This window comes from Benincasa hispida, chromosome 10, assembly GCF_027475165.1.
Source record: "Benincasa hispida cultivar pf3 chromosome 10, pf3_genome.v1.1, whole genome shotgun sequence".
Taxonomy (NCBI): Eukaryota; Viridiplantae; Streptophyta; class Magnoliopsida; order Cucurbitales; family Cucurbitaceae; genus Benincasa; species Benincasa hispida.
In genome coordinates, this window is record NC_143487.1 from 28,091,221 (window position 1) to 28,163,309 (window position 72,089).

The 72,089-nt window shown below is 36.2% G+C and overlaps 3 protein-coding genes and 2 pseudogenes across 4 annotated transcripts; 3 read left to right on the forward strand and 2 right to left on the reverse strand.

The window, feature by feature from the left end:
- The window catches only part of LOC150033240 (uncharacterized), a 796-nt pseudogene extending 515 nt beyond the window's left edge, over nt 1–281 (reverse strand).
- Nucleotides 282–18,442: 18,161 nt separating this feature from the next.
- LOC150033241 (uncharacterized) lies at nt 18,443–19,509 on the forward strand (annotated as a pseudogene).
- A 2,542-nt stretch (nt 19,510–22,051) lies between these two features.
- On the forward strand, nt 22,052–29,431 carry LOC120089272 (isocitrate dehydrogenase [NAD] regulatory subunit 1, mitochondrial-like). Its single transcript, XM_039046690.2, has 4 exons — nt 22,052–22,658; nt 23,178–23,417; nt 28,748–28,826; nt 28,937–29,431. Exons 1-4 carry the CDS (start codon nt 22,140–22,142, stop codon nt 29,209–29,211), a joined length of 1,113 nt encoding a protein of 370 aa, XP_038902618.1. The 5' UTR covers nt 22,052–22,139; the 3' UTR covers nt 29,212–29,431.
- Nucleotides 29,432–30,341: 910 nt separating this feature from the next.
- On the reverse strand, nt 30,342–34,396 carry LOC120087642 (uncharacterized). 2 transcript variants are annotated; one of them, XM_039044483.2, is made up of 10 exons: nt 34,151–34,396; nt 33,983–34,041; nt 33,858–33,898; nt 33,696–33,727; nt 33,524–33,552; nt 33,179–33,215; nt 33,014–33,070; nt 32,042–32,118; nt 31,377–31,450; nt 30,342–30,632 (listed from the first exon to the last, which is right to left on the reverse strand). In XM_039044483.2, exons 1-10 carry the CDS (start codon nt 34,238–34,240, stop codon nt 30,613–30,615), a joined length of 516 nt encoding a protein of 171 aa, XP_038900411.1. In that variant the 5' UTR covers nt 34,241–34,396; the 3' UTR covers nt 30,342–30,612. The 2 variants fall into 2 exon arrangements, with proteins under 2 accessions (XP_038900411.1, XP_038900413.1); XM_039044485.2 differs by lacking the exon at nt 31,377–31,450 and having other exon boundaries at nt 34,151–34,353.
- A 27,796-nt stretch (nt 34,397–62,192) lies between these two features.
- LOC150033242 (zinc finger BED domain-containing protein RICESLEEPER 1-like) lies at nt 62,193–62,792 on the forward strand. The gene has a single exon (XM_090306334.1). It carries the CDS (start codon nt 62,193–62,195, stop codon nt 62,790–62,792), a length of 600 nt encoding a protein of 199 aa, XP_090162460.1.
- Nucleotides 62,793–72,089: the final 9,297 nt, after the last annotated feature.

Here is a 72,089-nt window from a genome sequence, read left to right on the forward strand (position 1 = left end):
TCAAGCATATTTAACCAAACCTCAGCGTCAGCTAGATCTGTGGAACCCTCAAACATTGTGGCTCCTAATTTCTTCAGTCGTTCTATTCCATACATCTTTTCCGGATCACTAGGCCCTGCTCTCTTTGGCCTACCTACCTCATATGCAGATCTAAAAAACTGCTCGTTTCCTGCTCCAGTCTGAACTCTCAGGGTACTGGTTCCTTTTTCAGATTGACTTTGGGTAGGATCCTGTGTCCCGTCCTGATTCTGCCTTCGTCATTTACTGGTACGTGGTGGCATGACTCTTATAACATATCAACACATCAGACATGCTATAGATACTTAACTCAGATGCATGATACTAAACTTCTACCCACATTCTAGTCCTGACTGGACTCACTCTTATCCATACTTGGACCATGCTACGCTAGTTCTATCTGAACTGACTCAACGTCTAACTATTTACTTCCTATATTTTTCTAAGCACTAATTACTCTGTCTCATTTCCCATGGCAACATGCTCTGATACTAAGTTTCACACCCCTTCCTAAACTACCTATTAGCTTAGTCAGGGAGATGGCATGAAGCCAACAGACATCGTCCTCCTCTAACCATACCTATTGACCCTGCTGAGTCATTGAACCTGATAAACATACTAACCTTAGATATAAAATATTTTACATGTAACACAATACAGCGAAACCCCTGAAAACCTTTAGACACACATGAAGTGCAGTCCTGACATAACTCGGTTTGGAAAATAACTTGATAGAGATATCACAACCAAAAACATATCCAACTCGGGTTTACACAACCACGACATCTAGTGCTTACACAACCATAAACTATCCAGTTCTTACAAAGACATTTACAATACAAACAGATACAATGTACAACTCCACCCACATATGGAGCTTGATCTGGAAGCTTTTAGCAGAAAATAGACTTTGCCAGTTATCAGGCACCGGGAGCTCGATCTCTACCTGAAAAGTGGGAAAGCATTTTGAAAGAGTGAGCTATGAAGCCTAGTGAGTGACTAAGTTTAAAACTGTAAATCCGCAAATCAGAACACGTGATAAACCTTTAAACGTATGAATCTGTTCAATCAAAGCGTTAAACATAAACGTGTAACGCTAAAAGCTTTCTCAAATATTCCGTAAGTACGTCATTAAAATCTAGGAAGGCATATCAAGTATATAAAACATTTTAACTAACATGACAAATCAATGTTGCATAGGGCATGCCCAGTACAACCAACGTTTACTAGCTCTACGATGTAGTGGGGCCTGCCCAGCACTCCCATCGTCTTTGTCGAAGTGGGGTCCACCCAGCACTCACGACAGCATCATTGTCACGAAGTAAACTCAACGTCAACAACGGAATATAACCTGTGTGCACACGATACCATATAGCCTCGGGCTCAATATCTTAGTCATGTAATCAATAAAAGTCTCAGAAAACCACATGAAAATACTAAAACATGCCTGCTTATCTTTATCTTTCGTAAAACTCAAGCTTACTCAGTTTGCTCGTGAAAAACTGAAAATCTTTTAACAGTATAAGGATAAAAGTGGGATACCTTATCCTAGTGACACTATGAATACGACCCACTTTGTAGATGTTTACAAGTGTTGTAAACTGCTACAGATAGTCTGATCCTGACCATTCATGTAGAAACATGCGAGCGGGGGGTGTCCTACACAAAGAGTTTGTATAAAACCAGACTACGAGATGATAAGTCTCTTTATATAACGCCGTTGATAATTGAGGCTTACATTTCACTAAAACGACCATAGGTGACATGACCTTAATCCTGAGTGTTTTGGGAACTCCTGCATATGAGGGTGATCCTTTGATTAGTATGGGTGAGAATGGCCAGATTGCCAACTCAACAAGCCTACCTTTTTGGAGATTTGTTTGATTGGGGAGCTGGGAACTCAATTACACAAGACAAAATTCACTCCTTTCCTAAAGCAGGGGTAAGTAGATAAATTGCTCCCTTAAGGGCTGATTCCGGGTCTTGAACATAATGACCACACCCTCTCTTTGGAAGAGAGGACCCAGTCATAGTAGAACTTTGACTTATTGTTCATTAGAGAAATCAATGGTACTTAAGGAGTTAGATGTAACTATAGGGGCAAAATATTAAATTAGCCTAGTTGTACTTATGAGCAATTTATGAAGGGTTATCGCATTGTTGATTGGTTAATATGAACATAGAAATATATCTGTAGTAAGAAGAGTGTAGCTGTCGGTCTTTAGTGGAGTGCTCGACAGTTAACGGATGGTGGATCTCATGACTAAAGATTTAGTCAGTTATTCACGTATCGTTGGAGCTTCAAGCTACAGGTTCATAAGGTCCCCTTAGTAGCTCAAAGGGTTCAAGTTGAGAATCATATTTTGTGGTTAGTTTGAAGTGTTCAAATTAACAAGAGGAAATTCAATTATATGTGATATAATTGGGATGATATATGAGATACATTTTTTGGAGGAATTAATGTAAATATGATTTACATTAAGTACCGTAAAATAGAAAAAAAAAACTATGGTTTATATATTTTCTATGATGAAATATTAAAACTATAGGTTATAAATATAATATTATAAGTTGGTTATCTTTATTTATAATAAATTAATTATATGTTAATTAATTCTTTTTCTCTAATAACTGATTGAGTGAGAGGTTATTGGAAGTTTTATGGTAATTGTGAGATAAAAGAAATCTTTTTTCCAAAAATAGAAGTTGCTTCATTCTAAAAGTATTCACGGAAAAGGCTATCAAGTAAAATTATTTTACTAAGTGATAGCCATTGAGAGACTACATGATAAGCTAAGCGATCGCTTAGAGTTGACTATATGATAGTCATTCAACTGATCATTGCTACACGATCAAGTGGCAAAGTCTATGTAATAGGCTGTGTTTACTAAACGATCGAGTACATCGTCTATGCGATGGACAGTGTCCCACTTACTCAATCGTCTACTCAATCGTAGACCTCCTCTCTTCCTCAAGCCAAGATCATCCTAGACGATTGTCTACTTGAGGAGGTCTACGATCTAGTAGATGATCGTAGACGATTGATGATTATTCTAGATATGGGTATGTTTATTTAATGCAACATAAGTCTGAATCCCTTGAAAAGTTCAAGGAGTACAAGGCTAAAGTCGAAAACGCATTAAATATAACTATTAAAACATTTTGATCTTATCGGGGTGGAGAGTATTTGGATCTAAAACTCAAAGACTATTTGATAGAACATGGAATTGTCCAACTCTCGGCATCTGGTACACCTCAACAGAATGGTGTAACAGAAAGGAGAGATCAAGGATATGATTCGGTCTATGATGAGTCATGCTTCCCTACCGAACTCGTTTTGGGGTTATGCAATACAGACTGCAACTTACTGATGCGTTATTTTATTAAGTAGAAATATGGATGATATACGTTGATGGAAATGCGTTGTGAACTCAAGTTTCCCCAACGGAATTCAAGTATAAATTCCTCTGAGTTTCCTGGTAAGTCCAAGGTCGAACAAAGGGACTTGTGAAAATCGTTGCGTTGGTGATTTTTATGAAGACTTGCAGTAACCAATTAAATAAATAAATCGTTGGGTTTGTTGTTTGCGTTGATGAAAATAAATAACGAATGCGGTGGAGTTTGAAAAGAGTTGGTAAACAGGCAATACGATGAATATGCGGTGAACGGGTTGAGAAAAGTTTCGGCTAACACTCCCTAGAATGCGTTCATGCTTTGCGATCATGCAACATGCATACAATAGTAAACCACCTCTTGGCGTGAATGCTACGGCTTCTAAGGCTAGAACACATGCGATAAATATACGATAAGTCTACAGGATTTACACATAAACCTCTATCTTTATTTATGCAATGACAACATGACATTCACACAAATATGCGACCACATAATATCATTCCCATTCCTAGGATGCATGTGATGCAAGTTGACAAACAGAGCTTATCTCTAAGTCCCTATCTCTTGTTTATGCAAGCCTAATCTTGCTCTTTCAAGTTTAGATTCTAACCTAGCTCTCTCGATACATTAGGTTCTCTCTTTAGATTCTCTCTCGAGTAACTCTAAAGGGTATTTTGCACAGCATAAAACAAGACAATCGCAAGCAATAAACTTCCTAGGTCATGTTAGCTTAGTTCTTCTCAACCCATTCAACTAGTTTAGCTACTCATGCGTATTAAGAGAGAGAGCAGATGTAGAAATAGAACTTCCATTGAATAGATATGAAGATGAAGTACAAAATAACAATGCAAGTATAGTAAAAAGCCTGGTAGCAATTTCGTGTTGCCAGGCATTTACACTATTTCTACTCGTGCTCTAAAGATATTCTCACTCTCGCGAGAGTCAACCCGCTCACTGTTTTTACGGCCCCAGGTTCTCTCTCGAGTTGCCCTGGGTGATCTCCGGCACCACCACTCTTCTCTTGCTCTGTCATAAAATGGAAAAGGAAACTATGAACAGAAGCAACTGGTTAACTCGTCAACCGATCAACCCCTTTTCTGAAGAATGCACTTGGTATTTATAGGGCATCAATAGTGAAAGGCGGCTTCTCTCTCCCGGTTGTACAGATGGGACAACTTTAATTCCTGATTGACGCACTGAATGATTATTACCGATAAAGTTGGATGTACTTTGTGACCGTTATCGGCTGTCAGCTTAATTTGGTTTTGACTGTCATCAGCTTTCTGTCCCATTGCTCTTAATTGGCCTTTCACCCAGATGCGCCCACCAAGTTGCGCTGACCAAGTTGCGGCGATCCTTCTCGAGCGAATGTTTGCGAACACGATCAACGCAAAGTCTTGCGGTGAAGTTGCCTCGAATGATAATTTCCTATGATCGCAATCTTGCATTACATTAACGCATATTATGCACAAAAATACAAAAATCAATAGTTCTAATACGTTGAACGCATGCGATCGCAATATTATAGAATTTATGATTAATGGACGCAATTTAACATATTTTATCGATGCAATCCAACATTGTTTAATAACTTAGCACTATGATAACATGCATTTCTGTCCGTTATCATACCCCTAAATTTAAACAATGCTTGTCCTCAAGCATAAGCTAAAGATTCCTTTAGCAAGTCCATCGCAAAGTTCTTTTCCTAGATTTCTCAAGGATACTTTATTTAAGTCCTATATACCAGAATTTTCTTAAGTCTTATTCAGGTCTCTTCTTAAAATATTTCTAAGACCTAGGGACTGCAAGTTTAACTTTCAAAAGAACTTTACTAAATTCTGGAACATCGCATGATTTATTTCAAAAAAGAATTTTTTTTTCTTATCGGGGTGTCAAATGATTTTATCCTTGCACAAAAATTTTCTCCCTATATATATTTTTTTCTGACCTTGCACTGATCTAAGTGCCTTACCTTCGTTTTGGCTTGCCCCCACGTGTGTCATGCGGACATCCAACTACGAGCAATGACTCTTTCTCAGACTAAACTCATACCAATTTGGCAGTGGAGTTGCAGTCATTTATTTATGCGTTGATCCTGGTGACTTACTTTCGTTTTGACTTTCCCCCACATGTGTCATGCGGACATCCAACTACGGGTAAGTGCCTTTCACAACTTAACTCTTATCAACATGGGTTTCCCATTGCGTTGACAGTGGAGTTGTTATTCTCAAAAATGTTTTTCTGTTTTTTTTTTGTAAATAGCAAGGTCGAAAATAAATACCTCATCCTTAAATTTAAAATACGGCAATATCCTCATTGCCAAAAGATTAAAATAAGTCATGCGATGGTCGTAGAATGTGTTGTAAAGAAAGTTTGAAAGAAAGCTAGTAAACCCCTATCTTCGAGAAATATTTCATGAGGTGACTATTTTAAGACTAAGTTGACTCTAGTATATACGAAAGAAATAGAAGCATATTTTTCATCATTGAAATCATACTTGGATAAGAAACTGAATGCGGTGACTCACTAAATTTATCTATGTCAAATGATTGTGGTGATTAAAGAGGATGCGGTGATAAAACTTTGAAGACTAAAATGCAATGTGATAGCACAAAATTGGAAATAAAGATAAGAAAGAGTACAACCCCAAATTTTGCGTTGTCGCCCGCATTGTATTGATGCATCCATCTTTGTGGTGATCTCTCTTCTTTGGGATGCGGTGATGGAATAAGATAAGTGCTTCTTCGCATAACATCTCCGCAATCCAGCGCCTCAATCGTTGTAAGAAAAACAAAGAGAGGGTCAAATTATTTTAAACAAAATAAAAATCAATATTGCAATTTTTTTTATATATATATAATAATGATAGTGATAGTAAAATAAGGATAAATCAAAATTGAAAAGATAGTGAAAATTCCGAGTAGTAGAGAAAAGAGTTGAAGACTTGAGGTTTACCAAAACCTGTGTCCCTGATAAGTTGCGATCATTTGATAACGCATGGACCACTTACTTCCTTCTTCATTCAAAGTCTCTTAGTTCCATGGAGTCGACTTGGCGATGCCAGTCTTCTCCATGCTATGCCTTTACTCACTGTCCATTGACTTTGAATATGTTGGTTCTGTCATCATTTGATAATTCCACCACGCCATGCGGAAGTACTTGTCAAATTATGAATGGTCCGGACCAACGTGACTTTAGCTTTCTCGGGAAGAGTCGCAGATGTGAATTGAAAAGCAAGATTTTTTGCCCGACTTGGAGGTTCTTACTGCATATGTGTTGATCATGCCAGCGCTTGGTGTGCTCTTTATAAATCTTCGCATTTTCATATGCGTTGTTCCTCCATTCTTCTAACTCAACCAGTTGCATTTTTCGCACTTCCCCTACCTTCTTCAAATCAAAATTCAACTTCTTTACCGCCCACAGTGTCTTATATTCCAGCTCCAAAGGCAAGTGACACACCTTACCAAATACCAACACATAGGGGGACATACCTATGGGTGTTTTAAATGTGATCTGGTATGCCCACAATGTATCGTCAAGCTTTGTTGCCCAATCTTTCTATGAAGGCTTTACTACCTTCTCAAGTATCAATTTAATTTCTCGATTAGACACTTTAGCTTGACCATTCGTTTGCGAATGGTATGTGGTGGCCACTTTGTGGAGGATATTGTACTTGCACAACAGCTCCTTGATATTGTGATTGACAAAGTGTGATCCTTCATTACTTATGATGGCACGGGGAGTGCCAAAACGAGTGAAAATATTTTTCTTCAGGAATTGAGAGACTACCGCCGCATCACTTGTGGCACATGCTTTGCCTTTACCCACTTGGAGACATAGTCGACGGCTAATAAAATATAGTGCTTACCGTTGGAAGGAGGGACTGGTCCCATGAAATCAATCCCCCATACATCAAATAGTTTCAGCTCCAAGATAGTGTTCATTGGCATTGCGTTCTTCCATGAAATGTTGCCTATGCGTTGACACCGATCACATTCATTGCGTAGTCAGCCGCATCCTTGAATAATGAAGGCCAAAAGAATCCACTTTGCAAAACTTTGGCTGCAGTGCGTTGTCCTCCAAAGTGCCCACCATATGGTGAATCATGGCATTGTGTCAATATGCGTTGTTGAGCAGCATCTGGTATGCATCCATTCGCAATCTAGAATTACAGATGGGTCAGATTGCGAGTGAGCTGAAGAGTTGACCACATGGGGCTTTGTTGAGTTCAACAGAACTCCCACACAACCCGGGGGGATCAGGTAAAGAGCAATGTCAGGTTATGACATAGCGAAGTGAGAAGACTGTGGAGGGAGAAAAGAAGAAGCTTAGTCGGACAGCTTTCATTGCGGCTGAACCTGAAATTGCAGTGACGCAAGAAGAAGAAAGAGAAAAAGAAGAAGTAGAACCAGAGGTTGCTTCGACCTCAAAGCCAACTTAGACGGGGACCGTTTAAGTGCAGTTACCCCCTTTCCCACAGAGACTAAGGAAGAAAAAGAACGAAGAGGTACAGTACCAATGCTTTCTGTCTATGTTAAAGCAATTACATATTAATATTCCTTTCAGTGAAGCGATTAAGGAGATTCCTGTCTACGCAAAGTTTCTGAAGGATATGGTAACTAAGAAGAGGAGAGCTGGTAAGTTTGCCATGATGGCGTTAACGCAAAGTTTGAAATCAATCATTCCACCGAAGATGAGCGATCTTGGAAGCTTTACTATTCCTTGCTCCATAGGATGATTGTACATCGGGCAAGCCTTGTGTGACCTGGGAGCCATCATAAATTTGATGCCTCTGTCAATTTTTAGGCAGTTGAATGTGGGGTAACTGGTGCCCACAACGGTGACCCTCCAACTGGCCGATAGATCTCTAGTGCATCCAGAGGAAAAGGTGAAGGACGTGCTGATAACCATTGACAAATTTATCCTACCAGCCAACTTCATCATTTTGGACTACGAGGCCGACAAAGATGTGCCCATCATTCTGAGGCGACCTTTTTTATCAACAGGTCGTGCTTAGATTATGTGCATAAAAGGGAAATCATTTTGAGCATCAACGGACAGAAGCTCAAGTTCAACATAATTTGTGCCATGAAGTTTCCGGATGAAGAAGACCTGCATGACTCAGATGGTGACCAGAATGTGATTGAAGAAGAAAAGTTTGATGAAAAGAATGAAGAAGAGAATGCCAGTGCATCTGTTGCTGCCTGTAATGCGATCACAACAAAAACAAGCAAGGAAGAACAAATGATCGAAAATCAAGTAGAAGAGCCAACAGAAAAAGAAGAAAGAAAAACAACGCAACCATCCCTAGTAGAACCACCAACATTGGAATTAAAGACCCTGCCGAATCATTTAAAGTACGCATTTTTGGGGTAGAATGAGAAGCTGCCAGTTATTATTTCCTCTGAGCTCAACGAAGACCAGTAGAATGCATTGATGAGCATTCTAAGAAAACATGTGCAAGCAATTGGTTGGACGCTCGCTGACATTAGTGGAATTAGCCCAGCGTACTGTATACACCGCATTCGTCTTGAAGAGGACCACAAAGCAACGATCGAACATCAATGAGACTCAACCCTGCGATGAAAGAGGTCGTTAAAAAGGAGATCATTAAATGGTTAAATGCGGGCATTATCTATCCTATAGCAGATAGCACGTGGGTCAGCCCCATGCAGTGTGTGCCGAAAAAGGGCGGCATGACGATAGTCCTGAATGAAAACAATGAATTAATACTGCAAAGGACCGTCACTGGGTGGCGCATTTACATGGATTACCGAAAGCTGAACGTGGCACAAAGAAAGATCATTTTCCTCTACCGTTCATTGATCAAATGCTAGATCGTCTAGCTGGAAATGACTTTTATTGCTTTCTGGATGGTTATGTCGAGTACAACCAGATTATGATAGCTCCAGAAGACCAAGACAATACCACATTCACCTGCCCATATGGGACCTTTGCTTTTCGCCGCATGCCATTTGGCCTCTGCAATGCGCCAAGCACGTTCCAAAGGTGTATGATGGCCATCTTTTCAGATTATCTCGAGGACTCTGTTGAAATATTTATGGACGACTTCTCTGTTTATGGGAACACCTATGAAGTCTATCTAGCCAACTTGGAGAAGATACTGAAGAGATGCGAAGAGACGAATCTGCTGCTTAACTGGGAAAAATGCCATTTTATGGTGAATGAGGGCATAGTGTTGGGGCACAAGGTTTCCCAGGATGGGTTAGAGGTGGACAAAGCAAAAATCGATGCAATTGAAAAACTTCCACCTCTAACAAGCGTGAAGGTTGTACGAAGCTTTTTGGGACACGCTGGATTCTACAAACACTTTTTCAAAGACTTTTCCAAAATAGCACGACCATTGGGTGCGTTGTTAGAGGCTGACAGAAAATTTGATTTTGACAACAACTGCCTCAATGCATTTCAAGTTTTGAAGAATGCGCTGATTACCGCACCCGTACTAATTGCACCTGACTGGACACTTCCTTTTGAAATTATGTGCGATGCAAGCGGGTATGCGATCGGAGTAGCTTTGGCACAAAAGAGAAAAACAATCGTGAATCCTATCGCATATTCGAGTAAAACATTAAATCCTGCTCAGAAAAATTACACCACCAGAGAGAAAGAGCTTTTGGCGATAATTTTTGCATTGGACAAATTTTGAGCATATCTATTAGGAACAAGGGTACTCATCCATATTGATCACTCGATAATAAAATACTTAATGACAAAGAAGGACGTAAAGCCGAGGTTGATCAGATGGGTTCTCCTCCTTCAAGAATTTGATATAGAAATAATTGACCGGAAGGGGATGGAGAACCAAGTTGCGGATCACTTGTCTAGACTAGAAAATCCTGAGGTTGACCGCAATGAGTATGAGGTGAGTGCAGTGTTACTGGATGAGCAGCTATTCCATGTTGAAGAATTGCCCTGGTATGCAGACATAGTCAATTTGGTTTACGAGCAATTTCCTGAAGATCACTTTCTCACCTGTTGCGATGTTAAAGTCTATCTGGATCTACCTGTCTATTGCGTCATATTATGACTAGGAGATTTGGAAAATGGACGTCAAGATTACTTTTCTGAATGGCAATCTTGAGGAGACCATTTATTTAGAGTAGCTTGAGGGATTTATAACCCAAGGTCAAGAGCAAAAGGTTTGCAAGCTTAATCGGTCGATTTATGGATTGAAGCAAGTTTCTCGTACTTGGAATATAAAATTTGATATTGCGATCAAATTTTATGCCTTTGATAAAAAAATTTTGATGAGCCTTGTGTATACAAGAGAATCATCAACAATTTAGTAGCTTTTCTAGTACTATATGTATACAATATCCTACTTATTGGGAAGATGTAGGTCTATTGACTGAAATTAAGAATTGGTTAGCAACCCAATTTCATATGAAAGATTTAGGAGAGGTGCAATTTGTTATGGGCATTTAGATCTTTAGAGATTGAAAGAATGAAACACTAGCCCTGTCTCAGGCATCATACATTGACAAGATGCTTGTCAAGTTTTAGACGCAGAACTCCAATAGAGGTTTACTCCCTTTCAGGCATGAAGTTATATTGTCTAAAAAACAGTACCCTGTGACACTTCAAGAAGTTGAGAAAATGAGACAGATCACCTATACATTAGCCCTATGACACCTCAAAAAGTTGAGAAAATGAGACAGATCACTTATACATCAGCTGTTGGTAGCCTGATGTATGCGATGTTATGCACTAGACCTAACATCTGCTATATAGTGGGGATAGTCAGTAGATATCAGTCTAATTTAGGATTTGATCACTAGATTGTCGTTAAGAACATCCACAAATATCTACGGAGAACGAAGGACTACATGCACATGTATGGTTCTAAGGATCCAATCCTTACATGATACACAGACTCTGATTTCCAGACTGACAAAGGTTCTAGGAAATCCACATCAGGAACAGTGTTCACTCTTAACTGAGGGGCAGTAGTCTGGAAGAGCACCAAACAGCGGTGTCTTGATGACTTCATTATGGAGGCTGAGTATGTGGCAGCTTGTGAAGTTACTAATGAAGTTGTGTGGCTCAGGAAATTTTTGACTGATCTGGAAATGGTTCCAGATATGTAGGCCTATCATTCTTTATTGTGATAAAAGTGGTGTGGCTAACTCCCGAGAGCCCCAGTCACAAGCGTAGGAAGGACATAGAGCGAAAGTATCATCTCATTCGAGAGATTGTGCATTGAGGGGACGTGATCATCACGCAGATAGCTTCGGAGCACAATATTTCTGAACCATTTACAAAGGCCCTCACGGCTAAAGTGTGTTGAGGGTCACTTGTAGAGTATGGGTCTAAGGGACAAGCCACATTTAGTCTATGGCAAGTGGGAGATTTTATACTAGGCGTGTATTATGCCCTAGTTTATTGTTTTATGTGTACTTTTATATTAGTATGACTTTTATATTGTACACCCACTAGCTTTATGACAAGTGGGAGATTATTGGAGTTGATGTCTTAAATCTCGTGGGTCTTGTAGTTTGTAATTGCAAGGTACAAACATTTTATTTATTTAATAAAATATGAGATGTTTTATTCGACATTTAGTAGCATTAACCCACAAACTAATAAACTAACATTCAAGGTCATCTTCTGTAGCTTAAACATGTATGTAGAGACATACATATGGATCATGTTTAAGTGATAACCTAAATGGTCTGTAGTAGATGGATAAGGCTAGGTACCTTATCCTGGTGACATTACCAAACGACCCATTTTATAGGTGTTACAATTGTTGTAAAGTACTACAAATGATCTAATCTTGATCATTCATGTGGAGACATGTGAGCGGGGGTATTCTATATAAAGGGGTTTGTATAAGACTGGACCATGAAATGATTAGTCTCATTATATAACACCGTTCATAATAGAGACTTACATTTCACTAGGATAACCATAGGTGACATGACCTAAATCCAGAGTGAGTTGTGAACTCTTGCTTATGAAGGCGGTCCTTTGATTTGTATATGTGAGAGTAACCAGATCGTCGACTCAATAAGCCTACCATTTCGGGGATTCGTCTGATTGGAAAGCTGGGAACAGCTACACAAGACGAAATTCACTTCTTCCCTGACGTTTGGGTAAGTAGATAAATTGCTCTGATTCTGGGGCTTGAACAATGTGGCGCTACACCTTCTCTTAGCTTGAGAGAGGTATGGTCATAGTTTGATTATGACTTATTATTCATTAGAGGGATTAGTGGTACTCAAGGAGCTAGATGTAACTATAAGGGCAAAACAGTAAATTTGGCCAAGTTGTACTTACAAGTAATTTGTGAAGGGTCATCGCACTATTAATTTTGGCCCAGCTGTATTTACGAGCAATTTGTGAAGCCAAAAAATTTATGCTTGAAAATCTCAGAAAAAAATAGATTGTGTGGGCTTCAAACTTCTAAAAGATGAAGTATTTAACAAGTTTAAACATGCAAGCACTCATACATTTAGTCAATTAACACCTCAATTAGCACTAAGTGAGTGGACAAGGTGTTAGAATGTGGAAAACTCCACTACCAACATGAAATGTTGGATATTTCCATTATAACCAATTTCAAATAAAAATAGTTTAATTAAGATTTTTAATTTGATTAAATTAAGCTAAAATTAAATTTCCAAAATTATAATTAAATAATTAATAAAATAAATTTAATTAATTAAATAATAATAATAAAATATCACTTATTAAATTAATAAAACACCTAATTTAAACATTAATCCTATTCATGTAACCAATATTTAAATCAACATTTAAATATTTTTGAACTCTCTAAATACGTTTAATTGTGATAAAATTAAACATTTAATTATATCGAATATAATTATTCAAACCCTAAAATTGAATTTGAACACTTCAAATTCAAACCCTAATTTCAAATTTAAACACTTCAAATTTGCTCAATTTTCTAATCCAAGGTGTAATGTTTTACAAGCTAGTAGAGGGATCTTATGGACCTACAGATCATGAGCTCCAACGATTTGAGATTAATTGGCTAAACTCTTTAAACAGAATTAATCAACATTCGTTAACCACCGAGACATACTACTATAGCTCAATGGTTGCACTCTCTTTACTGTAGATATATTTCTCTCCACTTGATTTAACCATAATCAGTAAGTTGATCCTTCACATGTCGTTCGTATTTACAGCTAGGTTAAAATTACTGTTTTACCCCTATAAATACATCTTGCTCTTTTAGCTCCCACTGATCCTCTGTTGAATAATTGATTTATAGTATAACTTATAACTCATGTCCCTCTCAACCATGAAAGGGCGGTGCCCATTTGTTCATGACCAGGAATCAGTACTTAAGGGAACAACGTATCTTCTAACCTTAAAACGGGTAGGAGTGAATTTCATCTTGCAAGACTATGTCCTCTGCTATCTATCCAGTCTTACCCCCAAAAGGGAGACTTGTTGAGCAGTGTTGTTGAACTACTCTCACCTATGTAGATCAAAGGATAATTCCGAATAAACAGGAGTTCATAGTTAGCTCAGGATTAAGATCGAATTACCTTAGGTCATTGAATTGAAATAGTCAGTTTTAATAGTAAACGGTTATTATAAAAAAAAGTGACTATTTCGTGGTCCGGTCTTATGCAAAACGCTTTTGCAAAGGATGCCCCTACTTGCATGTCTCCACATGAATGATTTCGGGATCATGTCGTTTGTATCATTATACAAAGTAGACCGCATCCATAGTGTCCCCAGGACGAGGTACCCAATCTCATCTATATACTTATAGACCTTTTCGGCTATATACTATAACTTGATATTCTTTTATGTCTCTACATAAAGTTACAATATTAATACTATAGTCATGGATTCGTTTATTGGATTTTTATGACATAATGCAATTTCAATATCACTTTTATTGAATAAATGCTTCAACAATATTTTTATTGATAAATAGAATATGTTTTCACAATTACAAAGTGTGAGTTTTAGGACATTCCCAACATTAAGCACCCTTTCACTCACTTCAGTTTATCTTTTTTAGTTAGTAATTAGTGATCTCTATTGTAATATCTTTGCTCGGGGTCTCCCCTTATACTTATCAATGAATTGTTTCTTTTACCAAAAATACTTTATAATATGGAGAATTAATTTATTTGAATGGGAATCAAATAAATAAATTATTTTATTTTAATAAGATTCAAATTCAATAGATAATGACAGAATAAATTTATTTGAATATGAGTCAAATAATTAATTATTTAATTTGGATGAGATTCAAATTAAAGAGATAATGCAGAGAATAAATATTTAAAATCTTTTAATATGAGATATTAATTGGGTAAATATTTATTAAAATTGGATAATATTAGGAGTATCCTTGTAAAATTCTATAAATAGGGACCTAGGGAGCCCTTGTGGAACATACTCTACAACATAATCTCTATAGTTATTCTTTAGAGATTTCTCTCCAAGAAAATTCCCAAATTTTTAGAAAATAGTTATTTGGAAATTCTCCTTTCTCATTCCCTCTTATCTTTCAAAAGTCGTTCCCACAAACCAGATCTTTGCTAGCCATTCTCATAAACCAGATCCTTGCTAGAGTTATAGTAAGGAAGATCTCGTGGAAAAGGAAGACTTTAAGGAGAAAACTATCAGTTTGAGGAGAAGATTTTGCTGCAATTGTGGATCGACAAAGGTATATGATGCTTAACCTTTTCTTCTAGTTTTTGTATTTTTAATTCTATCAAGAAATTAAAGAACATGATCACACGCTTCCGTTGTGATTTGATCCATTCACAAATACACCAAGAATAAAGAGAGGAGAGAAGAAGAGAGGAGAAGATCAAATGGGGGCTGAAAACCCCGGTTGAATGATATAAAATTGGGCAAAAATTGTATACATAAAAAGCACTGATGTCGAAGTGCTTAGGGGTAGAATCGTAATTTCTTCTCTTCTTTTCAAAGTTGATGCTTCAAAGTTTTGTTTTGGTTCATTTTCGTCCTGTTTTAGCTTCAATGGGCAATACCCCTGAGTTGCTCAATGTCTACAAAAATCATAGAATAAACATGTAAAATCCTAGAATGAACCTGAATTAAGCTAGGGAAAGTAGCACATTTTCGATGCTAACAGTAAGCTTCTTTTATATTAGGGAAATTGATAGAAAATGCATTTTTTGAAGGGCACTTTTTCCTAATTGAAATATAATAGAGATTTGAGAAACATCCAACATTATTGTAGAAATTAATCAAAACGAGGCTTCTAAAAAAAAAAATCAAACATATAGAAAAGTAGATAGAAGAAGAAAAAAGAGAGAGAAACACGTGGCTAGGCTGTAAAGTTGTGATAGACCTAAGTTTTGCTTTAAATATTTTTTTACTGCAAATATCAATTTATACTTCTACACTTTGGAGGTTGCATATTAATTTAAATCCTAAACTAATAACTATATTCAATTTAAAATCAAACCCTGATTTTTGTGGGACCTTTAATATTAATATTGTTGTTTTCAAAACTTATTAGAGAAATATTGTTCTTTTGAAACTTATTAGAGAAATATTGTTGTTTTGGGAGTTCGAGGCTAGAGGTCGAACGTTGATAACTCGATTAATATGGAGGTCGAACGTTGAGAACTCGACGAACAAAGAAAAACTTGGAAACAATATATAGGCCGAAACTTTAACCCTCGACAAGGGAAATCTCGTGAATCTCGCTTAGGTTGTCGAAGGTTGAAGTTTCGACACACATCCACCCTCGAGATTGCAGGTTTATTACTTTTCTTTTTCCCTCATAAAGGAAATAAAGTAATGAGATGGTATACTATATGTATTTGTGTACTCGAGCTGCTTCTAACAAACTATGCATTTTTTATCATTTCGAATTAGATGGAGGCTTATGGGATTGACGTGAGGGGGTGGGGATGGCTATATTTCTGGGAGCGAACTCCAGGCGAATATGAAGCGCATGGATACAAGTTATGCCTTGGAATGAAAGACAATTCCGAATTAGCTTTGTCTACGAACAAAATTTTGTATATTAGGTTGTCTAAGATTACACACATATCGAAACTTCAAAGCGATTAAGGAGATAAGTGGGCTGAAGCAGATTAAAGAGAGTGCGAGATTCAAAGCGAGATAGTAGGAGAGAGCGAGATTCAAAGCGAGATAGTAGGAGAGAGCGAGATTCAAAGCGAGATTTTATGAGAGAGCGAGATTCAAAGCGAGAATGTTGGAGAGAGCGAGATTCAGTTTATATTGACTAATCTGACTAACATTGAACTTGGTAAAATGAAATGGTTGAATAATTGAAAAATGAGATTATTCAAGAATACACATTGAATGCTAAGATTACACATTGAGTTTTTGGTAGTAGATCCATAATCAAAAAAGTGTTTGTGATTGTTCTAGAAGAAATGAAAGTTAGTAATCATTAATGGAAAAATAACAACAATAACAGAGAGAGCAAGATATTGAGAGAGAGCGAGATCTTAAGAGAGAGCAAGAGCGAGATCTTAGGAGAGAGCGAGAGTGAAAGTGAGAGAGCAAGATCTTAGGAGAGAGCGAGAGTCTTCACTTTATTTGAACTTTCCATAGAAATATATATAAAAAAAAGAGAAAAAAGAGCTAATAATCATACTATAATTGAATAATCATTAGACTATAATTGAATAATCATTAGACTATAATTGAATATATTAGATTATTATACTATAATTGAATAATCATTAGACAAAAAATTGAATATATTAGATTATTATACTATAATTGAATAATCATTAGACAACAAATTGAATATATTAGATTATTATACTATAACTGAATAATCATTAGACAACAAATTGAATATATTAGATTATTATACTATAATTGAATAATCATTAGACAATAAATTGAATATATTGAATATATTAGATTATTATACTAAAAAAAAAGAAATATAATAGAAATATATATAAAAAAAGGGAAAAAGAGCATGGAATGCCGAATGCTTGCCACTTGTTACATGAACAGTACCACTCGGTATGATGGCTTGTTCGAGATCACTAAGTATAAAACACCTTAGAGAAATTGTAACACACGAAGAGGTGTGTTTAATTTCATATCGACATGCTGGTATAATTGCAGCAGTGAACAACCTAGCAAATGGTTGGACGGGACCAAAATGTCACCATCGTTTCTGCTTACGACATATCGTCGGCAACTTCAATAAAAAGTATAAATTTAATTCATTGAAAAATTATGTTTATCGTGTCGGGTGTCAGTTTCAAATTCAAAAGTTCAACAAAGCAATTGAAGATATCAAAGGAATAAATCAGAGCTGTCTAAGTTTTTTTGACAACATTAGTTTAGAGCAATGGACTCAAGCACATGATGGAGGATTCAGATATGGGTGGATGACGACAAATCTATCAGAGTGTATAAATGGAGTCCTCAAAGGAGCTCGAATGTTGCCTATAAATGCTCTTGCTCATATAACCTCGGTGCGACCTCACCTGCCGACAAGATTAAAGAATCGATGTTAAGTTTAATATTGTTAGGAACACAATTTCGTGAGCTCACAGATGATGCAGATAAGAAAACTGTCATAAGATATACGCGAGCATATATATTACAAATGATGGGTGGAAGTCTGTTTTCAGATAAATCAAGTCATTTTGTTCACTTGATGTTCCTGCCACTGTTAGCTAACCTCCATGATACGGGGCGATATTCATGGGGTGGAGCATGCTTGGCATGGTTGTATAGACAACTATGCAAAGCAACAAGACCTGAGGTTCGAGAGATAGCTGGGCCTCTCATACTTTTGCAACTATGGGCTTGGGAGCGATTTCCAACAATGGCTCCACAGCTACATCATGTTAATGACGCTCAGTTAGTTGGATGAGCCTACAGTTCTCGGTATGTTGTTTTAATTCAATTTAATTTTTATATCAATGATCCAGTTAATTTAAATTCTAAATTATCAATTTAAAAATTTAGGTGGAGAGATAAAATTTGTGTGACTAGGACAGCCACACATGTAGTCAACCAGTATAGATACATGTTTGATCTGCTTCAATTTGAACAAGTACATTACACTAAACCTAATTGATTGTTTTATTCACATTTTTATTGTATTGTCTTTAATATTCTCTAATATAATATTTTGTGTTTCAGGTTATTTGGGAGCCGTACAAAATTATTGTGCATACTTTGCCTAATTTTTGTACGAATGGTCAAAATATATGAAGGATGATGAGTCCTCTCATATGTTTTCACATTGGTGAGTGGCATCTTCCTGACAGGGTGATGAGACAATTCGGTTTTCTGTAAGATGTCCCATCGCCTTGTAATATCAAACCCGTACTGCATGATATTGACCTAAGGACTGGAGAGTTGTCCGAAAAAGTTGCACATTTGGTAGTGCGATGGCACTATCGTGCAAGGTTTATTGTAATGGGGGTTTCTCTTGAACAGTTTGACACAGATGTCACTTCAGAATATATTCATTGGTATAATAATATTACAAGGCGCTACGTCACTCGTTCGGAAGTAGCTGTGGGTCATCTGGTAAGTGAATGAATATTATCTATTTTTTTTAAATTTAAATTTATTTTAAATATTGTCTAATTTTTTTATAATTCATAGAGATCGAACAACAATAGATTCCGTGAGGTTGCAAATGATCCGAACCAGGTTCTTGCTATATGTAGTGACAACCAAAGCTATATGAAGGAAATTCATTATATGTACGATATACCTATTATTCCTCCACCAGCTCCTAGACGTAAAGGACCTGTTCGGGAAGAGGATGAGTTTGATGAGGTTGTACATAATGTGGAAGAGTTGCCCCATATGACGCAGACACAGAGTCAAACTAATTATGTTAGTCCAATGATGATGATGCCAACATTTGGTTCAGGACATTATGACTCAAAGGCTAGTCCTTCGTCTTCATACGTGCATGGACATGGTCGGAGTCGTGGAGAGCATAATGAATATTTATATTATGAAGCGCCTGCAGAGATACCAGAGCAACATCAAGAAGAACCCGAGCAACCTCAAGTTCGAAGTCGACGACGACAACCAGCTCGAAATCGACGACGTCCACCTTGTGGGACACATTGATTTTTGTAATTATTTTTATATAAATGAGATATTTAATTTACATTTTTTTATTTTTATGAGTTATTATTTTTTTAATTTATTCTTTTTAGAGTTTAAATAAAACAATAAAATATTTTTAGAAAATGAAAAATTAAAAAAAAAAAATTAGAAAGAAGAAGGTGGAATGTGTAATAATTAAAAAGAAAAAAAAGGAAAATTTGTACAGTATTCTCGTTCTCTATCAAAATCTCGCTATTTCGCTCTTGCTCTCGCTCTCGCTCAAAATCTCGCTCTCTCAAACTCTCGCTCTCTCTCATAATTTCACTCTCGAATTTGATTGGGAAGTTCAGTGACAAAAATAAGGAGATTCATTAGCTCGTTATTTAGTCAGACTTGCTGAGATGACAGAATCCGTAAAAATTATTCAACAAGCTTTGGAAGGAATTCCAGGAGGACCTTATGAAAATTTAGAAATACAATCTTTTGATAGATGAATGTCTCCGGAATAATAATTAAACAGACTCAATAATAATGTTAGGAAGGGCAAGGTCGGGGTTCAAAGTTTGACGTACAAGTGAAAGGAAGGTCGAGGGTTCAAAATTCGACCTATCTAGGTCGAATTTTCAACTCTCGACTTATTTAAAAAAAAAACAACAATATTTTTACAAATAGTTTGAAAACAACAATATTTTCCTAAATAGTTTCTAAAAGGACAATATCCTTTTAATTTTCCCGATTTTTGTGGGTTGTATCCATTTAAATTCTAAATTAATCATTATATCAATTTAAACTTTGAACTTTCATATGTTTATCAATTTAAATCATGAACTTTCATAAGTGTATCAATTTGAACCCTCCATTATGTTTTATTTCGATAAATATGGTGTGAGACTTGTAATTTAATCAATTAGATTTTTAAACTTACGTAACCAAATCAATTTAGAATCTAAATTAAGATTTATTTGAAAATTGTCCATCAAATTATAATCTTAATCTTACTAAATCGACATTTGTAAAAATCTATTTACGTATAAGAATTTACACATTGATAATTCTCAAATATAATCCTAACAAAAGTTTTAAACCAATTCACTTATAATCATTTATAAGTTTAATTGAAAAGATTAAGGTATCGTTTGGTAAAAAATTTGTGTTTTAATTTTTGAAAATTAAGCATCTAAACACTATTTTTACCTCCAAATTTCTTTCTTTGCTATTTACTTTTCACGAATGGTTTAAAATACAAAGCCAAATTTTGAGAATTAAAAAAAGTAGCTTTCAAAAAGTTTTTCTCTTTTTTTTTTTTTTTTTTTTTTTTTTTTTAATTTAGCTAAGAATTCAACCATTGTACTTAAAGATGCAAATAATTGTAAGGAATGTGGATGAAATAAGCTTCATTTTAAAAAACAAAAACAAAAAAAACTTATGGTTAACAAATGGGCCTAAATGTTTTGTATGATATTTTTCAAATTAAATATAAAAGAAAGTGTAAATTGATACAAGTTTAGAGTTTAAATTGATACCTAGGAATAAGATTGATGAGAATCAAGGATGACTTTGTTTGGTTGTGCATGAAAATGTTATCAAGATTTTACAGGAATAAATTATTTTTGTATTTAATTTACAAAATTAATCATGAAAACTTTGTAAATTTTTAATAGATTAATTGATAAACAATAAATTCAATTCAAAGTTTTGAGAAAATTTAATTATTTAACGATCAAATAATAATATTAATTAAATTATTAATTACAAATATTTGTAAAATAAAAAATTTATAATTAATTTTACATGATTACATAATTTGATGGGATCAATATGATGAATTTATATAATTATGATTAATTAATAAAACAACTAAAGAATTCTAATTAATCAATGATAAATTAATTACAATTATACATAAAAATAAATTCATTTTATATTAATCATAATGATCATTAACAAACTATAAATATAATTAATTAATTAATTGATAATTTTATTGCACTAATTCTTTACAATTTATTGAAAAATAAATATGGATAGGGTATATAAACTAATTTATTAAACTAAAAAAATTAGTAAATTGTTTTAATATATATATATATATATATTTATTTATTTATTTATTAAATAAGAGTAGTTAAATTCATACACTATAATTTAAGTTTTAATATAATTTTATAAAATATAAATTTAATTTTCATATAATAATTTTAATAATATATAAAATAAGAAAATAAAGAAATGTATTAAAAGATTAGAGAGTGGAAATGAATAAAACTCACGCCAAAGCTATAAAACTTATTAACAAATGAGGAGGTTTATTTCTTATTCATTTTCACCTTTAATCCATAAAATTATTAGTATAAATTGATATTTATCATTTTTAGAGAGAAGGCTGACACATGGCACTTCCTGATTGAGTCAGGTTGGGCTGCAAATGTAGCCAAAAACAGAATCCCCGAAAATCATTACCTATATATATTGATCACTCTACAATTCCTCCTTTTCTTCTTCTTCTTCTTCTTCTTCAAATTTCTCCTCCTTCCATGGCTTCTCTTCTGCAACTTCCATTTCTCTCCACCTTCTTCCCCAACGCGTAACCCTCTCTTTCTCTCTCTCTCCTGCACAAATCTCCCTCTCCTCTTCTCCATTTTCACCTCCCAATGGCCGGCCATCGCGCATTTCCGATAATACGCCGCCTCATCTCCCCCTGCCGGATCCATTCTCGCTTCTCCAACGCCCGATCCCTCACCTACATGCCCAGGCCCGGCGACGGAGATCCGCGCCCGGTCACTCTTATTCCCGGAGACGGAATCGGTCCTCTAGTGACTAACGCGGTGGAGCAAGTGATGGAGGCGATGCACGCTCCCGTCTACTTCGAGCGCTACGATGTCCATGGCTATATGAAGGAGGTTCCTAGAGAGGTAATGGAGTCTATTTTCAAGAATAAAGTGTGTTTGAAAGGCGGATTAATGACTCCGGTGGGCGGCGGTGTTAGTTCACTCAATGTGCAACTCAGGAAGGAGCTCGATTTGTATGCCTCGCTTGTTAATTGTTTCAATTTCCCTGGATTGCCTACGCGTCATGAGAATGTTGATATCGTCGTCATTAGGGAAAATACTGAAGGTGAGTACTCTGGCCTCGAGCATGAGGTCGTTCCTGGCGTCGTTGAGAGCCTCAAGGTAATATATAATTCTAAATTTCTGGTTATCGTCTGATTTTTTTTATCGATGCCCTGTTTGAAGTGGTATAGCTGATTTAATTTGTGACAGTCCCTAATCTTTTGTTTTTATGGCTCTGTATCTGATTCTCTGATTGATTGAAGTTATCTCTGTTCAATTTTTGAACACTATGGACTTATACACCTCGTTCTTGGGTTGATCTAAACGAACAAAGCTAAACAAATCCTGCATTGCATTTACATTAATTTTTTTCTTTGAATAGTTTCAATCTTTCTTAGGATAGAATCAATTGGTCATATCAATAACATTTTTGTCAGAATTTGTGAATGGAGACTTGCTGATGCCATCACTCAACCTATATGAAATCTAAATTCCTCTATACTGCAGTAATCCAAGCAGCGAACATGCTGTTATATAATCTCTTATGTTCAAATGGATTATACTCTCCATTTGTCAATTCTATTTCCTCTTTTCCTCATTTCAATGCAGTAACCTGAAATATAGCCTGAATTACTGTAGGTGATCTCAAAGTTCTCCTCAGAACGCATTGCTAAATATGCTTTTGAGTATGCTTATCTGAACAATAGAAAGAAAGTGACGGCAGTGCACAAAGCCAACATTATGAAACTTGCAGATGGTTTGTTTTTGGAGTCTTGCAGGGAGGTGGCGTCCCAATACCCAAGTATCCAATACAATGAGGTTATTGTTGACAACTGTTGCATGCAGCTTGTTTCAAAACCTGCGCAATTTGATGTAATGGTATGTAGCTTTCTAAGCTCATATTTGTTTCGTTCAATGGTTCTTTTTTCTGTCTTTAATTATTATGGAACGCTAGAGTCGTATACAACAGCTTTCTGGTCCCTGGTAAATGCTTCTTCCTCCTTTGGAAACTTGAATCAAGAGGCAAAATGGTTCCAGCTTTTTCCTGAGCACGAATTTAAATAGAATTTCGAGTTCATTACTTGATATACTAGGCAAGTCAATCCACCGAGATTGGTGATTAAAAAGAAACTTTGGTCAAAATCTCAACTAATTTAGGTCATGAGTTGAAGCACATACACGGACATGTCTCATACACGGACATGAGACATGACACGATAATATGTTAAACTAGGATACGGACACATTGAAGAAACGGTCTATTATTATTATTATTATTATTAGAATATATAAAAAATTAACATAAAATATTAAATTCACCCCTAGAAAAGCATAAAATATCAAGTTAATTAACAATTTAGGAGATGAAACATTTAGGTTTCTATCTTAAATTTTTTATGTTTATGCTTTTTCTTTTTATCTTTGATTAAAAAATGGCTTTCCTTTTTTTATTTCTTATCATAGTTTGACATATAATTGATCTGGGTTTTAAATTTTGGTCCAACTTAAAAGGTTAGACCACTTTCTCCTAAAAAAGTTTCTTACATGTGTCTAGAAAGTGTTCCAAATGTGTGCCACGTGTCTAGAATTAAAAATAAATATTAAAATAGAACATGGAAATTTGTGTGTCCGACAATCTACCCTAAAATGGAATGTCCGTGTTTCATAGGCTACTTACCTCAGGAAGATTACTTCTCTTGCACTTTTGTTGATCGATTATAAATGGTGTGCATTTTGATCTTAATTTCCAAGGAAACTTGAATCAAAATTTCGTAGGAAAATTATTGGGGATACTAGTTCTCGTGCAAATTTCTCAATTAATTAAGGTTATAGAGAAAAGTTGAGAATTATGGAAAATCATAACTCTGAAAATAATTAGCAGTGGCATTTGAACAGGAACCCAAAATCTTGGTTGGGTTACTTGTGCAAATTAGTTTGGGTCAGTTTTAATTTGCTGCCGTGTAGTATAAATTCTAATCGAAATGGAAAGTCATACCTGTTAAAATAAAACAGTAACCTTACTTCTTCTGAAGCTTTTTTACTAGTCTATACAAATATATTGAATGTATATGTATTGGTTCTTCAAAATATTACATAGAGATTGTAAATATTTCAAAATGGAGTCAAAATATTTGAGCTTTTAAACATTTATTGGGCTCCAAATTCGTAGCTTTTTAAATGTAAGGCTTTATTGTCACATGTAATGCAAGTGAATGAAGTGAGCGAGGAAGCAAGTGGGTGAGGATCCGGAGAGTGAGGGACTGTCTTCTCTATAAGTAGTGTCCATCATCATGTTTCCTTCATTAAAAGCTTTAAACTGTTTGTCTCATCTTTTTCTACATACTTTTTCAATAATATAATGGGGCATGCCTATGAATAACTATCATAGATGGACATTATATTGTTATATTGTTAATGGTACAAAGCTGAGGGGAATGAATTCAAGTTATATTGTTACAGTGACCAACTAACTTAAACTTATCTCGAGAATTTCCTTGACAAGTAAATGAAGTATATTAAGATAATTGTCCCATGAGATTAGTAAGAGTGCTCGCTCGTCTCTCAAAGTAGTCACACAGAGGTAAAAGAAAATAGGGAATAATACCTTTTTGGTTGTCACATCCCCTCCCGATCCTACCTCTAGAACCTGAAAGGAGGCGTGAGGACGGCAAATACCACCCTTTTGTGATACCTACTGCCTATCTGAAACTTTTGTCTCTTACTAAAACTCAAATCAAGTAAATAAGCAACAACTCTTTGGCCAAACTTATTTTATTACAAACAGTATAACACTTATACAATTCCTAGACTTAACTACAAATGCTTACAACAACTACTTAAATCTGAAAGTGTGGTTGTGGCATGACAGACCTCGACCTTAGTAGCACCCTAGTTTCGCTACCTGAGAAGAAGATATGAAAGAAAAAAATGAGTTTCAAGAATCTCAGTGAGTGGTAACAGCTTAACGAGTCTCTTTCAACCCAACAAATAAAAGCACATCACATTACGAGGTCAACATTCAAACCTCAGTTTTGAAAGAGTCTGGTCTCAAACCTACCTACACACACGATAGATAGTTAAAACTAATATTTATCATAATCGCTTAAAACTCCTATGTTCCCTATGTGCACATAGATCCCCGCTTATGGGCTTAGAAGCTAGGCCCGTCAGCCTTCTGACCATCCCAAATGAGGTTCCTCTCACAGGCTCAAGAACTAGGCTTCATGGCCCCCTGACCATCTCGTGAGATTCCACTCCGGGCTTAGGAACTAGGTCTGTTAACCCCCTGACCATCCCGGTCACATATTTTTTTTTTGTTCTGGCTACTCATTCATAACATAAACATATAATTAAAAGATATGCTTAAGACCTTAAAAGAATACCATTCCTTGTTTTGCTGGAACTTTTCTCTCTTTCCAAGTTCCTTGGTTCCTCCGGCTTCCTTTTTGAACCCTAAATTCCAGATTCACTTTGAAGCTCAGATTAATCATCATTCTAGACCTTATTTCGAGACACATCCTTCAACAAACTTTTTTAGAAATGTCTTAACTTAACTTAAAATTTGAGCTTCAAACTCCACCGCAAGGGCTCAGAATCTCAAGATTACTTCACCTTGCTCGGCTGTCACCAATTCTGTGAACACTTCTCGGTTTCCTTCAACTTTGACAGCCCTTCTCTTATATTTTCTTTGCAGCAGCACTCATCCATAAACTACACTCAATTTCTGAGGTTTTGGCTTAAGAATCACCTGACTTGCACGAGTATTTTGGGAGAACTCCTCGTTTGAACTTGGGTTACAGTCTGCCCCCAACACTCGAACAACACTTGCACCTTCTGTCTTTTGATCAACGCATGGTTCTTGCTATCAACGCAAGGTTCCCTCCAAACTTGCTTTCAAACACTCTTTCCAATGTCCTTTGAAGGGAATTTGTATTGTGGGCTGAAGTGAAAACCTTGGGTGTTATATAGGCGTAAAAAACTCTTCCTAGTTTGATACCTCTAGCTTGTTTGCATGTCTAAGTGTCTTCTACTTATGCTGCCAACGCCAACCCTTGCCACATCTAAACTGAAGTGTCCTCACCACCTTTAACCAATGTGACTCCTTCAATTTGCATGTCTTCTTATGCGCCCACCTCAATTTACATGAACTCCAAGACAATCCCTTAGTTAACCACATGTCTAGATGAGTTAGCAGCTTCATCCTGTCCTTCAAGTTTTCCTTGTCATCGCATAAACTCCCTCATGGCCGCATATCCTTACCTTTGGCGCATGCATCCATTAAAGCGAACGCATATCCTTCATCGCATGTCACTCATACCAACCTTGTCATATGCGCCCGTGAAGCCCTTTCTAACCTCGAATGACCTTGGCGCATAATCAACATTAACGCATAGCAAAGTTTATTAACACATGACTAGGGCCCTTCAACACATAGCTAGTCTCGGCCACCACTCTTGGCCAATAGCTTCATGCGTTCAACATGTCTCTTATTCCCTACCTAGTCACATGCGTCCAACTAGCTTCTCAAGTCCAACGCTTAGTCTAAATGACCACATTCTCCTTCCCATGCCTAGCCTTATGATTGGCACATACTTCATAGGCCAACGCATAGCACCTTCATCACATGGTCCTTCAAACCTTGGCATCGCATGAGCATCGTACGGCCTTGTCATGCTCATCGCATACCTCAATGCACAGCTTTCTAGCTTCATTGCATAGCTCTAGTGCACATCTTATGCCCATCAGTCGCACACTCCAACGCACATCACATGTCCAGCGTCTTGCACTCATCGTCTTGCGCTCATTGTGCAGCCCCGCGTGTAACTATGCGATCACCTCGCACAACGCCCCAACGCCCAGCGCCCATGCTCACGCGCAACCGAGTGCTTCTTTGCTGGCGCCTGGCCCATACTCATTGCATGATGACCCTTCCTTGATGCACGATCACGCAAGCCTCTTGTTAACGCATGGCCATTTGACATGTCCCTTGCCCACGCTTGGACAACTCCTCCATGGCATCGCTCGACCAACCCACACCATGCGTCTATCATGGCTTGGCCTTACACCAACGTATCATGGAAATCCACCAACTCATGTGCCTATGCCCTAGCTCCAATGCATAGTTTGTCCTTGGCTTCAACACTTAGCCTCACACAACCTCTATAAACCTTGGTCGCTACACACACACAATGCCTCATGCGTCAATGCTTCCTAACACTAACGCATATCTAATCTTGGCTTCTATACTTAACCAATTTTTCACTTGCTAAGGCTAACACAAAGCCACCCAAGAGTCCTATTTCAACATTTAGAAATTCTTCTTCCTTTTCTCTGACCTTTTTCCTACAACATAAAATTACTTATACTTTGTGTCTATTACCCTAATTACTCGCTTAAGTAGGGAAAATGGAACTCAGGTTTCACATTGGTCTCTAGGTTTTGGCTCTAGTTTCTATTTAGTTCCTAGGTTTTAAAATGTTGCACATTTAGTCCTTAAGTTTTGAGTTTTGTTTCAATTTAGTTCCTAAGTTTTAAAATGTTACAATTTTATTTTTGAAATTTGAATTTTGTTCCAATTTGGTCCATGGATTTCAAGATTTTACATTTTTAACATCAATTTTTCATTAAATACTTACTTTCAGTCATTGACATCAATTTCTATTAATTAATTAAAATAATTAGAAGTGAAATTTTAAATTTAATTTTAAAAGTGATAAAAATAGTGAAACTTAATTAATTATAATTTTTTTAACGATTTTTAATTTATTAATATAAATTAACTCCAAAAGATAGAAAATGAGTATTTAGTGAAAAATTGAGGTTAAAAGTGTAAACCTCGAGATATAGGGAACAAATTGAAACAAAATTCAAATGTCAAGAGTAAAACTGTAGCATTTTGAAATTTATGGACTAAATTAAAACTAAACTGAAAACTTAAGAACTAAATGTGTAATATTTAGAAATCTAAGGAGACTAAATAGAAACCAGACCTAAAACCTAGAGACTAAAAAGGTATTTTTTCCAAGAAAATATGTATGAGTTTCAATTCATCTTTGCTTTTCTCTGCTTAATGCTTCTCTCTCTACTCCTCCCTCAGATTGAGTTAGTTCCTCTCTCCTGATTGTTGTTCTATTTTCTTGATGCTTATATTTTTTGTTATTCTTTATGTTGAAATTTTGCTAAGAATGGCTTTGAATTATTTGGATCAGGTGACTCCCAACCTTTATGGCAATCTAGTGGCAAACACTGCAGCTGGTATTGCTGGAGGCACTGGTCTCATGCCAGGAGGTATAATTACTATTCAAATTTGGTCATGGGAATAAGAAGGATACAGTTGAGTTTGTTTTGGTTGAACTTGAACTGATTATTGTTTTGATTATATATATATTATAATACAGGGAATGTGGGGTGTGATCATGCGATATTTGAACAAGGAGCTTCAGCAGGGAATGTGGGGAATGAGAAAATAGTGGAAGGGAAGAAGGCAAACCCAGTTGCTTTGCTGCTTTCATCGGCAATGATGCTGAGGCACCTTCAATTTCCTTCATTCGCTGATAGACTTGAGAATGCTGTTAAACGTGTGATACTTGAGCAGAAGTGTAGGACTAAGGATCTTGGTGGAGACTCCACTACTCAAGACGTTGTTGATGCTGTTATTGCCTTTTTGGATTGATTCTCTCCTTAACCTCACTCACACACCTTTCAACCAGGTTCTATTCTATTTATTTCATTCATTTTATTTAACTATATCATTTCTTTTTTTATTTTTAAAAAACCTTGTCAAATAATGGAGGTTTTAATTGAAGTTTTAGGGTGAGATTAGTTCTTTTAATAAACTTTCCCCTCCAATTTTGGTTATAAATGTCACGGAAATTGTAATGTTATTTTGCAAAGTTGTGATATGGGTTGGTTGAATTGAATGGTATCATTTTTTGAAATATATAGATAAAAATCAATCTTAAAGTGTGAAATGTGAATGTTGCTTGGTTTCTATTTTCTTTTTTTTTTTCGGTTTCAAACAAATAGAGGTTGGATTTTGTGGACGAAGTTTATGATACTTTTAATATCTTAACCTAGTTATTTCTAAAAGTTGAATTCGATCGTGAAACATATTTTACAAAGGAATGCATACAACTCATCGTTACCAAAGCTATTATTTATTTGAACTAAGCAACCCCTACAACTCATCGTCACCAAAGTTTCACCAACAAAAACCTTGAAGGCCAACCTTTTCTAAAGTTGAAAGCTCAATCTCTTGCTCACTTTTCTTGGTTTGAATGAATTTACATACATTAATGGCATTTTCTTGTTCTTGAATGGTTTTCTTTAATTATTTTAAGTGGTATATGTTCTACTTCAAGTAAATATCATATTTTCTCTTTTCAATTTACACAATGCTTTCAACCAACATAGTCATCATATGACTCACACTTTAAGCACAATGATCCAATCAAACCTTCAAAAAGGAAAATCCAAAAGTTTCATAGTAAAATACCTCCGATCATCACTTATTTCATGCTTATTCAATGACATGACATAATGAAAAAGGTTAAATTACAAAGTTGGTCCTTATGATGTGAAAAAAAGTTAGAATTTAGTCTTTGTTAGAATTTGGTTCATCTGGTTTGATAAAAACCTAAAAAATAGTCCTTATGTTTTGATAAATTCTTATACCTTGTCAAAGTATCGTGTTTCATTAATACTTGGTAGCAAGAGTAGAGGAGTGCTTTCAGTAATAGTAGGAAATGAAATGAAAATGATAGGCTAGCTTATGAAATTTTCTATATAACGGAAATGATAATATGAAGCTAACAAAATAAACCAATATATTGACTGATCATGTGAATAACTGATACACAAAAGCCGCAATATAGAAGAGGTATAGAAATGAATTACTAATACTGTAATCAGATGAACCTTTTCCAGCATCAAATCTAGCCAACAGATAAACAAACAAGATACATCATGCTACTGAAAAATAAGTTCATGGTTCATATACCACCATTCTAGATCCACAGGTCGCACAAATAGTTTCTGCAGAATGTTGTCCCCTCCTTGTCAAATATTTACACTTTCATATTCTACAATTAGCAGCTGAAAGGAAATGAGAAGAATCGAATCAGTAGCTACCACACAGGTGCTTAAAATTAGGCAGCAAGAATATGGAAATGGAAGCAAAAATTTTACAGTGAATATTTGGAGTTCCAAGTTTTGGAAGTGCTCTAGGTAGGGCTAACAATGATATGGCTATGTGGGTGAGCGTTAGTGTTGAAAGAAATGAAACTAAGCGCATTATATTAGCATAATGACAAAAGAGGATGGCAATTTATTTTAATACGCCTCTTGTCCTCTTACTTCTAACTTAGTACTCAAACAAACAGGCACGTGATCATTTTGGAAGAATAACATGATGGTACCTAAATATATTGAGATATAATAAGTAACCAAACTACAAGATGAACCAAGTTTTTGAGGTACTTGGACCTTCCCAATCTTGATATCACTCTCAAGCTATTCACTTGCCAAAATATTATCTATCTTCCTTATTCTTCTTATCTCTATTTATAACCAAATTCCATAACTGACTCCTCTAACTAATTACTAATATACTCTTAATATTCCTCTTAACACCCTAATACCGTTCCTCCTATCATAACAGCACCAATCTCTTATGCACGGTTCATTTGTTGAGTCGAGGGCAGGGAATAAGACAGAAACGAAAAACTACGAACGAGCGAAAGTGAGCATAGCAGGAGTAATTAGCATGAGGAAAATGAATTCACAAACATGCCAGCAAAAGATGATTTTGCTTGGTGTCATACTAATTCAGACACTCACTGCAATAGACAAACTGGTTGAGATCTAGAGTCACCCTGCCTTGTTTTGCTGTATCAAAGGAATTAAACAAATTCCTGCAACCAATCCGAGAAAATTTTAAAAACGAAAATAAACTTCGAATAATCAAAAGACAATGTTAGATTTCTACCAACTAGGGAAGTAGTAGAAAAATTCAAAACACAAGTATAACTTGCATATTAATCTCACGAGACAATCTGTCTGACTTTACAACATTTAGGCACCAAGGAAACTCTTAGGATATTAAATCCTAGCTATGTGGCCATCATGGAAATATTCCCTCTAAAAAACTCGTATACTAGAAATTAAGAATTAAGGTTAAGTTACAAATTTAGTTTCTAAACTTTCATATTTGTATCTAATAGATCTTGATCTATAAAAAAAATACATTTAAAAGGCCTTTGAACTTTTAATTTTGTGTCTAATTGTAAGAGGTCTCTACCTTTAAAAATGTTAAATAGGTTTCTAAACTTATCAAATGAAAGAAAATTATATATATAGCTTCTCTAGGACTAGGAGTAGATGAATTGGAATAATGGGAGCCCCTTCCAACCAGCCAAAAAATACATGGAGAGAAATATTTCGTCAGAAGATCAAAGATGAATTTCCCATCATAAATGCACAAATTTGCTTCCAAAAGAACCTACCCAGCTGATTGAACAAATATACAGAGAGATATGAAGTCGTCTAGCCGAAATTTCCCATTCTTCTTTTGATCAAAGCTCTGCAAGTACATTTAGAAATATAATAGAAGTTCAGATCCCCAAACAGTTACAGGGAATAGATATCCATTCATCGTACTCACAATCAACATGTCTTGCATAAATAAGGACCCATTTGGTAACCATTTCATTTTTCATTTTAGAAAATTAAGACTACAAACACCCTTCCAACTCTAAATTTCTTGCTTTATTATGTACTTTTTAGCAATGTTTAAAAAAATCCAGCCAAGTTTTGAAAAGTAAAAAAAAAAAAAAAGTTTTCAAAAATTGTTTCTAGAATTTGGTTAAGAATTGAACTCTTATACTTGAGAAAAATGCATTTCATCGTAAGAAATTGAGGAAAAATTCCAAAACCAAGCAGCAAACCAAACCAATCACACATAGAAAGCATTATGGAGATGGAAGAAAAAGGCGAGGCAGATTTTCTTTTACCAAAAGATAATTAGAAGGATGAGAGGTACCAGAACCAAAAGGACAAAATGGAGAGAGATGGAAAAAAGGCTCTCTTATGGAAGATTACAAAAGAAGAATGGTTTATACTGAATAGTGGACGGAGGAGGTGAGCATTGCTTGTTAACACTTCACCTATGAATTTATTTATCTTCATGCGTCAAGTTTCTGTCAAGATTCTTATAATTCAACGCCCAATACATGCAATTTCTCCCAATTGTTGACATTGGAAATCATCTAGTGTTAATGACTCTATAGTAAGTAGTGAAGGACTGCTGCTGAAGATCTAAAGATAAGTTCTAACCATGAAGTTCATTAGCTTGAGCCTTCCCACTAAATTTTTAAACAAGCTTTTAACACATACGAATGGACCATGATATTTACCAAATAAGACTACTGAAATTGCTTTATTTCAATTTTCAATGGTGAAATGAAAATACGGTTTACCTCACAGACAGTATAAAAAGCCGGAGAGTCCAGCATGAAGCCAATTTTAACCAATGCCTGAAAGGATGGTAACAATTCTAGATGTAAATGCAATGTGAATATTATTCTTTCCAAATTGATCCTAATAGATATATAGAAGTTAATACTTAAAACCCAAGTACACACCTCGTATACATCATCGGGTACTAGATAACCACGTCCTCTGTCAAATGAAGAAGAGAAGACATCAAGATATAAACTAAACGTTCCAAGTTAAATTCAGCTGCAACTAGGAATTCTGGCTAATTAGTAACAATTGTTTATGGTACATAGAGGCCAACAGCAGATATGGAGACAGAAATCAATGTGGCCACATATAAAGCAGAAGCTGCCTCTGCCCCGAATATCGGCTTCAAATTATTTGTAAGTCTCCAGGCAATTTACAACAAAAATTTCAAATAAAACGTATAATGTCAAGCAAGATAGGGTTCAAGTATTCATCAAAATTATCGAAAGAGAATTCTAACTCACCTTTCCAAGTCAGAGAAGGCTTGCTGAAGCTGAAAAAGAAATTAAAAAGTTATCAGAAGATAGAACCGAAAGCAGATTCTTCGATTAAATCGATTTATTTAATTCACGAAAGAATAAAATGAATATAATTTCAAGACTACCATTAGATAGATAGATAATCCAGAATACAAACCTTAAGGAGGAACTTGTTGAGAGCTACAAACTCTGAGAAAAATGCATTACAACATCAGAGAGAACATCAAATTTTTGGAGAATAGATTACAAAACTCATGAAAATCAATACCGCTTCTCAAACGTAAACAAAAGCCGTAGGTTTAAATATTATGTTACTTACCTTCGAAGCTCATAGTTCCATTTCTATCAAAATCATACATTCTAACAAGAAATCAAAAAATTAAAAAAATATATATCAGCGGAAAATTCTTTACATAGATCAGAAGAAGAGGAGATTACGAAGACCTGATCATTTGCTGCACAATTGAGTGGGGAAAGTTGAGGTTTCCAACCGCCAGAGCATTCTGATCATGGAGGAAACCAGAAAATTATGTAAACGATTGAGACTTTGAGACGAAAACAATAAAAGCTCTGAGGAAGAAGAAGAAGAAGAAGAAGAAGAAGAAGATTAACCTGAAGCTGAGGAGCTGTGATGCTTCCAGAATTCTCCGAATCGACTCGATTAAACCACTCCTTCAAAATCCCCGTGTTCTCCATTTTCATTAAAACTGTTTGATTGTCAGGGGATTTTGTTTTTCATAGAAGGGAATCGGGATTGAATTTTACACCCAAGAAATGGGAAACGATAGAACATCCCTTTTTTCTTATTTATTTATTTATTTATGTTATGTATTTATGTATTTATTTTTATTTTTTTACAAATTAGATAATTAACCACCAAATGATATTGACGAAAAGGAATAGATACATTGTTCCTAAGTTCTGGTTTGATTTTTAGTTTTGAAAATTAAGTTTCCAAATTCCTAGCTTTTATGTCTACTTTTTACCCATATTTTTAAAAATCTTACTTTTATTTTTTAAATTTGGTTAAAAATACAACTCTCCTACTTAATAATAATATACACTATGGTAAGAAAATTAAATTAAATAGGCTTAGTTTTTAAAAACCAAAAACTAAAAACAAAATAATTACCAAACGTGGTCTAAAATTTTAATTTGGAAAATTTAGTTTCAATTTTTAAATAAAGATTTGGGTTGTTTTCAAATACATAAAAATGAACTAATTTATTTACAAATATGACAAAATATCACTGTCTATCGGTAGACATTGATTGATGTTTATCCGTAGACATTGATAGATGTTACCTATTATTGTTTATCATTAATAAACAGTGACATTTTGCTATATTTGAAAATATTTCGAGCAGTTTTTCTATATAAACAATTACACTACAGATTTCAAAAGGTTTTTATACATTAATTAAGTATTTTATTACAATAGTTTCAAATTAAAAAAAAGGTAAAAATGTACTTGTAATCCCTAAACTTTAATCTTTGTGTCTATTTGATCCTTGAAGTTTCAAAAATTACATTTTAATCTCGAGGTTTGAAAAATATTTAAAAAGGTTCCTAAGTTAATTTGACCGTTAATTGACTAATAGAACAATAATGTCAATATTGAAATAATAAATTTTAAATGAGGTTGGAAAATTTTATTAATTTTATATTATGTTTTTTAGATTACATATTTTTCTATTTTTTTTAATTCCATCTATTCCTTTCTCTTTCTTACTTTTTGCATGGATTTTTTTTTTTTTTTTTTTTCATTTATGATATGGATATATTAAAAATAGAACTATTTTTAAATATAGAAAAATAAATCAAAATATTTACAAAATATAGCTAAATTTTATAACTATCAATGATAGACGCTGATAGACACCAATAGACTTCAGTGACATTGTTAGACACTGATTCTGATGTGAATATATTAAAAATAGGGTTGTTTTTAAATATAAAAAAATGAATCAAAATATTTACAAAACATAGTAAAATTTTAAAACTATCAATGATAGACGCTGATAGACACTAATAGACTTTTATTAGTGTCTATCAGTATCTATCAACGTCTATCATTCATAGTTTCGAAATTTTACTATATTTTTATAAATATTTTCAACAATTTTACCATTTGAAATAATTTCTCTTAAAAATAATAATGAAAGAAATAATATAAAAATAGAATAGCCTAACTTTTAGGATAAGAATTGTCATGGCAATCGAAAATGTCCTATTGTGCATGCTTCTAAAGACTCTTCTTTAAACATAAAATCCGGAATTGAAATTCTTTGGCCATGTTGCAAAATCCTTCAACCATTGGCAACTAATCTCAATCTCAATCTCAACCCCTAAAATCCAATTTCCTCCCCTAAACTACTCGATCCAATGTTGAATCGGTATATTCTTTCATGTTTATAATTGCAATGACATGCACAATCATTTAAAGATATTTTCGTGATTTTTGTAAATTTAGATAAATTAGAGTAATAAATTTTTATTAATTTAATTTAGATCCTTTAGAAACTTAATTTATGATAATTCAGAAAAAATTGATATAGTTTCTTTTAATCAAGGTCGATTCAATACGGGTTTATATATGATTATTACATATCTAAATATTCATTCTAAATATTAGTAACTTAGTTGTATTTGTATTTAGTTATTTGAATATTAGAATGAAAAAATGAATTATAAATACAAGATTAATTAACTTGGTAAGAATGTGATATTAAGTGGAGGAATAGTCTTGTTATTTACTATTTTTTGTACTTCGTAACTTTTTGTCATAAGTTATTAATTGAATTATTAATAATGTAAAACAAAATCATTAAGAAATTAAAAATATAAGAGTTGAAATTCATTCATTGGTTCTTGTTTAATGAGAGTACATAGGAAATAGGAAGAATCTTAGTCATAACTTAAGTTAACTTCAATCATAGTCTGGTTTCCTTAACCTAACCTTTTGAGCTTCCATCTAGGGTAACTAAGAGTTTAGGTGGATAAATTGAAGAGTCAAAAACAATATTTGAAAACTTTTTGGTCATGTATGCATGGAAGAGAGAGAAGAACAAGCTTGCTCACATTCCAAAAAGTTGTTATGCTTAAGTCTCCTAAGTGTCTTCTCATTCCTCCTTCAAGAGAGCCTGAAAAAAATCTGAAAATCTCTTCTTTAGCCACCATCCTAGTGCTGTAAATAATACTTTTTAGAAAGAGTAATGTGTTTTCAAAGTTGTTTTAAGTGGTGTCTTTAGCTTTCACAAGATTGTTCAACAGTAGCATCAAAACGGTAAGAAAGATCCCTTTTTAATCTAATTTTGTACTCAATTTTTCCCTATTGATTTTCATAGATCTCAAAAATGTTCATACCCTCTTTTCCAATGCATTCTAGTATTACTTCAAGCTCCTTAGTTACTTAAAGTTTTCTTCATCCATTCTTACAAAAAGATAGGAAAACACATTCAATGATAAGGACAATTTTCTCTAGTTTTCAATTTTCTTTGAGGGTTGTTCTTAAAAATCCTTAGTAATGTTCTAGTGCTAATTAAATCTAAAAGAAATTTAGGTCTAAAAATCAAAATGAAAAATACTTCAAAATAGTCCATAAAACTAGTCTACAATAGTGTTTTATCAATGTACTCACAATCTTTCTAGTTTTAGTTTGATTGATATCAAGATTAAAATATGTTGGGTCTGAAACTCTCGAAAAGTTTAGGGAATTCAAGACCAAAACATGAAATTTATTAGGTAAAAGAATTAAAAGATTAAAATATGGTGAGTATATGCATTTACAATTCAATAACTATTTGGTAGGTCACGGAACTCGATCCCAACTCACAGCACCTGGAACACCTCAACAAAACGGTGTTGCAGAAAGGAGAAATCGAACATTGTTGACATGGTTTGATCAATGATGAGTTCTATTCAGTTACCTCAATCCTTTTGGGGTATGCAGTACAAACTACAGTATATATTCTAAACATGGTTCCTTTAAAAAGTGTTTCTGAAACACTGTATGAGTTGTGAAGTCATCAACCTCGCATATTATAACACTGTATGAGTTCAAAAAATGCTACATTCTTAGAAGAAGATCATATTAGAAGTTATCAACCTTGCAGTAAACTAATATTAAAAGAAATGACCAAAGATACTACAGATAAATCAATAAAAGTTGTTGATGAAGCTGGTCCATCAACAACGGTTATTGCCCTTGAAGGAAATCAAACATGAGGATTTCTATGAGCAGCGAAATGATCGTTCCAAATTTCATTCAAAATATAACATTAACAATTACAGTCAAGAAATGAAAACTTACAGGCCATGCACTAAATTACAGCATGCTTTTCAATATAATCAAGGGAAAGAATATCATACCTTTGAAGACTCATACTTCAAACTCCCTCGATCATAAACGCTCGTTAAGTCTCCAAGATAGCAATACATGAATGCTCAAACACAACGACCGCAACACAACACAATCAATCAGCAAACACCAACTCAATGATCTCCAAGATCATGAACCTAACGAATGACCTCCAAAACCTGGAACTCAATCGAGTTGAGTGAAGAGACCACCACAATGGCTATCTTAATATTCTCAGTGTGAGAATCTAGAAGTGTGGACTCTATGTGGACTTGATTAGAGGAAGAGACCAGAGGAAGAACAGTCGTGTAGACGATTGAGCAAGTGGGAGATGACAAGAGTCAATTGCATAAACGAATGCTCAATCGTTTAGAAGAAGGCAAGCAATCGTATAGCAAAAGCCTCGTGATCGTTTATCTACGACCAGCTGAGTGAACTATAGCATAATGTCACTCACGATCGTTTAGTCTCTTTTTCAGCTATCGTTTAATGAAGACAAATCTCACTTGACAGGGATCCATGAGTTCTTTCTGAGAATGGAAACTCTCACAAATCTACTAAATTTAGGAAAATATTTTTTCTTTTTATCTCACAATTACCATGAAACCACCAATAACCTCCCACTCAATTGGTTATTAGAGAAAAATAGATAATTATCCAATAATTAATATTATTATAAATATATATGATAACCAACTTACCATATTATATTTATAACTTATAGTTTTAATATTTCATCTCATGAAACACATAAACCATAGTTTTTTTTTTCTTTCTATTTCATGGTACTTAATGTAAATCTCATTTACATTAATCCTCTATTTGATGTATCTTATATGTCACACCGATCATATCATATATAATCGAATTTCCTTTAGTCAATTTGAACATTTCAAATCAACACCAAGAACTGATTCTCAACTTGAATCCATTGAACTACCAAGGGGACCTTATGGACATGTAGCTTGAAGCTTCAACGGTAAGTGAATAACTGACTAAACTCTTTAGTCACGGGATCCACCATCCGTTAACTGCCAGGCACTCCACTAAAGATCGACAGCTAGACTTTCCTTACTACAATATATTTTGTGTCCATATTAACCAATCAACAGTCCGATAGCCCTTCATAGATCGCTCATAAGTACAACTTGGCCAATAATCGTTTTGCCCTTGTAGTTACATCTAATTCCTTAAGTACCACTGATCCTTCTAATGAACATAAGTTATAGTTCTACTATGACTGAGTCCTCTCTTCCAAAGAGAAATTGTGGCCACTATGTTCAAGACTTGGAATCAGCTCTTAAGAAAGCAATCTATCTACTTCCACCTGCTTCGGGGAAGGAGTGAATTCCATCTTGTGTAACTGAGTTCCCCACTCTCAAATAAGACAAATCCCCAAAAAGGTAGGCATGTTGAGTTGGCAATCTGGCCACTCTCACCCATACCAATCAAAGAACTGCCCTCAAATGCAGGAGTTCCCAAAACACTCAAGATTAAGATCATGTCACCTATGGTTGTTTAGGTAAGATGTAAGTCTTAAGTATCAACGACGCTTTATAAAGGGACTATTCATCTTGTGGTCCGATCTTATACAAACTCTTTATATAGAACACCCCCGCTGGCATGTCTCTACATGAATGGTTAGGATCTACCATCTGTAGTAGTTCACAACACTTGCAAACCTCTACAAAATGGGCCATATCCATAGTGTAACCAGGATCAGGTATCCCTCCTTAATCCTTATACTACAGACCTATTTAGGTTATCACTTAAGGCATGATCCACTTGTATATCTCATATACATGCTTAAGTTTACATACAATAACCATGGAGCTTTATTTATTGGATATGAGTAAATATCAAATAAAATAACTCTTATTTTATTCATAACAATGTGTATAGTTTATAAGCTACGAGACTCTAGGAGAATTAGGACATCAATCTCAACAATCTCCCACTTGTCCTAATGCCTCGATAGAATAATGTACAATACATGAAAAATTACGAGTATAATATCAATAAACTAGGGCATACTCTATACCCCAGTATCATCTCCCACTTGCCCTAGACAAGATGCCGTGTGTCCTGCAGACCCAAACTCTCTAGGTAACCCTCAAACACTTTAGCTGTGAGAGCTTTTGTAAATGGATCAGCAACATTGTGCTCTGATGCAATCTTCGTGACTATCACATCACCGCGATGCACAATCTCCCTGATCAAATGATATTTCCGTTCGATATGCTTGCCTCTATGATGACTTCGAGGTTCCTTTGAATTTGCCACAACCTTGCTGTTATCACAATAAAGAGTGATCGAAAAATCCATATTTGGAACAACTTCCAAATCTGTAAGGAATTTCCTCAACCAAACAGTCTTCTTAGTTGCTTCACAAGTGGTTACGTATTCAACTTCCATAGTGGAGTCTGCGATGCATCCTTGCTTGATGCTTCGCCGTATTACATCCCCTTCATTCAGAGTGAACACTGGCCCCGATGACGATTTACGAGAATCTCTATCAGTCTGAAAGTCAGAATCTGTGTATCCTATAAGGATCAGATCCTTATCTCCATACATGAGCATGTTGTTTCTCGTTCTCCAAAGATACTTGAGGATCGTCTTGGCTGCCGTCCAGTGATTTAATCCTGGATTAGACTGATAACGACTGAAAATCTCTACTACATAACAAATGTCGGTCTGGTACACAACATTGCATATATTAAGCTTCCTATAGCTGAAGCATAGGGAATCTGTCTCATCTCCTCAACCTTTTGAGATGTCTTAGGACATTGATTCTTAAACAATACGATTCCATACCTGAAGGGTAATAAACCCCTATTGGAATCTTGCATCCTATACCTGATCAACATTTGATGGATGTATGATGCTTGAGACAAGGCCAACCTTTTGTTCTTACAATTCCAAATGATCTAGATCCCCAGAACGTACTGTGCCTCACCCAAATCTTTCATTTGAAGCTGGGCAGCTTGTCACACCCCCTCCCCAAACTACCTGCTAGCTTAGTTAGGGAGATGGCGTGAAGCCAACAGATGTCGTCCTCCTCCAACGATACCTGTTGACCCTGCTGAAACGTTGAACCTGATAAACATATTAATCTTAGATATAAAATACTTTACATGTAACACAACACAGCGAAACCCCTGAAAACCTTTAGACACACATGTAGTGTAGTCTTGACATAACTCGGTTTGGAAAATAACTTGATAGAGATATCACAACCAAAAACATATCCAACTGGGGTTTACACAACCACGACATCTAATGCTTACACAACCATAAACTATCCAGTTCTTACAAAGACATTTACAATACAAACAGACACAATGTACAACTCCACCCATGTATGGAGCTTGATTTGGAAGCTTTTAGCAGAAAACAGACTTTGGCAGTTATCAGGCATCGGGAGCTCGATCTCTACCTGAAAAGTGGAAATTTTTTTTTGAAAGAGTGAGCTATGAAGCCCAGTGAGTGACTAAATTTAAAGCTGTAAATTCACAAATCAGAACATGTGATAAACCTTTAAACATATGAATCTGTCTAATCAAAGCATTAAACATAAATGTGTAACGCTAAAAGCTTTCTCAAATATTTCGCAAGTACGTCATTCAAATCTAGCAAGGCATATCAAGTATATAAAACATTTTAACTAACATGACAAATCAACGTTGTGTAGGGCACGCCCAGTACAAGCAATGTTTACTAGTTCTACGATGTAATGGGGCCCGCCCAGCACTCCCATCGTCTTTGTCGTAGTGGGGCCCGCCCAGCACTCACGACAGCATCGTTGTCACGGAGTACACTCAACGTTAACAACGGAATATAACCTGTGTGCACACGGTACCATATAGCCTCGGGCTCAATATCTCAGTCATGTAGTCAATAAAAGTCTCAGAAATCCACAAGAAAATATTAAAACATGCCTGCTTATCTTTTTCTTACATAAAACTCAAGCTTACTCAGCTTGCTCATGAAAAACTGAGAATCTTTTAACAGTACTCGCTAATACATACTTTACTTTAAATGATATCGTTTCAACTACTTTTCAAATCACGTGCTCGTATATAAACCTCATTAGAAAATCTAAGCTCAAAACTTATGCTTGAAACCATTCATAGAAATCATGTATCATTCATAAGTTTATATTCAAGCATGTAAACCATTTAAGCATAAATTACAATTTAGAAATCATTTTCGAAAGTCGTTTTATCACTCACAGTCTTGGCTAGTACCCTGGTCTGTAGACTCGGTCTATTTTCTCTTGGCCTGTCGAAGAAATCAAAATCGAGCATCAGAACTATAAATCGTCTTGTCTTTCCATGCTTATGAATTCTAAATTCTAGAAATAAAATCATACTTCACACTTTTTTTTTCCAGATTTTCCAGATTCAATACCCTAACTTCCAAAACTCATAACTTCCTCAACACTTGACCAAAATTAATATACTATATATCAATCCCTTAATTTTGGAACCCTTTATAACTTACCTGAAGGAATAAAAACGAGATTCCCAACGGATTTGTCCAGAAATCCCCCGAACACAGCAAATACAGATTCGGGCTTCTCTGCTACCCTCTACCTTTCTCCTGAAATCAAACCTACTTCTATCATTTTTGGCTCACGAATTCTTCATATAAGTTATAGGAAATTGAATAAGCTTTCCAACCATACCTAATTGAGCTTGTAATTCAACCTGTACACCCCAGAATGTTCGAAAAACCAGAAAAAACCCTAGATCCTTCTAATTTGCACGAAAATTTTGTGCTCTGTTTTCCTTTTCAAAAACCATTAACTTATCATCAGATTTGGCTCATGCTTCCTTCATGAAATTTTCTTTCAAGGAAGTCAGGCCTCACCTCTTAGTTCTTCTTGTGTAGCTCAAATCGACTTAAAACCCAGAGATAGGCAGGTTGAACCCAGATTCTTTCATGGTTGCACTTGCATGAACTTTTTCCTCCCTTCTTCAACCTCCAACCTGCAGCAAGCTTCTTCTTCCTCTTCCTTCACTCTCTCTCGAAATGCTCTGAAAATCTGATGGGAAATGATGTAGAAATGGGCTGAAATGAGTTAGGCGGTGGTGCTGAATGGGTTTCTATTTCCTTTCATTTTCTTTTTTTTTCCTTTTTCCTTGTTCTTGTCCTTTTCTTTTCTTTTTCTTTATTTCCTTTCTTTTCTTTTCTTTATTAATAATTTCCAAAATTATCAAAGACAACTTCAACCAAAAGCTTTGCCATTTTTCTTCAACAATGGAACAACAATAACTTAGATCCAATATCCTAGAATATGTGACAAGAGCAAATAATCCAAGGAAAGTCTCGGGTTTACAACTTACCTCCCCCTTATCCTCAAAATTTAGAAGTCCTTAGGTGAAGAGTGTCGGGTAACTCCTCCTCATCTAGTCTTCTGACTCCCAGGTTGCCTCCTCCACTCCATGATTTCTCCAAAGGACCTTCACGAGTGGGATCGTTTTGTTCCTCAAAACTTGCTCCTTTTTGTCGAGGATCTGAACTGCTTCCTCTTTATAACTCAAGTCTTCTTCAGCTCAACCGGTTGTGCTTGCAACACATGCCACGGATCTGGAATATATTTCCTCAACATGGACACATGGAAAACATCATGTATTCGAGTAAGTTCTGCTGGCAACTCTCTATAAGTTGTTGGTCCAACTCGTTCTATTATCCGATAAGGACCAATATATCTAGGACTCAACTTACCTTTCCTCCAAAAGTGAAGAACACCTCTCCACGGAGATAACTTTAAGAAAACTTGATCTCCAACCTGGAATTCTAAGTCTCTTCGTCGCTTATCTGCATAGCTCTTCTGTCAATCTTGAGCTATCTTCAGGTTCTCTCGAATCGACTTAATATTTTCTGACGTAACTTGTACTAACTCAGGACCAACTAGCTTTCGCTCTCCCACTTCGTTCCAGCATACAGGAGTTCTGCATGGTCTGCCATACAAAGCCTCGAATGGTGCCATGCCGATACTAGACTGATAGCTGTTATTATAAGCAAACTCCATAAGTGATAAGTGGGTATCTCAACTTCCCTTAAACTGAAGGTCACATGCTCTCAACATGTCTTCTAAGGTCTGGATGGTTCTCTCTGACTGACCATCTGTCTGGGGATGAAATGTTGTACTGAACTTCAACTTTGTTCCCATTGCTTTCTGCACATTAGGCCAAAACTTAGAAGTAAACCTCGGATCCCTATCTGAAACTCTGGACACTGGCACTCCATGCTGACTCACAATTCTGTCGACGTATAGCTTAACTAGCTGATCTAGTGTAGACATCGCTTTAATTAGTATAAACCACGCTGTCTTGGTGAGTCTGTCTACTATTACCCATATACCATCATGTCCACCAGTAGTACGAGGTAATTGAAACAGAAAATCCATGGTAATATGCTCCCATTTCCACTTCGGCACTGGCAGTGGATTAAAGGAGTCCTTCTGGCTTCTGTCTCACTAGTTTAACCTGTTGGTAGATCAAACATTTATCAATATATTTGGCTATCTCTCGCTTCATACCAGGCCACCAATAAGTTTTCTTCAAAATTCCATACATCTTGGTGTTTCCTGGATGCATAGCGTAAGCTGAACTATGAGCTTCCTCTAGTATATCACCCTTAAGCTCACTAATACTCGGAATGCATAGTCTTCTCTGCTTAACTATGGCTCCGTCTGCTCTCAACTTAAATTCTGCCTCTGGGCCTTGCTTGGACTTTGCAAGCATCTTTTTTAAGTTACTATCCTCTGGCTGTCTTCTCACAATCTTTGCTACTAGAGAAGACCTAACCTGAAATTGAGCTAAAAGACTCCCTGAACTCTCTGCAGTCACAACCGCCCTAAAACCTCTTAACTCACTTAGCAAGTTTGCTCGAATACCACACAAGGCACTCTCTGGAAGTCTCGACTTCCTACTTAATGCATCTGCCACTACGTTAGCCTTACCCGGATGGTATTTAATGGTACAGTCATAGTCTTTAATCAGTTCTAGCCATCGCCTCTGTCTCAGATTTAGCTCTTTCTGATAAAAGATATACCTCAGGCTCTTATGATCTGTGAAAATGTGGCACTTCTCACCGAATAAATAATGTCTCCAGATCTTCAGTGCTAAAACAACTGCTGCTAGCTCAAGATCATAGGTAGGGTAATTACACTCATGCTTCTTCAACTGCCTTAAAGCATAAGCTATTACCTTTCCTTCCTGTATAAGCACGCAACCTAATCCTTGCCTCGAAGTGTCACAATAGATCACATACTCCTTCCCTGTTATAGGAAGTGTCAGAATAGGTGCTGTCACTAATCTCTTTTTCAGCTCCTAGAAACTCTATTTGCATTTATCCAACCACTCAAACTTAGCATTCTTCCTTGTCAAAGCTGTCAAAGGTAATGCTAATCATGAGAAATCCTCAACAAAACGTCTGTAGTATCCGACCAGGCCTAGGAAACTACGTACCTCTGTTGCACTAGCTGGTCTTTCCCAGTTGACAACAGCCAACGTTTTGATTAAAGCCAAACGATTTGACCGCAATGTCAAATCTAATTTTCCACAGTCTAGACGCTTGTTTCAACACATAAATGGACCTATTAAGCTTGCAAACTCTTTGCTCTTGATCTGGAACTATGAATTCCTCTGGTTGAGCCATGTAGATTGTCTCCTCAATATTACCATTGAGAAAGGCAGTCTTAACGTCCATTTGCCATATCTCATAATCATAAAATGTGGTCGTGGACAGGAGTATCCTGATAGACTTTAGCATGACAACAAGTGAGAAAGTTTCCTCATAGTCCACTCCCTTGACCTGGGTATAACCCTTTGCCACGAGTCTAGCCTTAAAGGTTTGCACCTTTCCTTCTACATCTCTCTTTCGCTTGTAGATCCACTTACACCCTATAGGTTTTACCCCATTAGGCTGATCCACAAGCTCCCAGACGTTATTAAAGTACATAGACTCCATCTCCTGGTTCATGGCCTTAATCACTCATCTTTGTCAACATCCTCTATTGCTTACTTAAAAGACAATGGATCATCGACCCCATCATTAGAAATGATGTTCTGGGCTTCAGTCAAACCCATGTAGCATTCCGGTGGATTCATAACCCTCCCACTATGTCGAGGCAGTCTCAACTCTTGAGCTGGTTGATTAGATGTACCGACCTCAACAACTCTTGTTAATCTGTCGGTTTGTTCAACAACTCTTGTTAAACCCTCAGTAGTCTCGGTCTCACTAGAAATCTCACGTAACATAAGCTTACTTCGTGGTTAATGATCCCTGATGTGGTCTTCTTCCAAGAAGATGGCATTTGTAAAAACAAACACTTTGTTCTCACTCGGATCATAGAAGTATCCACCCCTCGTTTCCCTAGGGTAGCCTACAAAGAGGAAAAATTTCAAACGCGGTTCCAACTTCTTTGGGTAAGTCACAAGCACATGGGTTGAACACCCCCAAATTCTGAAGTGGTGTAAACTACCTTTACGTCCTCTTCACAGCTCAAAAGGTATTTCAGAAACACTTTTCGAGAGAACGTTGTTCAGAATATAACATGCAGTCTCCACTGTGAAACCCCAAAACAAGTCTGGAAGATGAGCATAACTCATCATAGACCGAACCATGTCCAACAAAGTTCTTTTTCTCCTTTCTGATATACCATTTTGCTGAGGTGTACCTGAGGCTGAGAGTTGGGACATAATCCCATGTTCTATCATATAGTTCTTGAATTGGAGGTTCATATACTCTCCACCACGATCAGATCATAGTGTTTTTATCGTCTTACCTAACAAGTTTTCAACTTCAGCCTTATACTCCTTAAACTTGTCAAGGGCTCCAGACTTACGTTGCATTAGGTAGAGATACCCCTACCTTGAATAATCATCTATGAAAGAGATGAAATATTCATACCCACCTCGAGTGCTAACACTTATCGGACCACAAAGGTCTGAATGTACAAGCTCCAAGGCTTCCTTGGCTCTGTAACCTTTTCCAGTAAAAGGTCGTTTGGTCATCTTGTCTTCGAGGCATAATTCACACGCTGGCAAGGAGTTTTCTTCTAAACTCTTTAGAAGTCCACATTTCACAAACTTCTCAATCCTATTGAGGTTGATGTGATCTAACCTTAGATACCAAAGATGGGCATTTTCCTTAGGAGAAACCTTTGGTCTTTTAAGCCGTTGTTTCCGTACTGAACATTTCAGTATTAAACAAGGCTTTTATGACTAACGGCCTTAGTACATATAAGTTACTTTCTATTGAACCAAAACCAATCTCCATACCATTCTTGAAAATAAACACTTTACTCTTAGAAAAGAAGATGGTATAACCTTGTTCAATGAGACAAGAAACCGAGATTAAGTTCCTCTTGATATGAGGAACTACAAAAACATTATCCAGTAACAGATAATGGTTCTTGTCCAAAAATAACTTCAGCCTACCTATAACAACAACTAAAACAACCTCACCAATACGTTAACTCGAAGAGTCATCTCTCATTGTGACAACGTTTTCCAGGAACTAAATCCTTGGTAAGAGAAACTGACGTGATTAGTAGCACCTGAATCAAGGATCCAGACAAAATCATCATTCTCTACCAAACACGTATCCAAGACCAACAAATCATATTTACTATCTTTAGACTTCCTCCTCTTTTGGAGAGTAGTGGGATTAGTATCAGAACCTAAATAAGCTTTAAGTTCCATGTCAAAGAACACTTCTCGTCGATGAACTTTAACAAAGTTAGCAACACTTGCTTTCTCTTCCTGGAGTTTAACTTGGGAACTGACACTACTGGTGTCTTTGTCATCCATCCCTCTATGCCCGAAAAGTAAGAACTGACATTCAAACAAATCTTGCAACGAGTCCATGATCTCCCGTGCAATGACCATGTTCTCAACCCTTTTGGCCAAAGCATTAGGTATGCCAACCAATATGTGAATTTAGGCCAATGAATTAGCCTTCATCCACAACTCATATGCATTACGAACACATCGCAGTGCATCAAGGGTCGGGACTTGAGGACACTTCTTAACTGAAAAACTCGAGGTCATTTACCACGAAATATGTTTTACAAGACTTTCCATTGTATGAAATCGGTCAAACTAGAGGCATTGAACGGAAAATCAAACATGTTGTTGAAAACAAAATCACATTGACCTAAGTTAGGTTTTAAGAAAATACCCGTTGAAAAACATACAACATCCAATATGGTTTAGCAAAACTAACATGAATCCCGTGTGATATTTAGTTTCGCAATGACGCTCCAAAGGTTTAGGACAAAAGCCACTGAAGAGTGGTCAATTTATCCTTCCTCTGAATTAAGACATTCTCAACCAATCATTAATACCAGAACAATTCTTGCTTCTATAACAACTAGCCATCATTGATTTAGTCAAGAAATCATTAACTTACTTAACAATTTCCTGTAAGTGTGACCTGCCATTTTAGGCCATAGAGTTCCGCCCCAAGTAGCCAATCTGAAGGGAAAAAAACCAATTGGGGCAAAAACTAAAGTAACCCTATCCATTTCTGGAGTTCACCTTGATATTGACCAATTGCACAAAACCCATCCAAAGGGGTCCGCTCTCAGGGTGCCATGAGGGAGTGCAAAATGATCTCACAATACGAATCAATGAAGGAGACCGTAGGACATGTTGACACAAACCCTTCACCCTCTTACTATAAAAACTTTCTCCATCCACCTTGATATTGACTCATGCAAACACCATCCGAAGGGGGATGCTCCTAGGACACCACGAGGCCAAGCATGAATCTCATAACATGAACATTCAAGGAGAAACGTGAATGGAATCATTGACATATCATACATCTCTTCCTCCCACTGAGTATTTTATAACCTAGGGTTTAGTTTACTTAGAAAAAATACGGCTAAGAATTTTAACTAAGTGACTTTTTAGGTTTTCTCAAGAGTAACATTTACCTTGGATAGTGTAACAACTTTTGATCATCATCCATTAAATTCTTTAACGGGGTCTTTGACCAACTATCGCATACTTGCATAAAATCTATCTAATTCACCTTTCTAGGTAGGTTCCAAGGTAAGGGTGTCCGTTTCCGTCAGCTTAAGTACCCCAGCCTAGACAAAACTTGCCTTAGACAAAAGGTCCTTTATAGATAGATTTAATACAATTTTAATCTTTTATGCCAATCAATTTAATCTTATTAAACCGATTTAAAAAGATTAAAACTTAGGTTGCTAATCCCATTAGAACCTTGAACTTAGGTTTATCTCAATTTTAAATCCCTTTTAAAACATGAGTTCACCTAAGTCCACATGCAACTCTTTCTTATCGATTTAGTTCTAATTTCTATTATAATGCTTATAACAGAAATAACCAAAACCATTCACAACGCAAAGCAAACACATACAAGGCATTATAATGCTTATAAACAGCTTAAGTGTCATGCTGCATGCATTGTTCATTCATTGCTACTTTTATATAACACTTATACAAAACAGCAATGCAAGCAAACCATACTTCCATTCACCCTTATACTATAACGCTTATAATATAAAGATGATGCATGAATGTGCTTACTGCATGCATAAATATAACTCTTATATTTCAAGATGCATGTGCATGCTCAATTGGTTATTAGAGAAAAAGAGATAATTATCCAATAATAATAATATTATAAATATATATGATAACCAACTTACCATATTATATTTATAACTAATAGTTTTAATATTTCATCTCGTGAAACACATAAACCATAATTCTTTTTCTATTTCATGGTACCTAATGTAAATCTCATTTACATTAATTCTTCACTTGATGTATCTTATACATCACACTGATTATATCATCTATTGTCACACCCCCTCCCAGACTACTCTTAACCTAGGAAAGGACATGACTGCAGCAATTATCAACCCTTCTGCTGACACTTATCGACTATTAACTCTAGCGGAAATAATCTGATACCAACATGCAATCTCAAACACAGCGGCTACCTTTATGGCCAAAATAAACATTAAGTATTACACAAAACATTTACAAAGATTACATTACAAGTCTCATAAGTCCCGACACTCAAACTTAGTCCCTACATGAACAACTATAACATGTGTACAATATTTACAATAACCACCTAGCAGACGGGTTACAATAACTCTTGTCTTTTAGTGGCTGAGTAGATGTAGAACTACCTTCTAAGGATTTGACCGCTATCTAGGGGAAAGAAAAACATTTGAAAACAGAGTGAGCTTACTAGCCAGTGAGTGACTTAAGAAAGAAAATTGATTCTCATACATAAGTCTCAATAAAGAGATCATACTGAAATATATATCTTTACAGTAACCTTGTTCTGAAATATAAATATTTTCCAAGCATAAAACATGTAAAGCTGTTTTCATCATAAACATTAAACTATTATTTAGTCGAGAATAACCCTGTTGTGGTTAAATCCCAACGTCAACTGCTTAGTCAAGAGAGAACCCTTTTGCTCAATCTCTGGCTTCAACTACCTACATGCAAGTGATTATAACTAAGTACCGTCATACCTTAGGTACTCTTGCTCAGATACCTTCTCAATGTCCCTCAATATTGAGATGCTCGGATACCTTTTCAAATGTCTCTCAGTATCAAGCTTCAAGTAATACTAGTCATACTATGACTTTCTCTTTAAAGCATGTAAAGCAAAACACATAAAAAACATGTCTTTAAAGGTACTAATGCATGCTTTGTGTATTTAAATACACATAAATAGTTTTTCATTAAACTTTCATACATGGCATGCATTTAAAATACAACTCATAGTTTGCTTGGAACTACTTTGTAAAAATAGCTAGCATGAAAATAATCTTTCTTAAAACATGGTTTCTTTAAAACATTGTAATATTTAGTCACTCACACTTTTAGGATTACTCCTCAAAGGTCGAAATGCTTCTAACACTGGTGTCAATCCTATGGACACAAAAGCATATATTTAGCTACTAGCATTAGTCTCCCTTTTAAGACTAAACCTCAAATAAGCTTTGCATTTAGCCTTCACCTAGAAGGCTTTCATTCATCACATACCTTGCTGTAGGTTTAGTACTTAGAAATTTCTTTGAGACTTTGGCTCTTGCAATGCTTCCATCCGCACCTCACAAACGCATCCCACTTGTGCAACCAACACTTCTCTAAGTGTTCCTTCAACTGCACATGGTCATCCACAAAGGCTGCTATACGTTCTAGCCTTCAATGCAAGCTTTCCTCAGCCAACACAGCAGGTCTAACGAATAGGAATGCTCAGCCCTTGGTCTGTCCGAGCGTTTACTTCGAGCTGCCAGTTTACTCAACCAAAGCAGCTTCTTGCTTGTTCATGAAATTCTAGATTCAACTTACGGAATTAATAACTCAAATTCTATAGCTGATCTCAAGAAATTTCCTTCTACAAATTTGTTTATAATTTTCTCAAGAAGCTTACCTTAAAATTTTAGCTTCAAATTTCTCGTCGTTCATCCTGGAGCCAAAATTTTTCATTCACAGCCTGGATTCACCCCTGAACTAAACCTCTAGAAACTTTTTCCCTTCTCCGGCCTTATTCTGGTGAGAACTTCTTCTGACAGTGTCACTTCTAAAACTAAACTCTTAGAGCTTTCCAACGACACAAATATCTCTCAATTTTCATGGAGGAATTGATCAAACTTAGCTTTTGAAGTTCAACCTCCCCTTTTATATTGGTTTCCATCACTTACCATTAAAGCCTATCATGACACCTTCAGCTTAAATGAAGTTAAATACGGTGGTTAGGACAGTTGTTACCCTTAATTGGTGGTTAAGACGGATCAATGCAGGCTTAACTCGTTTAGCTCACCACCCATCGTATAGCTCATCGTTTAGTGATCTCTCGCTATGGCTTATCACCCAACGATCTCGCTGTCACTCATCGTCTAGAACATAGCCTATCACATAGCTCTCATTGCCGTCATCATGTAGCTCTCGTTGTCGCTCATCGTGTTGCGCTGATGCCTATTGTCTAATGCATCACGCCCATCGTCTAATGCATCTCGAACCTTGATTCGTCCAAGGCTGGCCTCATGATTCCTGGTGAGAAATCATAAAGTTTGGGCGACGCATGGTCCCGGATGGGCCTATTGCAGTCGTTCGCCAAGAGGATGGGGTTTGTCATGATATTATTTGCATTTCTTACTCTGTCTTCCAGTTGCTCCACCATGTTGGGATTTCTCTCTTGTTGTTGATGTAGGCGGTCGTCTCTTCTTCTTCTTCAAAAAGTTCTCTCAATCTCTAGGTTGTAATCGGGCTCAGGAACTTGTCTTTCGCTCATACGACGCCCGCTTCTTTCCTTACCAAAGGAGAGGTAGTGCACAGAGATGGAAAGCTACAAAGAAAATCAAAAAGTTACCGTTAGCACAATATGTACTGCCGTAGTCCTCGACAACGGCGCCAAAAACTTGATGCATTGTGAATGTGATGAAATAATGGTGTATAATACGATGGTGGTGTATGCGTTGTACATGCAAGTTTTCCTAGTAAAATCCAAGTATAAATCCTACTAGGTTGCCTGGTAAGCCTAGGGTTGAACACAGGGACTATGGAGACAGTATGCGATGGTAAATTATGATTCCTTTGTGGTGACAAACAAAATAATAAGTTGGTTGGTATGTTTGTTTAAAATATAAATCCTATGCGGCGAAATTGAGAAAAGAGTCAATAATAGCGAAAGTTGCAATGAGTATGCAGGGAATGGGTTGAGAAGGGATTTAGCTAATACTTCCTAAGATTACATTCAAGTTATGTGATCATGCCACACACATACAATAGCAGGTCATCTCTCAATGTAAATGTTATAGCTCCTAATTTTAGGATGCATGCGATGTGTACGGTGATGTCTATAGGACTTATGTCTAAGCCTCTATTCTTGTCTATGTGATGATGAATGACACACACATACATAAGGCGACCACATACCATCATATCCTATTTCTAGGGTGCATGCGATGCATGTTAGCAAATAGAACTTATCTCTAAGTTTTTATCTCTTGCTTATGCAGTTCTAATCTGACTTTCTCAAGCCTAGATTCTAACCTAGCTCTATCAAGTCTAGGTTCTTTCTTTAGACTCTCTCTCAAGTAGCTCTAAAGGGGTGATGGACGCATACATAAGACAAGATGATTGCATAAAATGAAGATCTTAGGTCATGCTAGCTAAGTGCTTCTCAACCCATTCGGAAGCTTAGTTACTCATGCGTAATGTAAAGAGAGTGAACATATGTAGAGATGCAAATTCCATTTTATAAATGAGATTAGAATATAAAATGACAATGGGAAGTAAGGATAGGGAGCCTGGTAGCAATGTCTTGCTTCCCAAGGCTTTTACACTGTGTTTTTCTCTACTCTACCCAAAAGAATGTTCTTGCTTTCGCAAGAGTCAGCCTTCTCTCCATTCTCAATGCTCCCCGGCACTCTCTCGAGCTGACCAGAAACGATCTTTCGGCATCTTCTCTCTTCACTCACCTCCGCTTCTAAGTATATAAAATTATAGACTATGACTATCTATGTATATGGTGGAAAAGAACTCTAAAATTTTAAACTGCTGAACTAGAAACCCTTTAACGAAGGTGGCCTTCGATATTTATAGAGTTTCAGGGTGAAGAGCTTTTCTCTCAAATGATTGCAATGATGGGACGTCATTAAATCTCTATCTGATACGCCGATTAATTGTCATCGAAAAGTTAAGTGTACTTGCTATAGTGCGTCGTTAATGGCTTATCAACAAAATTCGGATTCGACCGTCATCAGCATTCTGTCCCATCATGATTTATTAAGCTTTCACCTTGATGCGTCGTCTTTATGCGGCCACCTTCTTGAGTAGATCTTCACGAATGCATACGATCGCATATCTTTGCAGTCACAATCTTTTAATGCGCTCGGATGCTGAATTCCTTGGATTGCAATTCTGCCTTGTGCCAACGCATTTTCCTGCACAAAATATGTAAATTAGCTGCTTTAATGCGATGGACGCATGTGATTGCAATGTTCTCAACTTAATGCTTTTGGACACGATTTTACATATTTTAACCGTTGCAATCCTACATTGTTTTATATCTTTGCGTTGTAATAACGTGCATTTTTGCCCATTATCATGTAGCACTATCGTCTAGTGCATCACTTCGCATCATTTAGCGCCACATGTAGCTACACAATCATCCGCATGCGCAACACTCCAACGCCCAGCACCCACGCTCACGCACACCTGATGCTGCCACATGCATGCTAACCTCCAAATCTTGGTTGCCGCATGTCTTGCCCAACGCATGGATTTTCTTCACTCGGCCACATTTGGCTCCCTTAAATGCCCAACTAACCTCTCAAATGAGTAAGGCCAATGCCCTTGATTCAACTCTAATGCCTAGCACAAGGCCAACGCATTGGCAAAAACTTAGCAATTTTTCTAGCTTCCAACGCATGGGTTACACTTACCCAATTTTTCTAGCTTCACCCAAGAGTCAAGCTTTCAAACTTAAACTTTTCTTCTAACTTTTCACCCTTTTCCTTACAATTAAATATTAATTCTCACCTTAACCTACTCACCATACTGGTCTCAGTAGGAAACATACACAAGTAGAGAAATTAAGGCTCAAGGTTTATATATATAATCGAATTTCCTCTAGTCAATTTGAACATTTCAAATCAACACCAACAACTGATTCTCAACTTGAATTCATTAAACCTGTTGCTTGAAGCTCCAACGGTATGTGAATAACTGACTAAACTCTTTAGTCATGGGATCCACCATTCGTTAACTGCCAGGCACTCCACTAAAGATCGACGGCTGCACCCTTCTTACTACAGATATATTTTGTGTCCATATTAACCAATAAATAGTGCAATAACCCTTCACAAATCGCTCGTAAGTACAACTGAGCCAATAACCTTTATGCCCCTGTAGTTACATCTAACTATTTAAGTACCATTGATCCCTCTAACGAACAAAAGTCATAGTCCTACTATGACTGAGTCCTCTCTTCCAAAGAGAAGCTATGGCCACTATGTTCAAGACCTGGAATTAGCCCTTAAGGGAGAAATCTATCTACTTACCCCTGCTTCGGGAAGGAGTGAATTCCATTTTTTGTAACTGAGTTCCCAGCTCCCAGATTAGACAAATCCCCAAAAAGGTAGGCATGTTGAGTTGGCAATTTGGCTACTCTTACCCATACTAATCAAAGGACTGCCCTCAAAGGCAGGAGTTCCCAAAACACTCAGGATTAAGGTCATATCACCTTTGGTTGTTTAGGTGAGATGAAAATCTCAAGTATTAATGATGTTATATAAAGAGACTATTCATCTCGTTCGGTCTTATACAAACTCTTTGTATATGACACCCCTGCTCGCATGTCTCCACATGAATGATCAGGATCTACCATCTGTAGTAGTTCACAATACTTGCAAACCTCTACAAAATGGGCCATATCTGTTGTGTCACCAGGATCAGGTATCCCTCCTTAATCCTTATACTACAGACCTATTTACGTTATCACTTAAGGCATGATCCACTTGTATATCTCATATACATGCTTAAGTTTACATACAATAACCATGGAGCTTTATTTATTGGATATGAGTAAATGCCAAATAAAACAACTTTTATTTTATTCATAACAATGTGTATAGTTTACAAACTATGAGACTCCGAGAGAATTAGGACACCAATCCCAATAGCCCCATCACATTCTTCTCAAGAGTTGAGAATGCCTTGACGTAGTGGGAGGATTGTTCATCAACCTGGATGCTACATGGGTTTAACAGAAACTCAAGACATCATACTTGATGATGGTCTAGAGGATCCATCGACCTTTAAACAGGTAATGGAAGATGTTGATAGGGAACAATGGATAAAAGCCATGGACGTTGAAATGGAGTCCATGTACTTCAATTATGTCTAGGATCTTGTAAATCAACCACATGAGGTTAAACATATAGGTTGTAAATAGATTTACAAGTGGAAAAGAGACCAAACTGGCAAGGTGCAAACCTATAAAGCCAGACTCGTGGAAAAAGGTTTTACTCAAAGGGAGGGGGTTGACTATGAAGAAACCTTCTCTTCTATTGCCATGATAAAATTAATAAGAATACTCTTATCCATTGCCACATATCATAACAATGAAATATGGAAAATGGATGTCAAGACAGCTTTTTTGAATGGCCATCTTGATGATAGTATTTTTATATCTCAACTAGAAGGGTTCATTAAACAGGGTCAAGAAAAAAAAGGTGTGTAAGCTTAAGATTATGGGTTGAAGCAAGGTCTAGATCCTAGAATATAAGATTTGAAACTGCGATCAAATCTTATGGTGTTGAATAGAATGTTGACGAACCTTGTGTATACTCAATAGTCAACAAAACTATAGCATTCTTGGTACTTTATGTTGATGATATCTTGCTCATTGGGAATGAGACAAGTTATCTTGCTGACGTAAAGAGACGGTTAGCATCACAGTTCCAAATGAAATATTTGGGAAATGCTCATATGTTCTTGGGATTCAAATTTTTCGAAATTAAAAGAATAGAACCTTAACACTATCTCAAGCATCTTATATTGACAAAATGTTGTCAAGATATAACATGCAAAATTCCAAAAAGGGTATGTTACCTTTTAGATATAAAATTCATTTGTCAAAGGAACAGTGTCCTAAGACACCTCAAGAAATTGAGGAAATGCAAAAAATTCCATATGCATCGGCAGTTGGGAGTCTGATGTACGCTATGTTGTGTACACATCCTGACATATGCTTTGCAGTTGGAATCTTCGGCAGGTACCAATTTAACCTAGGACACAGTCATTAGACAACTATCAAAACCAGCCTCAAATATCTCAGGAGAACGAGGAACTATACGCTTGTGTATGGACCTAAGGATTTGATCCTTACAGGATACACTGATTCTGATTTTCAGACTGATGTACATTCTAGGAAATCTACCTCAGGATCAGTTTTCATTCTTAACAGAGGAGCTATAGTATGGAGAAGCATTAAACAAAGTTTTATAGCTTAGAGGTGAGCATGTTATACCGAACAACCAACACGACCAACCCAAACCGATCGAAATGAAGTCGGACAGTAAAAAATCAGACGAAAGTGGTCAGTGTTGGTTTACGATTTTTAAAATCGATTTGAATGGCAATCGGGATGAGTTATTGGTCGGGTCGAGACCCGACCCGACCGGTTTATTATTTAAAATAAATTTATAAAATACCATTTTAAAAAATAAAAATGGTTAGGGTTTGTTTTTGTTCTTCTTCCTCTTCGATCCGTTCCAGTCGTCGGCAATCTTCTTCGTTCTTCTTTATTCTTCCTTCCATTCCAACGCCAACCGGTCGTTGAGTAGCCTGCAGGTCCGTATCCATTCCAACCGATCTTTGTTCTTACACTGCACAATGAACATCTGATTTTTGCATTCAAATAAAAGAAATAGAGTTATTTATATATACAAATTTATTTCTATTGGTGTTGGAGAAAACTGAATATTGTTTGAAAAATAGACATGTTATTGTTTCTCTGCCTATTTGTCTATAAGAATTCTTCAATGTTTCCCCATTATTCAAGTAGATAACTGAACTTGATTGCTCATGTTTCAATGATTCCCCATTATATGTAAAATTATGGATGTTGTAGGAAATCGAAAATGATGATTTTCGTGAGGAGTGGAACAAGACTATTCCAAATTACAATCATGAATCAACAAATCAATTACAATCGACTTCAAAACAAGTGATTATACAATTTACAGAGAAATTACAGCATGAAACAACAAATGTACAGAGGGAAAAACTGTACTAACAATGGCAGAAGCTCCTCCACGCTCCGATGTGCACTCTGATCGAACAACAACAACCACGAGCGCTCGATCTACATGAGCAAAACACTGCACGAACACAGCACGAACACTTCGTGCTCGTCCTCAACGATCTCCTCGGTCACGAACTCCTCCGCAATAACGAACGGCCTGCACAGCACCACGAATGGCCTCTAGAAAACCTTGACGGTATTGAGTTGAGTCTGACACCACCAACAAGGCGACCTTGGTATTCTCGGTGTGAGAATCCAGAGGGTGGGCTCTGTTTGGACTTGGTGTGAGACAGACGAATAGAGGAAACAACGATCGCATACATGACAGGGCAAGTGGGAGAAGTCGGAGACCTATCGTATAGGTCGATGCCTAATCATTTAGATAAAACTATGCAATCGTCTAGCAAAAACTATGTGATCGTTTAGCTCGGTCGATTCTACACGATCGTTTACCTTGGGCCAACGATCGTCTAGCAAAGCTATGTGATCGTTTAGTAAACACTGCACGATCGTTTAGCTAGCACCTACACGATCGTTTAGCTCGTCTAGTCGTTGTTTAGTAAATCTGTGTTTACTTGACGACTTCCGTGAGTTTCTTTTCGTCGGAGAGAAAACTCAAATTCTTTTCAAACTTTTGTGAAAACTTCTTTTCTTTTTCAAAATAGGAAACCACTTTCCTTTATACTCACGGTTACCATGATCCAATAACAACCCACTACATTTGGTTATTTAAAAGAAAAAGTATTAATTATCTAATAATTAATATTATTATAACTATAAATGATAACCAACTTATCATACTATATTTATAACCTATAGTTTTAATATTTCATCTCATGAAACATATAAACCATAGTTCTTTTTTTATTCCATGGTACTTAATGTAAATCTCATTTACATCAATCCTCCATTAGATGTATTTTATACATCATGCCAATTCTATCATATACAATCAAAATACCTCTTGTCAATTTGAACATTTCAAATCAACATCAAGAACTGATCCTCAACAGAATCCAAGCTACCAAGGGGACCTCATGAACCTGTAGATCCGAAGCTTCAACGGTACGTGAATAACTGACTAAACTCTTTAGTCACGAGATCCACCATCCGTTAACTGCCAGACACTCCACTAAAGACCGATAGCTGAACTCTCCTCACTACAGATATATTATGTGTCCATCTTAACCAATGAGCAGTGCGACAACGCTTCATAGATCGCTCGTAAGTATAGCTGGGCCAATAACCGTTATGCCTCTGTAGTTACATCTGTCTCCTTAAGTACCACTGATCCCTTTAATGAACATAAGTCATAGTCCTACTATGACTGAGTCTTCTCTTCCAAAGAGAAGCTGTGGCCACTATGTTCAAGCCCCAGAATCAGCTCTTAAGGGAGCAATCTCTCTACTTATCCCTACATCAGGAAAGGAGTGAATTCCATATTGTGGATTGAGTTCCCAGCTCTCAGATTAGATAAGTCCCTAAAAAGTTAGGCATGTTGAGTTGGCAATCGGGCTACTCTCACCCATACTAATCAAAGGACCACCCTCAAAGTCAAGAATTCTCAAAACACTTAGGATTAAGGTCGTGTCACCTATGGTCGTTTAGGTGAGATGCAAGTCTCTAGTATCAACGACGTTATATATAGAGTCTAGTCATCTCGTGGTCCAGGTCTTATACAAAATATTTGTATAGGACACCCCCACTCCATGTCTCTACATGAATGGTCAGGATCTACCATATGTAGAAGTTTATAACACTTGTAAACCTCTACAAAACGGGCCGTATCCGTAGTGTCACCAGGATCAGATATCCCACCTTAATCCTTATACTACAGACTGATTTAGGTTATCACTTAAGGCATGATCCACTTGTATATCACATATACATGCTTAAGTTCACATAAGATAACCAAGGAGATTTGTTTATTGGATATAAGTAAATGCCAGAATTAAATAACACTTATTTTATCATTGAACAATGTGTATCTTTACAAAACAACGAGACTCCGGGAGAATTAGGACACCAATCCCAACAGATGTGTGGGTAGTGATTGTAATGTACACAATGCCATAATCTTGTACAAGTCATTCAACTAGAATTTTCAAATTGTACTTTGAAAACAAAAATGGAAATTAGTTTTTTAAAATAATTGTTTAAGCCATCCTTAGTGTGCATGAACTTAACAATCTTGCTGAGATTAATTTTGAGCTATCAAAGTATGTGAAGGCAGTGTATGTGTATGTCAAGATTTAGTCGCCTTTTATTGGGGATGAGTGTTGGTTGTTGTTCTACTGAGGTGAGTGTTGGGTTTTATATCCTAAAACTTGTGGTATATAAACAATGAAACTTATTCTGGAAATTCAATAAAGGTGTTATTGAATAGATCTATTGCTTGAATAGAAATCCAAGAAACCTAAAAGTCCCTTGACTATTGGATGAGTACTTGAACTTTATGTGGAGACATAAAAGTGGATCAGGTTCGAGTAAATAGTCAAAATAATCTATAGTATATGGATAAGGTTGGGTACCTTATTTAGGTAACACCATTGGATGCGGCCTGCTCTGTAGTTGTTACAAGAAGTTGTGAAGTGCTACAAACGAAGTGATCTTAATTTGTTCATGTTGGACATGAGGAGTGGGGGTGTCCTTGTGCAAAAGGGTTTGTATAAGATTGGAGCATGAAATGAGTCACTCTTACTTTATAACGCTGTTTACTATTTAAGACTGACTATTTCAAAGTGATGACCTAGGTAACTTGACCTTAATCCTGAGCTAACTATGAACTCCAGTTTATGCAGGATTACCCTTAGATTTGCATAGGTGAGTGTTGGCTCAACAGCGCTGGCTTAATAAGATTCCCATTTTAGGGTAAGACCGAATAGATAGCTAGGGACATAGGGTGCAAGAGGGAATTCATTCCTACCTACTTTTAGGGATAGTAGAGAGATTGTTCCCTTAAGTACTGATTCTGGGTCTTGAACAAGGGATCCCGCCCTCTCATTTGGCATGAGGGACTTGGCTTTATGATTGGATCACAAAACAATTGTTCATTAGGGGATCAGTGGGGTCTTAAGAAACAAGAGGTAATTTCGGGGGTAAAACAGAGATTTGACCCAGCCATTATTACGAACAAGCTGTGAAGGGTTGACTTTCATGGTTATATTGAGTGGACATAATACATCTATAGTGAGGGGAATTCAACTATGGGCTTTAGTGGAGTGTCCCATTAGTTAACGAATAGGGGTTAGATCGGTCTAATGAGTTTAGTCAATTAATCTCGAATCGTTGGAGCCCATGATCTGTAAGTCCATGAGGTCCCCCTACTAGCTCGAAAATGGATTAGCTCTAGAATAGTGTGATAAGTTAATTTGAAATGTTCAAATTAGAATCAAACGGAATTGGAGAAAATAATTTAAATATGATTTAAATATATGAAGATGAATTTGTGTAAAAATTAATTTAATATTGGATATTAAATTAAATAGAATTATTTAAATTGTTTAAACAATTATTTATTAATTTTATTAGAAAATTAATTTATGAAATTAATTTGTAAAATTAATAAATTTTGATTTTAGAAATAAAATATGATTTTAAAATCAATTTTGGATTTTGGAAATAAAAATACACAAAAAGGAAAAATGATTTTTCCATCTTTATCTTCAACTAGCTCATTAGGAACCCACCACCTTCAAGCTTTAATAACTCCAAGCATGAGCTGCATTCCATGCAGCAAATCTCTTTGCATGATAGTCTGCAATTTATTGAAGAGACTAGAGTGAAGTTGATGATGATGAACTGATAGAATTTTAGCTGAAAATTCTTGAAGAAGAAGGTGTTCTTCAATGGGTTGGTTCAATGAGCTTTCTCCAAATTCCCTTTGATTCCAGCTTATTTTGAGTCCCACGACTCAATCTAGAGTACCAAGAAAATAGTAGGGAAGATCTTGTGGTGGTCTACACAAAGATTTGGAGGAATTTGCAGCTGGAAATAAAGATTTTAACGATTCGGCCAAGGTTTGTTCTTGAAACCCATTAAACTCTGTTTAAGCATGTTTCTTTTCTGCCAAAATTAATCAACTAGAGTGCTTATGGATCCTAAACTCTTCCGCTGTGTGTTGCTATCGATCCAACAGTGAGGCAATGTACATGAGGATTAGAGGCACTATTACTCCTCTTATTATCTCTTATGAGTCATTTGTGAAACTTGTTGAGGTATTGTGTGTTTTGGCACAGATTCCTTATTTGCTCATGTTTCATGCATAAGGTGATAAGGGTATGGGTATCTGAATTTTTGTAAATACTTTGAGACTTGAGTTTTTGTAAGGCCGAAACACTTAGAGTTTTTGTGAATTGTGTGATATTGATGTCTGACATGGTGTGGTTCAGCTACATGGATTCAACGAATATGGAGTTTGATGGAACTACAACTGATACTTCAAAAAATGAATGAAATATAGAAATGGATGCCAATACAAATATTGTTGATGTTGATTCAGCAAATGAGACATCAAATGTTCCAAAGCCACCAAAAAGAAGGAAGGTTGTGGAAAAATCCATGGTTTGGGATCATTTTGAGAGGCTAAAAGGTGATCCTAAAGACCCTCATACTCAATGTAAGTATCGTGGAGTTGTCTATGCATGTCATTATAAACGTAATGGTACTGGGACTATGAAAAACCATTTGGAAAATTGTAAAAAATACCCTTACCAGAAAAAGAGAGATCCAACCCAAATGACATTAGCTTTCCAAACTAATAACAAAGACAATGTTGGGGATAATACGCCACAACTTGTATGTGATTCATATAGTTTAGAGAGTTGTCGGGAAGCGTTGGTTGAAATGCTAATTGTCGACGAATTGCCATTCAAGTTTGTGGAGGGTAAAGGATTTAAGAAATCTGTCGATAGATTAACATGTGCAAGTCAACCTAGATTTGTTGTTCCGTCTCAGTTTACTGTGGCTAGAGATGTGCTTAAGTTGTATGTTAATGAGAAAAATCCTTTGAAAGACATGTTTGTGAACAAGAAGTATAGAGTTTCTCTCACTACTGATTGTTGAACATCGAGAAAAAATATAAATTACATGGTACTAACTGCCCATTTCATAGATTTTGATTGGAGATTACATAAAAGAATACTTAATTTTTTGTCCAATTGAGAATCATAAAGGTAATAATATTGGTAAAACCACTGAAAAGAATTTGAAGGATTGGGGCATTGAAAGGGTAGTGACTTTGACGGTTGATAATTCAAGATCGAATGACATTGCCATTGCTTATCTTCTGAAAAGATTCAATAAGGGATTATTGTTTGGTGGAGAATTTCTGCATGTTCGTTGTTGTGCTCATATATTAAATCTCATAGTATGTGATGCTTTTAAAGAACATAATGGTTGCATTGAAAGGATTCGATATATTGTACGATTTATAAGATCTTCTCCTGCACGTTTTTTGAAATTTAAAAAGTGCATTGAAATTGAAAAAAATTCTTATAAGAGTTATGTGTGTCTTGATGTTTCCACTAGAGGGAACTTTACATATGTGATGCTTGAGGCAGCTGTGAAGTTTGAAAAGGCTTTTGATAGATTAGAAGATGAAGATGCTTCTTATAGACATAATTTGTCACCAAATAAGGAAGATTAGACAAATGCTAAGATGTTGATTAGGTTTTTAAAGGTCTTTTATGATGTGACGTTGAAAATTTCAGGGTCTTTGTATACCACTTCGAATGTGGTTTTTCATCAGATTACAGTGGTTTAGAATTGTATATGTTTGAATGCTGGTACTGCAAATGCAATGCTAGTTGGAATGGCCAATAGCATGAAGGGCAAATTTGAGAAGTATTGAGGGAACAATGAAAAAAATAATCTATTGTTGTATGTTGCTTTGTGCTAGATCCTAAAAAAAAACTAAGGTTTGTATCTTTTTGTCTTAAATGTTTTTTTGGACCAGAGGTTGCCAACTCTATGGGAAATGTAGTGGAGCAATGTTGTAGATGTCTCTTTCATGAGTACAGTACTACTTAGAGTGGGAGTGGGAGTGGAAGTACTACTACTACTAATACACCAATTGTCTCAGCCTCGGAGACCATGATTGATTGCTATCCAACTGAAAAGATGGGTGAAGAGTTTTTTTATGATACAATTGATATTAATTTTGAAGGCAATGAGACTACACCTTTCGAACAGGGGTCAGAATTGATATTTATTTGTTGGAAGCCAATGTTAAGAATGAAGGTGATTTTGACATACTTCAATGGTGGAAGATGAACAGTCATCAGTTTGAGGTTCTTAGTCATATGGCTAGAGATATTTTGGCAATTCCAATATCTACTATAGCATCTGAGTCGACTTTTAGTACAAAAGGACATGTTGTTAATTCATCACGTTGTTCATTGGCTCCAAAAACAGTGGAGGCTCTCATTTGTACTCAAAATTAGCTAAATTCTTGTTCAATAGATCTTAAAGTTCAGCATGACATGGAAGAAGCTTCATTGTTTGAAGAAGGTATTTATTCAATTGTTTAACTTTAAACTTTATTCATTTGTATTTTGTAGTTGTAACTTGTTATTTTAAAATCTTAATCTTAATTATATAGGATTCAAAGCGGTTATGGGCAATGAAAATGAGATTCAAGACCTTCCAGATTTTGCAAAGTTGTTAGTTATCGATTAAGCATTTATCATTTTATTTTGGTTGTATTTGACTATTTGTGACATACTACTATTTGTGTTTTAGTGTAATTTGGTTGTATTTGACAATTGACTTTATGTTGTAATTTCTAATTTGATTGTATATGACTATGTGTCATGTGACATTTCCATTTGTGACGTATACTCTCGATTCTCATATTAGTTTTGTTTTCAAATGTACATGTAATATGTATTATGTGCTTCTTTAAGCAATTAAGCAAAGTGAACACAATCCCAAACAATGGACATGTTACTTGTTAAATGTTAGGGGTTGTCAAATCAAATCATATCAATATTTTATTTTTAATACCTCTATTCCATAAGTACTAAAATGTGAAATAGTATCTTGAATTCTGAATCACAATCACAAATTAAGAGAGAAAACCAAACATGATTGATAAGGAAGTTAACAATTAGTTGATTTTTTATTTGTATTAAAATATTGCTATAACGATAATTATTTATAATTAAATATAACTTTTACCTAATAGGAAATACTAAATAGCACTAACTATTAAATATAGCAATTTTATTAAAAATTTTGATAAATAAATATAATTTAAAAAATGAAAAATAAGAAAACCGACCAAACCGACCGACCGATCGACTCGATTGTGTTTATACTTAGTCGATAGTTGAGATCGGTTTGGTCAAATTTAGAATCAATTCTGGTCGGTTCGGCGTTGGTCTGGTCAGAAAATCAACCCTGACCGGCCGATGATCACCCCTAGTATAGTTGAGTCCACAATAGAAGCAGAATACATAGTTGCATGCGAAGCAACTCAAAAAGCAGTATGGTTGCATAAGTTCCTGACCGATTTCGATGTAGTTCCAAATATGCACATGCCCATTACTCTGTATTGTGACAATAGTGGTGCAATTGTTAATTCCAAGGAACCTAGGAGTCACAAGCGTGGAAAACATATCGAAAGAAAGCACCATCTCATCAGAGAGATTGTACACCAAGGAGACGTGATGGTCATGTAGATATCCTCAAAAGACAACCTTGTTGATCCTTTTACGAAGGCCCTCTCGGCTAAAGTATTCGAGGGCCACCTGGTTGGACTAGGACTACGAGCATCATAATCTAGGGCAAGTGGGAGAATGTCAAATGGTATTTTTCTCAACATTGTAAACGTTATATATTTATATGTTTTTCTCACTAGAGTTACCAAGTGGGAAATTGTTGGAATGTCCTAAACTCGCAGTTCGTAAATGTTGTTAACATATTCTATTTATCAATAAAAATGTTGTTGAGTTTTTTATTCAATAAATTACTATTGATATTGCATCCCTTTATGAAAATCTAATAAATGAATCCATGGCTATAACATGAATACTTTATTCAAAACTATGCCTATTTGTAGGTTATCCAAAAGAAACAAAAGGTGGTCTATTTTAAGATCCTCAAGAGAATAAGGTATTTGTATCGATAAATGCCACATTCTTAGAGGAAGACCACATAAGAAGTCATCAACCTCGCAGTAGACTAGTATTGAATGACATTTCCAAAGACGCTACAGATAGAACTAGTTCATCTATTAAAGTAGTAGATAAAACTAGTATATCTGGTCAGTCACATCCTTCTCAAGAGTTGAGAATGCCTCGACATAGTGGGAGGGTTGTTCATCAGCCTGACCGTTAATTGGGTTTAACAGAAACACAAGTCGTCATACCTGATGACGGCATAGAGGATCCATTAACCTATAAACAGGCGATGAAAGATGTGGACTGTGATCAGTGGGTCAAAGCCATGGACCTCGAAATGAAGTCTATGTACTTCAATTCTGTCTGGGAACTTGTAGATCAACCAAATGATGTAAAACCAATTGGTTGTAAGTGGATCTACAAGAGAAAATGAGACCAAGCTGGTAAAGTACAGACTTTTAAGGCTCGACTTGTGGCAAAGGGTAATACCCAAAGAGAGGGAGTGGACTATGAAGAAAATTTCTCTCCCGTTGCCATGCTTAAGTCGATTAGAATACTCTTATCCATTGCCAGCTTTTATGACTATGAAATTTGGCAGATGGATGTCAAGACAGCCTTTCTAAACGGCGATCTTGAGGAGAGTATCTATATGGCTCAACAAGAGGGGTTTATTGCACGGGGTCAAGAACAAAAGGTTTGTAAGCTTCAAAAATCCATTTATGGGTTGAAATAAGCTTCTAGATCTTGGAAGTATCAAATCTTATGGCTTTGAACAGAATGTTGACGAGCCCTGTGTTTACAAGAAGATCGTCAATTCTATTATAGCGTTCTTAGTTTTATATGTTTATGATATTCTACTCATTGGGAATAAAGTAGGTTACCTAACGGACATAAAAAAATGGCTAGCAATGTAGTTCTAAATGAAATATTTGGAAAATGCGTAGTATGTTCTTTGGATTCAGATTATTCGGAACCGCAAGAACAGAACACTAGCCATGGTTTAAGAAACTTATATAGACAAAATGTTGTCTAGGTATAAGATGTAGAATTCCAAAAAAGATCTGTTACCTTACAAACATGGAATTCATTTGTCAAAGGATCAATGTCCTAAGACACCTCAAGAGGTTGAGGATATGAGATGCATTCCCTATGCTTCCGCAGTAGGGAGCCTGATGTAGGCAATGTTATGTACTATACCTGACATATGCTACACATTAGGGATAGTCAGTAGGTATCAGTCCAATCCTGGATATGATCATTGAACTGTCGTTAAAAATATCCTCAAGTATCTTACGAGAACGAGGAAGCAAAATTGTTCATTCTGAATGGAAGAGCAGTAGTGTGGAGAAGTGTGAAGCAAAATTGTATTGCAAAATCCACAATGGAAGCTGAATACGTAGCTGCATGTGAAGCAGTAAAAGAAGCAGTATGGTTGAGGAAATTCTTGACAGATTTGGAAGTTATTCCAAATATACATCTACCTATCACCCTATATTGTGATAATAGTGGTGCAGTTGCAAATTCAAGAGAACCAAGAAGCCACAAGCGCGATAAGCATATTGAGCGCAAATACCATCTAATCCGGGAGATTATACATCGTGGAGACGTTGTAGTAACCCAGATATCTTCTGAGCAAAATATTGCTGATCCTTTTACAAAGGCCCTCACGGCTAAAGTGTTTGAAGTTCAGCTACAGAGTCTAGGTCTACGAAGTTTTTAAACTAGGACAAGTGGGAGAACTTTTGGGTATATGCCCTAGTTTATTGTATTCATATGTTTATTGTACTCATATGTTTCTCACTTAAATTCAACATTGTGATACTCCACTAGGAGTTTTAGTCCAAGTGGGAGTTTGTTGGATTTTATGTCCTAAAACTCGTAGTTTGTAAATTGATAAACATATTCTGTTTTGTTTTTCGATAAAATTATTATTGAAATTGTAATCTTGAATCCAATCAACTAAGGTCCTGAGGCGATTTAATGTAGTTTGATCTTTATGTAGTGACATGAATGTGGATCAAGTTCAAATATATAGCCAAAATGGTCTATAGTATATGAATAAGGGTGGGCGCCTTATTTTGGGGACACTATGGATGCGGCCCATTTTGTAGTTAGTACAAACGATGTGATCATAAATCGTTCATGTGGAGACATGAAAGTGGGGGCATCCTATGTAAAGAGTTTACATAAGGCTGAACCATGAAATAGTCACTTTTTATGTTCTAAACGGTGTTTTATGTATAAAACTGACTATTTCGTAATTGATGACCTAGGTAACTTAATCTTAATCCTATGCTAACTATGAACTCCTGTTCGCTCGGAATTATCCTTAGATTTGCATAGGTGAGGACAGCTCATTATCGTTGGCATAATAAGCCTCCCATTTCACGGGTAAGATCAGGTGGATAGCTGGGAACATAGGGTGCAAGATGGAATTCACTCCTACCCATTATAGGGATAGTAGGTAGGTTGTTCCCTTTAGTACTAAATCCAGGTCTTGAACAAGGGGCCCCACCCTCTCCTTGGCTCGAGAGGGGTTCGATTTATAGGTTGGACCTTAAACCAATTGTTCATTAGAGGATCAGTGGAACTTAAGGAACAAGATGTAGTCTTAGGGGTAAAACGGTTTTTATGACCCAGTCGAGATTACGAACAACCTGTGAAGGATTAGCTTACTAATCATGGTTATATCAAATGGACATAAATATATCTATAGTGAGGGAAGTGCAACTACGGGACTATTGTGGAATGACCTGTTAGTTAACGAATGTTGATTAGCTCTGTCTAAAGAGTTTAGCCAGCTAATCTCGGACCATTGGAGCCCATGATCTATAGGTTCATTAGGTTCCCCTACTAGCTCATATGGAATAAACTTAGAACAGTCTGATAGAATGATTCAAATTGTTCGAATTAGGTGAAGAGAGAGAAACCGACAAGTATATGTGATATAGTGGTCGATTTTTCAGTTTAGAGATACAACTTTAATGATTAAATGTGATTTAAATATGAAGAATATGAATACGTTCATATTCGGAAGCTCGGAAATAATGGAAATGGTCAAAGATGTAAAAAGTCAAAGAGTTGACTTTTGACTTTGAAAAGTCAAACTTTGACCGACCTTATATTCAAATGTGATTTGAATTTTGAGAAAATCAATGCGGATTCATGCTCGGGAGATCAAAATTAGTCAACACAAAAAAAATCAAAATGTTGACTTTTTGGTCAAAGTTTGACTTTGACAAAATGACTATTTTGCCCTTTGAATAAAGTTAGTGCAAAAATCCAAACTTTTGTTGGATAATTCCACTAACAAAATAGTGGGCTAGGTGTTGGCTTATAGTGGAGACATTAAGCCCACTTAGATAGTGGATTCTAGGTTTTGGGTTTTTATGAATTGGTTTCATGCAATTTTTACATGGCTCTTTTCTATAAATACGGGCTTTCAATTTAGATTAAAAACTTTTGACATTTTGCAAAAACTAGTTTTTAAAAATTGGGCTGAAAAAAAACCCAAAACCCAACCCAAAAAATCCATCTTCTTTTTCCATCTCTTTCTCTCTCTCGGGTTCTTCATCCATCGGGTCCCACAACCTGGTTCTGAGTCCAAAGGATAGTAGGTCAACTCTAGTGATGGTCCGAAAGATTTTGGGTCAAGATTCGGCGAGGAAAAGCAGTTTTCGAGAGCTACAAAAGTTGTATTCTATCCCTATTAATTTACTGTTTTTTTCCTTCATTTGCATGCTAATTTCCTTTTAATTAAAAGCAATTAGAGTGTAATTAGATCCTTATTCTGCTGCGTATATCTCGTGTTCCATCACTTTTAACTAATCTATATTTGAGAGATAGACCCTTTTGCTTAGCCCTTCACACTATTCTTCTTTGAAGGGTGAATCCCTTTTGCTCAACCCTTTAACCAAGCCTTGTCTAAGGGAAAGTCCCTTTTGCTAAACCCTTTAACCTAGCCTTTGAACTTGTCCTATGTGTACATAGAGCTATACTAAATACTATCATCAAGGATCAGTACTAAAACATTCTTAAAACATTCATAAGCATTTAGAGTCATTCACCTTGTTTTGCTGGAACCTTTCTCTTTTTCCATGTTCCCTGGTTTCCTCTAGCTTCCTTTTTGAACCCTAAATTCCATATTCACTTTGAAGCTCAAATTAATCACCATTCAGACCTTATTTTGAGACACTTCCTTCTACAAACGTCTTTGGAAATTTCTTAACTTACTTATCTTAAACTTTGAGCTTCAAAATTCACCACAAGAGCTCAGAATCTTAAGATTACTCCACCTTGCTCGTCTGTCACTGATTCTATGAACACTTTTGGGTTTCCTTCTATTTTGACAGACCTTCAATTAGGTTTCCTTACAGCAGCCCTCACACATAAACTATACTCAATTTATGAGATTTTGGCTCAAGAATCACCTGATTTGCAAAAGTATTTTGGGAGAACTCCTTGTTTGAACTTGGGTTACAGTCTGCCCCCATCGCCCGGACAACATCGGTACCTTAAGCCTTTTGATCAACGCATGGTTCTTGCTATCAACGCATGCTCTTCATGATCAACGCATAGCCTACTCCAAACTTTCCCTCAACCACTCTTCCTAATTTTTTTTAAGGGAATTTGTGTTATGAACTGAAGAGAAACCTTGAGGTGGTATTTATAGGCCTTTAGCAACCGATCCTCATCATCTCTTAAGGCTTGATGCGCTATTTTATGCGATGAAATAATGGTGTAGAATGCGATGGTGGAATATGCATTATGCGTGCAAGTTTACTCAGTAAGACCCAAGTATAAATCCTACTGAGTTGCCTGGTAAGCCCAGGGTCGAACACAGGGACTAAGGAAAACAATATGTAATGGTAATTTTAGATCACTTTACGGTAACAAATAAATCAAGGTGTTGGTTGGGTTGTTGTTTAAGGTATAAAAAGTATGTGGCAGATTTGAGAAAAGAGTAATTATGCAATAGATACACTTGAGTATGTGGAGGAATGGGTGGAGAAGATCATTAGCTAGCGTTTCCTGAGAATACGTTTAAGCTATGCGATCATGCTATACTCATGCGACAACAGTTCATTTTCCAATGCAAATGCGATAGCTCCTAATTTTAGGACACATGCGATGAATGCGATAATGTCTATAGAGCTTATTCCTAAGTGTCTACTTCCTGCCTATGCGATGATGAAAGATGCACACAAGGACAAGGTGATTGCATACAATCATATCCTATATCTAGGGTGCATGCGATGCGTTAATAGCAAACAGAGCTTATTCCTAAGCTTCTATCTCTTGATTATGCGGTTCTAATCTGACTCTTTCGAGCCTAGATTCTAATATGAATTTTCCAAGCCTAGATTCTATCCTTAGACTATCCTCCTGAGTATCTCTAATGGACAAATGACGCATACATAATACAAGATAATCACATAGCATGAAGATCTCAGGTTATGCTAGCTAAGTGCTTATCAACCCATTCGACAGATTTAGCTACTCATGCGTAATGTAAAGAGAGTGGACAGATATAAAGATGCAATCTCCATTTTTAAAAATAGATTCAAAGTACAAAATGACAATGGAAAATAAGGGTAGAGAGCCTGGTAGCAATATCTTGCTTCCCAAAGCTTTTACACTATTATCTCTATTTTGCCCAAAAGATGTTCTTGCTTCCGCAAGAGTTGGCCCTCTCTCTGATTTCGATGCTCCCTAGCACTCTTCCAAGTTCACTGGGATGATCTCTCAGTGTAATCTCCCTTCACTCGCTTCCACCTTCTAAGTAAAAGAAAAACTATGGACAAGGCTAACTTCTATCTATATGGTGAATTGTAGACTGAACGAACTCCTTCACTGAAGGTGGCCTTTCATATTTATAGAGCTTCACGGTGAAAAGCTTCTTCTCTCTTATGATTGCACTGATGGGATGGCATTAATTCTTTGTCTGATGCGCCAAATAATTGTCACCGAAAAGTTCAGTGTACTTGCTACAGTAAGTCGTTAACGGCTTGTTAACTTAATTCAGAATCGACCGTCATCAACTTTCTTCCCATCGTGATTTATTAAGCTTTCACCCAGATGCACCCACCTTGATGTGCCGGCTCTATGCGGCCACCTTCTTAAGCAGATTTTTGCGAGTGCAAACGATCGCATAGCCTTGCGGTTACGCTTGCTTAGTGCGCTCGGACGCTAATTTCTTTGGATTGCATTTCCGCTTTGTGTCAACACATTTTCTGCA

Excerpts from the sequence above, each read along its gene's own strand:
- LOC120087642 (XM_039044483.2), bottom strand. The coding sequence starts at position 34,240 with ATGAAAATGGAGAACACGGGGATTTTGAAGGAGTGGTTTAATCGAGTC. Across the intron at positions 34,042-34,150 it reads TCACAGCTCCTCAGCTTCAG|AATGCTCTGGCGGTTGGAAA; the intron begins GTTAATCTTCTT and ends CTCCATGATCAG. Across the intron at positions 32,119-33,013 it reads CTTTTTATACTGTCTGTGAG|AGCTTTGATCAAAAGAAGAA; the intron begins GTAAACCGTATT and ends ATGTACTTGCAG.
- LOC150033242 (XM_090306334.1), top strand. The coding sequence starts at position 62,193 with ATGGATGCCAATACAAATATTGTTGATGTTGATTCAGCAAATGAGACA.
- LOC120089272 (XM_039046690.2), top strand. The coding sequence starts at position 22,140 with ATGGCCGGCCATCGCGCATTTCCGATAATACGCCGCCTCATCTCCCCC. Across the intron at positions 22,659-23,177 it reads GCGTCGTTGAGAGCCTCAAG|GTGATCTCAAAGTTCTCCTC; the intron begins GTAATATATAAT and ends GAATTACTGTAG. Across the intron at positions 28,827-28,936 it reads CACTGGTCTCATGCCAGGAG|GGAATGTGGGGTGTGATCAT; the intron begins GTATAATTACTA and ends ATTATAATACAG.